General features: G+C 35.7%; 5 protein-coding genes and 1 long non-coding RNA gene across 6 annotated transcripts; 1 reads left to right on the forward strand and 5 right to left on the reverse strand.

Annotated features, from left to right (window-relative positions):
• Positions 1-1,123: 1,123 nt before the first annotated feature.
• Positions 1,124-5,509, reverse strand: LOC110791169 (uncharacterized). Its single transcript, XM_021995919.2, has 9 exons — positions 5,161-5,509; positions 5,010-5,069; positions 4,830-4,877; positions 2,657-2,789; positions 2,499-2,575; positions 1,902-2,000; positions 1,750-1,820; positions 1,572-1,662; positions 1,124-1,475 (listed from the first exon to the last, which is right to left on the reverse strand). The coding sequence occupies exons 1-9, from the start codon at positions 5,401-5,403 to the stop codon at positions 1,365-1,367; spliced, it is 933 nt and encodes a 310-aa protein (XP_021851611.1). The 5' UTR covers positions 5,404-5,509; the 3' UTR covers positions 1,124-1,364.
• Positions 5,510-5,846: 337 nt separating this feature from the next.
• Positions 5,847-10,672, reverse strand: LOC110791170 (uncharacterized). Its single transcript, XM_021995920.2, has 6 exons — positions 10,330-10,672; positions 7,457-7,531; positions 7,216-7,304; positions 7,035-7,119; positions 6,398-6,479; positions 5,847-6,280 (listed from the first exon to the last, which is right to left on the reverse strand). The coding sequence occupies exons 1-6, from the start codon at positions 10,513-10,515 to the stop codon at positions 6,189-6,191; spliced, it is 609 nt and encodes a 202-aa protein (XP_021851612.1). The 5' UTR covers positions 10,516-10,672; the 3' UTR covers positions 5,847-6,188.
• Positions 10,673-11,633: 961 nt separating this feature from the next.
• Positions 11,634-14,977, reverse strand: LOC130471332 (uncharacterized). The gene is made up of 3 exons (XM_056841393.1): positions 13,609-14,977; positions 13,372-13,511; positions 11,634-13,073 (listed from the first exon to the last, which is right to left on the reverse strand). Exons 1-3 carry the CDS (start codon positions 14,975-14,977, stop codon positions 11,634-11,636), a joined length of 2,949 nt encoding a protein of 982 aa, XP_056697371.1.
• A 10,280-nt stretch (positions 14,978-25,257) lies between these two features.
• Positions 25,258-26,292, reverse strand: LOC110791161 (uncharacterized). Its single transcript, XM_021995912.2, has 2 exons — positions 26,007-26,292; positions 25,258-25,788 (listed from the first exon to the last, which is right to left on the reverse strand). Exons 1-2 carry the CDS (start codon positions 26,099-26,101, stop codon positions 25,563-25,565), a joined length of 321 nt encoding a protein of 106 aa, XP_021851604.1. The 5' UTR covers positions 26,102-26,292; the 3' UTR covers positions 25,258-25,562.
• A 3,537-nt stretch (positions 26,293-29,829) lies between these two features.
• On the forward strand, positions 29,830-31,526 carry LOC130471275 (uncharacterized). The gene is made up of 3 exons (XR_008931967.1): positions 29,830-29,964; positions 30,041-30,103; positions 30,544-31,526. It is a non-coding gene; the product is annotated as an uncharacterized lncRNA (long non-coding RNA).
• A 33,340-nt stretch (positions 31,527-64,866) lies between these two features.
• LOC110792509 (uncharacterized) lies at positions 64,867-71,598 on the reverse strand. Its single transcript, XM_021997331.2, has 7 exons — positions 70,907-71,598; positions 70,649-70,735; positions 69,834-70,115; positions 67,496-67,666; positions 67,298-67,351; positions 66,155-66,301; positions 64,867-65,384 (listed from the first exon to the last, which is right to left on the reverse strand). Exons 1-7 carry the CDS (start codon positions 71,114-71,116, stop codon positions 65,007-65,009), a joined length of 1,329 nt encoding a protein of 442 aa, XP_021853023.1. The 5' UTR covers positions 71,117-71,598; the 3' UTR covers positions 64,867-65,006.
• Between the last annotated feature and the right edge of the window lie 491 nt (positions 71,599-72,089).

A 72,089-nucleotide genomic window follows, 5' to 3' on the forward strand; every position in this document is an offset into this window, starting at 1 on the left:
AAAACCGAAACGATAGATTGAGATCCACCAAATTTATAGAGAATTATGCATGATCATAGTTTAAAAACTAACGCAAATGATGCATAAATTGAAAACTTAAAAAACGAAACGATAATAATTCCGCAATTAACTAATGTGTCCACCAATTTTTTTAATAATTTAACATAATTATAAGAGATTGATTATCAACTTAAAGTATTAAACACTCCCTTTTGCCTTTTATATTGCCTTTTATAATTAATGGAGTAGTAATTTAAACTTTGTAATTAGTAGGGGCATTAATTAATTAAATTGTGAATTAACTGAGGATATTATTGTCTTTTCCATAGGGGACACCAAAAGTGTGATTACGAAATTACCTCAGCTATTCCCTTATATAATACTTCATACTACGTAATAGAGATACAACACGCAGTCACCTCAAACAACAACAACAACAACAACAACAACAACAACAACAAAGGTGACTATGCGTATAAAATCACACCCGTTAGGGTTCTATAGCTTTATTGGTAAACATCGATTAAAATGTTTAAACATAAGCTCAAGTTTGGTTCAAACCCCTATCTCAAACTTGAACTTTGCCTCAAACCATAGCATGTTCGAGTTCAATCTCAAGCTTGATGTTTAAACATAAGCTAAAGTTTGGTTCGAACCCCTAATCTCAAACTCGAATCTAGTCTCAAACCCTAAGATAACATGTTCGGGTTTGAGTTCGAGTTCAAGCTCAAAAGCTAAAAATCAACTAGGTTAATGTTTTCTCTTGCTGTGAGGATTTTCTTCAGTATTTCTGCAAATTATTACTCATCATCAAGTCAAATTCCAAGTTCAGAACTTTTAATCACTTAGTCAACGAGCCAAACTCAAACTCTATACCAGAGGCTTGGGTAATTACCAGCCTTGATCTGAACATAATAGTTAGAATTGAAGCTTGAGACCCTATGACAAATTAATAACAGTCACATACATAATCAGGGGGTGTCCACTATAGACCCGGGAGCGTCATACAAATGAACAAATGTACAAAAAGATAGCCCAGTGTCGTTGGGTGTACCAATACACACGGGTATATAGTGGAATATAGTCGCAAAGTCTACATTTTAGATATGTGTAAAACTGAAAGAACAAAGAAAAAAACTCATCTTTGTATTTCAGACTTCCGTGTTTGATTAGCTAGTAACCACCATTCTCCTCTTCAATTACTTGGAAATGGGCCATTGTTAAACAACAAAGAAACCAAATAGCCGAAGAGGTATAGGAAAATAATGGGAAAGCCTATTTTTACAGAATACTAAATACTTACACTTGATTACTTGAATAAGTAGCCAGCCACCAGGTGGGAAAACAGACGAGAACATCAATTCTCAGTCGTTCTTTGACTTGAGTTGTCTTGAGAGCAAGACCAACCCAACTGCAGCAAACCCAGACAACAAAGTCGATGTATAGAACATTACAATCAGAGATGTCCTCAGAGACTGCACTCAAACAAAAAAACATGAGTAAATGGAAGTTAATTGATCGTGATTCTAGCAAATAATGAAATAGATTAGAAGATGATTATTTTCCAAAACCTGTGCCAGCAGCAAAGCATTATCATTTGCATATTGCAAAGAATCATCTGCTACGCTTTGAATTCCTTGACTTATTTTCCATGATAGGGTCCTAAATAAAAAAGCACAGAAATTGTCACAGGACAGCAAATTAATAACTGAATTTCAGACATTTTCAAGTAAAAGTCAAGGTCTTTACCCAAAAATAACAGCGATAACTGCACCTATAATCGCCTTTTCACGTGTCAGTTCGACCTGAAGTGCTCCAAACTGCAGGTACACGTAAGAAGAATGTTCATCTACAGTAGGATCATATTAAAATGGCTTAGAGGAATGGAGAAGATAGGTCACCTTGAAAGTCCGACTTTCATCTTCTGGGCGTTCCTCGGTTGATGTAGGCACCGCTGTTGCAGATAAAAGCTTCCCAGCAGAGATCATTGAATTTGCAATCTATACTTGTTGCAAGCAGCCAAGAATACTGCTATTTAGGAATGCATGATTTAAAAGTTAATTACACTAAGGAGGAAAACATGCATCGCTGCTTAATCGATTTTACTTATATCAGTCTCTTCTACCATTTCCTCAGAAAAGTGTTGTTCTGCTGTTCATTGATGAGTTATATTACAAACACTTATATAAGACAGTCTTATTACCAAATAGTTGTATTTTTTAATCAAATAGTTACGCGTTGGGATCAAATAGTTATGTTCTATTAATTATACTTCCAATCAAATAGTTTTAGTTTCTATTCTACTAGTTACATTGTCATCATATATTTATGTTATTTAATGGTTACATCAGTGGTCTTATGCATAAGGCGGCCTCGTACGAGACCTACTCAACAAACATATCAATATATCGTTGCTAACTTTCCTTTGATTATGTGAAGTACCATAAGAGAGTGTTTTTATGACAGGAGCCTAAGAGAATGTTAAGGATGCACTATACCTTTTCTAATTCACCTTGACCATACTGTCCCATCGATTTAAATCTTCTTCCAGCAGACTGCAATCGCTTACCAAAAGCTACAAGGATAAAAGCTTCTGGTTGAGGTTAAAAATTACACATTGACAATTTCACAATCAATATGTCCAATCAAACATTACCAGATTTGGCATTTTCAGTCAAAGAAGTCACCAACAAAGGGAGCGTCTTCGCCAAAGAGGAAGAAGTTGAAGTATCAGCTGATTCCCATGCCCGAGCCAAATTCAACAATGTCTCCCCCAGTTCTTGGCCACACTAAAAAAAATTGTTTCAGAAATCAAAATAGCAATGCAACTTCTTACTAAAAAATCAAATCAAGATAGTTAGCGCCAAATAAATGATTAAGAAACCAAGAGTAAATCTGGTAACTATCACAAGGAATTACTCCCTCTATACTAAAAACCTGTACAAACCCGCCTATTGCAAGTCGTGGATAAAGAAAAATAATGCAGGACAGAGGGACTGTCTTTAAAGGAAACCAAAAAGGCGACGGAAACAACTAATGCTCATGTTGAAGCACTTCAATTCAATTACACAGGTTCCATAAAAATCCCATTGGCTCGTCTCGGTCCAAGAGCACCACCAAATAACCAGAGGAACTAACTACCATACTTTTATAATCCACAAATCCTATATCTTCCTCTTCCAAGCTGTCACGATAATTCTTTTTTCACTTCACTAGGTCGAATCTAACTAGGTCAATAAACTCAAATGCATCACAGAAAGCACGCAAGTACAGGAAGTGAAGGTGACCGATTGATTTATCACCAAGTTCACAGAAACTATCTATAATTTATCCCTTCATTTTGCCTGGATCTTACTTTTGTAGCTTGACGAACAAGGAAACATCCTTCCGCACAAGCCGCCAATCTCCAAATGTTCTCAAAAAAGAAGTTAGAGTTATCATCCCCTTCAAGCATTTCGCAAAAGGTCCATGTAGAAATTTACGTCATTCGACATACAACCACTGCATAGAAGTATTTAGCCATTGATTCTATGTCATTCGCCATACAACCACACCATAGAAGAATTTAACCATTCCCAATGGTAAATTCAGCAGGGAAGAGATCGTTTCCTTCAAGAGAAGGATAAGTCCTATTGCATTTAAGATAACTGGATATGACTCAACTCTTTAAAGTTTCAGGTTGAAACTTGAGTTCACAATTTAAATTTGCATATCAATTTTAGAACTACATTTGTTAATCTTCCTAGAATCCTAAATCAGAGGTCTGTAGGGTTGATCATCATGATAAAGCAATTCACGGATCCTACAATAGTTTCTCTCAGCACTAATGTGTGTGGCCAACCATAATGACTATCAAAAGAGAATTGAACTTCCTTCAGTTGTTCGCTATACACAGGGTTAAGGGATCTTGTATACAATTCATTTTGCTGTGTATCCAAAAGATATCTATACTCACTAATGGAGGATCTGTTTAAATTCCTCCCAAATTTATCCACCCATGTAAACAGAGAATTTTCATCTTAGAGACTCCCAAAAAATATCTATTCCGCTTTTGTTTTTCTGATTAAGGGAGTTTGTTTTCTACTGTTAACATGAAACCGGAAATGCCTGACCGTTAAACCCGTCCACAGCCTCATCATAGCTCAAGTAGCCACTACAAGATGGAGATCCCGAAAATGGCAAGGTTAAGAAACAAAGAAAAGACTGGCAAGGAAACATTCTAAAGCCTTCCCCGCCAACAGTTGCACGCCACGGAGTCATTGATTCATTAGCGTCCACAACTTCAATGAACAAAGTTCTTTTCTCTCCTTATCATGAGGAAACCTCCAGCTCCAATACATCATACCGAAAACATCAAGAGGTAATCAAATAATTCAATTCGAGCAATAAATTTTGTCAGCACACCTTAATCAACTATTTCAGCAATGGTCCTGAACCAGCAGAATAATAGCACAATGACTATCCTACTACTTGCTATAAATACAATCTCTAAGAATTCTTAATCACACAATCAGGTGATCCTAACTCTACCTTGTTATTACGAAGTTAATCATCCTCCTGATAGGAAAACCAAACCCAGCTCTATCACTTGCGATGTCAAAGGAAATGGCAGGTTGCAATGTTCAAAAGTATCATGACTGATTAGATTAAAATACTCCAGTCTTTTCAATTTGGTACGTTACTCATCCAATTTGTTGAAAATTAACCAAGCTCTACGATGATCATTCCGCAGTACTAGATACTAATCCTTTAGAACTAAGCTACATAATGAAACTACTCAAACACCAGTTCACAGTAATGCAGCATGAAACACATTAAACAAAGCTAACCTCATCAAGAACTGCTCCATTTGAAAGATCAAACGCGGCATCATTGAGCTGCAACATACATTTTCACATAATTAACCAAAACCCTATCATGAAACAAATAAGAAGATTCTCCCAAGTTGCTAACTTCAAAATATAGGCACCAAAACTTCAAATTTTGCATAAAAAAAAATTATCACTTACATCTAGACGAAGGTCCCTAGGAAGCTTAGCAAAGTAATCAGATGGCAAATCCAAATTATCCTGCAAATTAGCAAAACAAACTGAAAATTTCTTTTTAAGGAAAGGGAAATTGTCGGATTAAAATACCAAAAAAAAAAATCAAATAACTAACCGCCAATTCTTGAAGAAGGGTTTGAGGGTCAGGATTAGACGATTTGGGGGAATCTGATTGAGTGAGAGCAAATGCCACAGTGAAAGGAACTTTGGGGACATGGGTTTTGAAGTTTAGAGATTTTCTGAAGTGGGAATCTGAATATTTGTTGAAAAACAGTGATTTTGTGGAAGATAATTTGGTTGAAGAGTGAAGAACAATAAGAGGATGATGATACTGATGATGGTGAAGAAAAGAAGCCATTTTTTGTGAGGTTTTTTTTTTGTGTTTTGTTTTTTTTTCCTGTTTATGTATCCAGGTAACAGATTTTTTAGTAAAACATTGGCTTCTTTTGGTTCGAAAACTGGACAAAATGGTGCGTGGCGTTTGAAGATGGCTTCAAGATCAATTTTGTGGTGTTGGAAAAATTGTGTGGATATCTAATGGCCCACAAATTTGTGTTTAGATTATCCAATGATGTAGATACGATTTGAACGTGCAATATACCCAATACGCTAGAAGACTTTACCAGCTACGTTAATTGGCATCTGCTTACAATTTCAAAGGAGGGGGAGGGTGAAATCCAAACCTACAACCTTACATGCCAAAGAGGCCAACAGCACAATACCTGCCATTAGCTCGAATTCCTGCGTTTTTTTTTCCGGTTTGAAGAAAGGTGTCAGACGGGCACCAACAGAAAAAAAACATAACTCAAGAATTAATTGTTGAGTTTGATATCTCCAGACACAAATTCTTTTCAGTTCAGCCGTAAAACAGTAACTGGCTATGCGGCAGAAGCAAGTAATTGTATACAGAGTAACAAAATCATGAGATTCATGACCCTGTTGTAAATGTTGAGCTAAACCCTAAATCCTGCAAGTTTTTCTAAATTGATCTATCAACACTAATCAAAAGCCTGAAAGGTATTGATCACATGAACTCACTTAATACATTTAACACACGGCAGCAGTTTCTATATGACAAAATTCAGTTTTACAATAAACTTCAGCTTGGTAATCCTAAGTCCTACATTGAAAGAATGTCGGGTCTCAATTTCCAATTTTAGCGACCTTTCTCTGCTCAATTTGACCTGTCACGGGGCACTGCATCTCTGTCCAACTAATTGGTATCATTGTTTCACCTGAAAGAACCACCAAATCATCATCCCTCTCAGCGACAATGTAAACAGAGAGGAAATGAAAAAGAAGGGAACGATAAAAGGTTCAAAGCAAGATTAGGTATAGCCAAACTCACTAACCTGAAGTACTTTCTGCAGATACAACTCCCAGTTCATTTTTTGCCGTTGTCAAGTGATAGGCTCTTGCATCTCCCAGGGATAGCTAATAGATGTGTCAAGGAAGATGTAATTTTGTTCACAAGTAAGGCTCGCAGAGTAAAACAAAAATATGTACACACGGATAGAGTAGGATGAAAGTAGGGCGAAGACTACAAATTAAAGCATGTAACTCGACTTGGAAACTCATATCGTCACGGGCTCATGGGTACATGTTCAAGTGCCACACTCAGCCATTTTCTGAAAAATATTCATGTTTTTTTGTTCAATGTCAAGGGCCAAAGGATCCATACCCATGCTGGAGTTCGACTGTCGAAGATCCAACAAGGGTATATGAGGTTAAATGAAAAGTCCGAGTTACATGCCGATGGATAGGGCAAGCTACTGCTAACTTCAATCATTCCCAATTAAGCTTTCCAGCATATATCTTTTAGCAATGAATTTGTGTGAATATTCTACTTACAAATAAACTTCAAACAAGAGAGTTCCAAAAATTCGAGGAAACAAAACCTCCTTTTGTAAACAGAAAACGAAAGTAGATAATATTGGATGAAGAAAAAACAAACATCGCATAACAACTAGTATTCATTTTTAAGGATACAACTACTGCCCTGACAATATCACCAGCTCGGAACGAAGCATGCATATCGACCTTGTCAATCTCAGTTGCTCTTACATCCTGTTGTCTGCCGAGGCACAAAAATTTACGTAATCAAGGCCAGAGTAAGATGTATTATGGATAACAATAAAGAACCAAAAAAAATCAAACACAAAGCAAGTACCTAATTATGCCTGTGAAATTTTCTCTTATAGACTTGCTACCAACACACATGATATCCGCTGAAGCCATTTTAGCCATCACCTTTTTGACCTGTCATGAAGATTACATACAGATAGGTTTCATTTAGCAAAAGAATACCATAACACGCATAACTTAATGTTCAACAAACCGAATTCTAAAAACAAGAAATACAAGCTTTCCTGCTGAAAGTTATCAAGTCAAAATAATATGAATGAACTTACACGTGCAAGGACTGTGCAACCAGGTTCAGGGACTGCACCGTGCGCTTTGTGACCAGTTACCTCCACGACTGCCCTCTTTTGAAGAAAGTGTTGCAATTAATACATAGACATCATTGTAATGAACAAAGCAAATTACTATATCTACCATCGGCATCAACATCAATAATCACAGATTCACAGCTTTTATTGCAAGCTTAAGGTAACTACTGCAATAAAAACAAGGGCATTATCAAAACATATAGGGGACTTGGCATTCTTCTACTTTTGACAATTCTATTTGGCAGACCAACTTTATTTGAAATTCAGATGGTACCTTTTTACTTTCGACAATTTTTCCATCGATTTTCACCTTCCCCTCTCTTCTAACCTAGCCTATCAAAAAAATCTTTAAGCTTATTCAAATTCAACCTTTGCAGTTCAAGCACTATGGCGAGAACATAGGAAGATTATAAATCTCCACTCATAACTGAAGGAACCTGGAATGGATTCATTCAAGTTATGAAGTCTTCATGAGTTCATGACTTCAATGGAGCATCACTAAATACCATCATCATTCAAAACCATAATGCTCCAAAGAGGAGGTCTAAACCCATAATGGCATGCGTCCATTTTGGACGCAAGCGTGTTGGTACTAATTAGTTTGTTGTCAGTACTAGTGAGTACCAACAAAGAAGTCTATTGATACCATAAAGCCTAAATTTCAATTGGTACCAATAAGGAAGTGTATTGTACTAAGGTCGGTAGCAACTACCAACTAAGCACTACTTTAGTACCAACAACACAGTAATTTGTACCAATCGAGGTTGCTTGCATCCAAATTGAACGCAAGCCATTATTGATTTAGCCAACTTCATGCTCCAAAGACCTGAAATCCATCTCCTTGACTAAAAGTTGGCATAGAATAATATTATAACATAATAAATAAGACGCCAAATTGGTTACCGTAAATTAAAACATTGGGTTGAGAACTCTCCAAATATTACGCATGACCTGGGGAAAAGGGGGATTAAGAGGACGCAAATTCTACTCATGTTTCAAGCTTGTATAGTTATACAGCCATTAAACTACCTCTCCGGATCCAAAATTGGCATTCAAAGTTCTCCGTATTCCAAATGGATTCCACAATCCTGATATACAACCACTTAAACTGTCAATCTAAAATCCAAAACTTCCAAATCCAAAAACTTCTAACCATAGTAGTATCAGCGTAATTCACAAAGAGAGATTGTATTCCTCCAAATTAAGCACTTTTCGAACTCTAAGCCTGAAATCATGTCTGCCTAGTATTCACTTTTTGAACTCTAAGTCTCTAACCCATAGTATCATAGTAATTCACAAACGGAGAATCGGAGATTGTATTCCTCCACATTAAGCCCTTCTCGAACTCTAAGCCTGAAAATATGTCTGCCTAGTGCCTAGTATTCACTTTTTGAAAGAAGAGACTGTCAACGTCCCACAATTTTCTATCACAGGATTTACAGCAAAATGAATGCCACCCTGCCCTAGTTATAAGATTAAATGAACCTCATAAACTCCCATCTTTTCTCCATTTTGCTTCCATAGCAACACTATGCAAGTGTGATTACCCAATAGTTCAATTCATAATCTCCAATTTAACTAGTTCAGGTCCAAATATCTGTTTCCTAAGTTATGACACTTGTTGAATTTCACCTAAATTACCCATGTCGATCCATGGCCACTCTATGTCTCTATGATGGATATGAACACTTGACTCATACCAACCAAAAAGAAAACTTTCATAGAATGCTTGTAGCTTCCGAAATTACGAAACTCGTCGACTCTTCATTTCACCTAAAATACCCATGTTGACCAATGGCCACTCTAAGATGGATATGAGCACTTAACACTTCATACCAACCAAAAAAACAAAAATTTCATAGAACGCTTCTAGTTTCCGAAATTATGGCACTTGTTGAATCTTCATTTCACCTAAAATACCCATGTCGGCCAATGGCCACTCTATGATGGGAACACTTAACACTTCATACCAACCAAAAAATTTCATAGAAAGCTTGTATCTTACACTTGGATATGTACCCATGCCCGACAATGATAACCAAGTCTAAATAGCATACAGGTTCCTAAACCATGTTGGTCTTATCTAATGCACAACGAACATTTTGTTGAAGGAAAGGATAAGTGGAAAAAGAAATGTCATCTTTCAATGTTCAGTGTTAAGTTCTTGACATAATAAGCATACAATTTCAGAGAATGAAATTCAACAAGTAAGCTTCCTCCAAAGTGCCATTTTATCACCACTTTACAACCTAAAATCCTTTCATCTCCTTTACAGTTTATAATCATCTAACCAAGCAAAAGGTACCTCGCAATCCCTTTATACTAACTCAAATGACATAAAAACTAAAATAACTTCCGTTTCTTCTATTCCATTGTCTTTGAAAACCCAAACAAACTACAGGTATTAGAAACAACGTTTTGATAACAATTCTTCCCAATCTCCTCACAAAAAGAAAAGGCATTTTCCAGCTACAAAACTCAATTCCATCCAAAGTCACTTGTACTTCACTTGTGATAAATGGATGTGAACTAACTTACTTGGTTAGATTATCGGGTGTTTCCGAGACCTGAATCCCTGATATTGAATCCCGCCTACATCACTGCCCTTTAGGGCTCTCTCTATACTGAGCAAAATAATCAATTGCATCAAAAATCTCACCACGCCCGTAATATCTTCTCAGCTCGATATAAACTACATACTAACTACTGAATCTACTCCATAATTTCAAACGCATTCACAAAAATTAAACTCTAAAAAACCCAAAAACATGAAAATTAATAATGAAAATTAGAAAGGGGGGAAACATGAAGAAAAGGCGGAAGAATATTGAAACCTTGTCAGGAGAATCAGGAGGAGGAGGAGAGAGAGATATGCAGCCTGTGAGAGAAGCATAGATGAGTTTAACGCCGGCGGCATTAACAGCGGCGTAAGTTCCTTTACCAGCTTTAAGTTCCGCCGCCTTTCCTAAAATATCTCCTGGGGTCACTTTTTGTTTGTTCTCACCGTCCATCTCTACCATTGTTTTGGTTTCGCTCTTTTCCAGGCGGCGGTGCGGTGGTGGTGGTGAAATTAACTGCTTTTTGACGGCGGCGATGGAGAGGTTCAATGTTTCAGAGGGGGCGGGGTTTTGGTTAACCGCGTGCTATAAACTGGGTTTTACCGTTTTAGGAGTTGACTGCTTGCTAAAGAATGTCAATAAGGTGTCATTTGGGTCGTTTAGTTTGCATACGGGTCAAGTTTATTCGGGTTATTAACACGTCAGATTAATTTCGGATCATCTGTAAACATACTTCATATGGACAGGTAATTTTAGTTACAGTGTGTTTTGCAAAGTTCGGATAGGAAATTATGCAATGTAATATTGTAAACAAATCATAATAGGTTAGAAGAAAATAAAATATAGATTTAGGTTTGCCACAATTTAAATTTCAAACTAGTTTTTGATCTCGGGCGATGTCCCAGATTATTACATGAAAAATCATATTTATGTCATTACATATAAAAAAAACATGATTAAAATTTCTATTATTTTACTTTCTTTACTATTTTGTCATTTATTAGATTTTGTTTAGAAAGAAAGAAATCAAATATGGCATATGTTTTGTAACCTATCTACGGAGATTATATTATAAAACTAGAACGAGTTTGTTACATCATAACCTAGTGAAATATGTCTACCACTTCCGTATGTGCAAACACTAGGAGCAGGGACCAACAAAATATAGCATATAGCTTGGTGGAGAAGTTTGTATTGTTTTTTTTTTTTTTTTGGTAAAAGGAGGGCATATATTAAGAACACAAGAGGTAAATGGAGGAAGTACTAGGTACTGCCCCATCCTCTGTCAGAGAAAGTTTTCAGTTACGGTACATTTTCTGCAAAGTTTTGTATGCTAGCATCCATACTTAGTTGATGCTCTAGAAGCCAAATACTATTACAAGATTGATCTGGTTGGTGGAGTACATAATGATCCCCTATTGGGTTTGTCTCTTCTCGCGCCGCTTTTGCCATGCTATCTGCTAATGTATTCATCGTCCTAGCCTCGAACCGCAGCTGAAATCCGCAAAGCAGTTGCTTCAGTGCCCTGCAATCCAAAATAAGATTAATGTACTTCCCGGACAGAGTATAGTTTGAGTTTACTATCTCACTGCTTCCTTGCAATCCGAAGAGAGGATGAGGTTCCTCCATTGTAACTGTAATGCTATTTGCAGACATTTCCTGATTGCCATAAGTTCCGACATAAAACTTGAGTCCGCCAAACATTTTCCTTTGAAGCCCAAAATCCATTGCCCTTTATGGTCTCGGGTAATACCTGCCAGACCTGCTACAAGAGAACCCGTTTTCCACGAAGCATCTGTGTTCATCTTAAAATTTGGGGGTTGGGGTGGTATCCAGATCGGGTTTGTCAAGGGGTGGCAGCTTTGGTTAGCAACGGTTGGGGGTGGGGGGTTATGGGCCAAGTATTCCAGAAAAGCCAAGGATGCCTTATACAAGCACTCCTTTGCTTTCATGTTTTCCCTGGAAAAAATCCATGCATTTCTTCTTTTCCAAATAAACCATAAGGTAAAGGGGAAAGCCATGGACCAAGTCCCATTTCTCCATTGGGCTGGATTTTGGATGTTTTTTATTAACCAAGACTCAAAATTTAAATTTGATTGGATATTGAAATCATTGACAAGGTCCCAAACTTCCTTCGCCCTAACACAATTTTTTAAAATATGGGCAGCATCCTCAACTGAAAGGGGGCAGAAAGGGCACGAAGAAGACACCCCCATTCCCCTTTTAGCTAAGGCATAATTTGAAGGAAGGGAGTCCAGGCAGACTTGCCACAAAATTTTTTTTATCTTGGGGAGAGTAGGGGAATCCCAAATCACTCTAAAATCAAAGTTATTCCCACTATGTCGGGCAATTAGATCATTATAAGCCAATTTCAACACAAATTTATCTTTCACAACGTATTTTGAAATTGGTTTATCCTCAAGGGGATTAATGGGGATTGGGATGCATTGTATTTCTTTCACAAGGGAGTGAGGGATGTTAAAGCTTATCTTTTCGAAAAACCATTCACCATTTCTAATAAGGTCCTTAACATGCAAACTTTCATCTACCAGGGATAAAGGGCCATGGATTTGCTCTCTAATAGGGGACCCTCCCACCCACTTATCATTCCACAGATCAATACTAAATCCATTTCCCACAACCCATTGGCACGAATTTTTGTAACATTCCCACGGGTCCTTTAACCCTCTCCAGATATAAGATCCCTTATTAAACCCAAAAGCTGCCGGTCTACTAAACAGATATTTTCTAACGATAATTTGGGATGCTAAGTTTGAAGGGAAAGAGGCCAACCTCCAACAAAGCTTAGAAATGAGGAGCTTGTTTTTCGCAAAGAGGTTTCGCACACCCAGACCCCCCTTCCACTTTGGCTTACAGACATTGTCCCAACTCCCAAGAGATGAGATGGACCCCTCTTTTTTGCGGGCCAGATTGCCAAAGGAAATTGCTAGCAATGGAATTGATATCAGAAATAATACTCTTGTGGATGGAGTAGCACTGCATGTAATACGAAGGGATGGCTGAAATGGTAGATTGAATAAGACACAGTTTTCCAGCTTTGGACAAACAAGACGCCTTCCAGGAGGCCAACTTATCCCGAACTTTATCCACAATAAACATTAATTGGTTCTTGGTGGGTTTTTTGTGTTGAAGGGGGAAGCCTAGGTAAGTGCCTAAGTCATGACTACGGGGGTACTTGAGCTTTCTACAGAACCTATCTATTTCTGGTTGCAGAGTATTATTAGAAAACATTAACTTTGACTTGCTGAAGTTTATGGATTGGCCCGAGACTGAGGAGAACATATCAAGCGTTTCAACCATGGTGTTAAGGGTCTTACTGGTTGCCTCCCCGAAGAGGACAAGGTCATCCGCGAAGAGCAAATGGGATATAGCTAAGGCATTTCTTCCTAGGGCAAAAGGGGTCCATTTTTTTTTTCTCACAATCCTGGTGGATGAGTCTAGATAACCACTCCATACACATAATAAAAATGTAGGGGGAAAGGGGGTCCCCTTGTATAATCCCCCTTGAGGGGAGAAAAGATGAGGTGGGTTTACCATTTATCATCACGGCCGTCCTGGTAGTACATATGCAGCTCATGATAAGGGTAATGGAGTCCTTACTAAAGCCTAGGCCACAAAGACAATTTCGGATAAAATCCCACTCAAGTTTATCATAAGCTTTCTCAAGATCTATTTTAAACGCAAACCAACCCTTTTTTCCCTTCTTGTTATTCATGGAATGGAGGATCTCAATGGCCACTATGAAGTTTGTGTCCGTCCCCCTATTTGGAATAAAAGCGTTTTGATTCGGGGAGATAAGGTTCCCTAGGAAAGGTTTCATCCTATTCACAATGATTTTTGTCACCACCTTATACAGAGTGTTACAAAGGCTTATAGGCCTAAAATTCTTAATTGACTCCGGGTTGTCCGTTTTTGGGATTAACACAATATTTGTGGAGTTTAACTCCGGAGGAATGCTCCTTTTCCTAAAAATTTCCACAATAAACCCACACAAATCACTCTTTATAAGCTCCCATTGGGTCCTATAGAAATGAGAATGGAAACCATCCGGGCCCGGGGACTTGAACTCTCCTATGCTAAACATGGACTCTTTTATTTCACAAAAAGAAGGAATTCCTGAGATATCATAAAGGTCCCTCTGGTTTCCAACAGCCAACCCATCACCCGTATCCCATTGAATTTCCTGCTTTGAAGTGGTGAATAATTTGTCAAAAAAAAGAGCAACATGTTTCTGAATTTCTTCCTCTCCCGAAACAGTATTCCCCACTTCATCCCGAAGTTGGACAATTCTGTTCCGGGCTCTCCTTTTTAAAACCGATTTTTGAAAGAAAGAAGTATTTTTGTCCCCATAACTGATCCAATTTGCCCTTGACCGAATGTGCCAAAACGACTCTTCTTGCACAAAAATTCTTTCCAACTCATTTTTTAGCACAAATTCCAGTTCAAAGAGGTAGGATGAGGCAGGGTGATTACACAGACTCCGCTGGACCCCCTCCAACCTAGCCATGAGGATATTTATTTTCCTATGCACACTACCAAAAACATTTTTTGCCCAAACCTTTATTGGTAACCGAAGGTCCAGGATGCGTTCCATGAAGGAACCACTCGACTTTGCCCATTCGTTACCAATTAAGGGAGAAAATGAGGGGTCCATGGTCCACATTGGCTCAAATTTGAAATGATTGGGATACGGAGTTCTTTGGATAGGACTTGTTGATAGGAAAATTGGGCAGTGATCCGACCCAAGTCTAGGGAGGTGGTAAAGGTTTGATTCAGGATACATGGTCAGCCATTCTGAGTTATAAAGGGCCCTGTCAAGTCTTTCAAAAATAGGGTCAAGTTTTCTTTTATTTGTCCAGGTGAATTTTTGCCCCGAAAACCCTATCATTAAGTTGACAGTCATGGATACAATTTAAAAAAGCTTGCATTTTGTAGGTTTTATGTGGTGTGCCCCCAAACTTTTCAGATGAACATCATATATCATTAAAATCTCCAATAGCTAGCCACGGACCCGACACAGTTTGGGAGAAGGATCTCAACTCCTCCCACGCAATTCGACGCTCTTTAAATCTAGGACTTGCATACACTGCAGATAAAGAAAAAGAAATTTGTGTGGAACATACCTGGACAAACCCATGAATCATCTGATTACTCAAACCTGTTGCTGTGAAAACAACATTGCTAGAGTTCCAGATGACAAGTATTCCCCCAGCAAAACCCGACGGCTCCACCATCTCAAAACTATCATACGGAATTTTATTCAACATTTTCTCAGCATTTCGTCGACCAGTACACAACTTAGTTACCACAATTATGTCCGATTTATGGGCTCGGATTAATGGCTTAGGTTTCCCATGAAGGAGGGGCGGGAAATTCCCCTTGTATTCCAAGCTAAGGTTGACATAAACTTAGGCACTGGTGGTGTGGAGAGGAGCCTCTCCCTCTCGTCCCAGTGGACCCGCTCCCTGATATCTATCACTTTCCCGGAGTTCAGGCTGTACAAACGGTAATCCTCGCAGTCGATGCATATTCTGGACAGCCTACTCTCCCTCCCTATCTTCGTTTCTGATTTCGCTATTATGAATACTTGTTGGTACTCGAAGGCTGTTCTCAGGATTTTCAGTTGGTTTGACCACCCCTCTAGGGTTAGAGATAGGGATGGTAAGGTCAACATACAGATTTCCCTTAAGGGGGGAAGGATCGGAGACGGATCGCAGAAGTAAACCACCTCCTGCGGAATGATTTCGTTCTTTTTGAAAGTTGCCGGGTTCTTTGAGAGTGCCCACTTGAGCATGACCGGTGCTGGACCCTCCATTTGTTCCAGATCCGATATGTTCGAAAAGTGAGCCGGCACTAGATCTTCCAGTTTCGGGTTCGGCGGTGGTGATTTTGCCGGCGTCTATGTCATCATGAGCTCCATCAGATGTTTCGGAGTAGATTGCGGGTCTCTGATAATCTTCCGAATGACAAGTGGGTTGATTTTTTTGGGGGGTAACTTGGTGTCCTTTTGTGGGAGGTAGTAGTATACTTCGTTTGGTGAGAATTCCGGTTGGGTCCAAAGGGGGGCTAAAGTGCAGTAGATGATGTCCTCTTCCCTTGAGAAGAAGATGTGTATTGGGTTCGGTGGATTTTGAGGTGGTGGCGGGAGACGGGTATTGTAGATCGGGTGAGTTGAGGGGTGAAGACTGAACCTGTTTGGGTCCCATTGCAGAGGGTTGTTGCTGCCTTCCATTGGAGGGTTGAGATAGGGAGATGAAGGAGGAGAATTGGGGGATGGCTAGGGTTTGGTTCGCAGAGTTGGTGGTAGGGTTTGGATGGGTGGCTGACTGATTTGAGGGGGTGGTGGAATTGAAAACAAAATCTGTTTTTGTTTGGGCTGTTTTAGCTGTTTGCAACTTTTGGGCCTGGTTGGGGTTTATTGTGCAAAAGGGGTTTGAGGGTTTTCCACTAGGTCCCTCAAAAAAAGTGGACGAATTTTTTGTAAACAAATTATTTGTTCCTTTTTTGGCAATTTCCCGTCAACCCATCCCATTTCCGTTTTTGGTATTTTTCTTTTTTGGCTCTGTTTTCTTCCTCTTCTTTGCGACTGTTGACCACCCTTCACTCTCCGGTGAACCTTCGTCGTCCGGTGAAGTTGGACCATTTATTATCGGTGTTGTAGCTGGTTCCGTTGGGTTTTTTGTGGCTGGATTTTGATGGCATTTATGGGAATGGGAGTCCTCCTTGTGACAAATCTTGCAAATTTGGATGGATTGGTGAAGTTCCACAATTTGCTGCTTACAGTTTCCCAACCAGACTGAGGCTGGGGTTACCCCACCCTCTTCCATCAAGCAGCAAATTCTAGCATAAGATGTTCTGTTGAGTTCCGCTCCCCTGTAGTCCGCTTTTGCAAATTTTCCTATCGCATTTCCAATTGATTTCAAAACATCAATCCTGTGATATTCGATGGGTAGCTCAGGTAGTTCAAACCATTTTGGGGTTGCTTGAGTGGAGGCTAGAGACGGTCTAAATTCCGGTTCCCATTTGCGGATTTCTAAGTAGTAACCATTGATGAACCATGGCCCGTCCTGAATTAGCTTTTCTGCTCCCGCAATTGATGGCGATTTTACCGAGTAGAAACCCTTCCCCATCCCAATCAAAGATGGGTTAGTCTTTAATTTCCACAGCTTCTTCAACTGTTCCGATAAGTACTCCACAGAGAAGGATTTACCTATTACTTTCAGAATAACGGCTGACTTCCATGGACCTTGGATTGCTTGGATAACCTCAGCCAAAATTGGCACGATTACATCCGTAGACGCATCAAAGCCCCTTGGGTTTGGGTAGTTTTGGTTGGTTTTAGGTATTTGGGTGGGTATTTGGAGCTGTGCGATCAGAATTTCTTTGAAGGAGAGTCTAGTAGTTGGTTGCAATTTTGGATTTACAGCCATTGGGTCTAATGGCGGTTCCTGGAGTTGGTTGGATTTGGTTTCGAGGTTGGCAGCGGTAAGGGCGGTGGTTGCCGGAGACCGAGTGACACTGAGTTGCATACTGGTGGCAGATGATGAGGTTGCGGAGAATTCCGTTGATAGGCAAGGATGGGTGGAGGGGGTTTTGTTGAGAGAGAAAGGGTCAGGGGGTTCCATTTTTACCAACAACATTATAAATTTGTATTGTTTAAATCTTGAAGTCAAGGGTTTGAGTCTCATATAAACAAATTTTTTAATTGTATGTAAATGCATGGAGCAGTAAGACCCTTTCAAAATGGAAGAGGAAGAGCGCCATAAACTTGAATACAAACATCTTTTAATTTATAGGACGGAGCATAGATATTTAAAGCACTAGTGTGTGCGTACTTCGTTTATTCGTTTTTTATCACAAGTGCACAAATAAATGCAAGTACCTTTTATGCTCCAAGATTCATTAAAAAAAACATACTACGCAACATTTGATTCATTATAAACACTAAAACACATAGTCTGGTTATAAGTTTCGACCTTACAAATATAAACATTTTCAAATTTTTTGAACGACAGACCTGTCAAAATCTATGGCCCTGTTTGGCAATTGGCTGTTGGCTGTTTTACGTGGCTGGTTTGACTGACTGTTAAAGTTGGCTGCTTTTGTTGGTTGTTTGACTATGGATTGGTTACAAATATTTTTGGTAAAATCAGTTGTTGGTTGTTGGCTGTAGCTATGTAAAATGACATTTAATTAATGTCTTTTATTCATTTTTCAATACATACTCTGTATTATGTACGGAGTAAAACGTAATTACAAATAAATGAAATATAAATTAAAAATAAATTACTTTATGCAATAGTATTAATAAATTATTTTTTTAATTAATAATTATGGAGTAATAATTAATAATTAACAATAATTTTTATTATTATTAATTATTAATTATTAATTATTAATTATTAATTATTAATTATTAATTATTAATTATTAATTATTAATTATTAATTATTAATTATTAATTATTATTATTATTAATTATTAATTATTAATTATTAATTATTAATTATTATTAATTATTAATTATTAATTATTAATTATTAATTATTAATTATTAATTATTAATTATTAATTATTAATTATTAATTATTAATTATTAATTATTTTATTAATTATTAATTATTAATTATTAATTATTAATTATTAATTATTAATTATTAATTATTAATTATTAATTATTAATTATTAATTATTAATTATTAATTATTATTAATTATTAATTATTAATTATTAATTATTAATTATTAATTATTAATTATTAATTATTAATTATTAATTATTAATTATTAATTATTAATTATTAATTATTAATTATTAATTATTAATTATTAATTATTAATTATTAATTATTAAATAAGGATAAAAAAGTAATTTAGATAGTGAAAAGCCAAAAGCCAACTCCAAAAAGCTAGTAACACTAGCTTTTCATTTTTGGCGGAAAAGCGGGCTTTTCAGCAAGCTAAAAAGTCAGTTACCAAACATATTTTTTGGCTGTTTGACCAGATTAAAAAGCCAACAGCCAAAAGCCAACTAAAAAGCCAGCAAAAAGCCACTTGCCAAACAGGGCCTATATGTTTTTTTTTCTCCACCTCATGTTGAAACCTATACTATCCCTACGCTTTTTCATTTGTTCCGTCAGAGGAACCCATGGTCGTCAAATATCACTATATTTATAAAACTTTGCTCGTTTAGTCGTCATTCCATCTTCCCCAACACGACTAAAGCACAGGTGGAATCATGGAATTTGATTTCTTAGGCGCCCTTTTCTAAGAGCATAAATTACTATCATTAATAGCCTCTTATTAGAGGATTATCTAGATTGTGAAATCTTTCCTCTATAATCCATGATTGAATCGTAATTTTCACAATTGGAAGATAGTTTGATGTATTGTCCTTTACAACAAATTCTCTTACACTATAATTTTTAAACATTTGTGTCCGACAAAGAACCCAATGCACATCGAGTAACATATTTCACTTTTAACTACTATCTTGAAATTTCGGTGACACCAAATTCATATTCTATTTGCATAGCCTAAATGGCGTTATGTAATCAAATACTTAGATGTTGCTTTATGTTCTTACGTGAGCATAACGTACTTTCTTGTTCTTATGTTCTTTCTTGTTCAATTTCTTGTGTTAGTTAGTGTTTTTGCTTTATGTTCTTTTTAGTATGCTTATAATTATTTTACAATATCCTACCAAACCATAATTTCAGTATCGAAACGGGGAATAAACAGTTAAACGTGGTAGCTTACATAATACTATTATGTTGTGCCTATTATGTATTGATCTAGTGATTAAATTAAGGGGATATATGTGTATAATATGCCACAGATTTGAGTATCCCTCACCCATTATAATTTGTATTGCACTCGTAACAAAAAAAAAAAAAAAACATAAACATTGTTATATGTGTACTTATAGTTGCTCCATGAGGTTGAACAAAAACACAAACTAACACAAGAAATTGAACAAGAAAGAAAATCATGCACGCAAGTAAAATATGGAAATGATTTAGACACATTTATTTTAAAAGCATATTATTCTTGTGTGGACACTAAACCTGGTCCACAATAATATTAGTGTGGACTCAAAGCAAACAATTTATTATGGCACCCATTTTCTATACATAGTGACATTTATTGTTCATATAGTGATTAAAATAAAGGGTGATGATAACAGTCGCAAGTTGTGACAACATTTAGTTGTCGCAATCTTACGTGTTGGAATCTAATTGGTACATATAGGCGCCACGTATGTTTGCGTCATCACAATATTTTTTACTATCAATGCAATATTTTTACTATGAGAATATGTAAATAAGGAAATCGATATAAAGAAGGAAACAAATTAGAATATTAAGATTTTCCTACCTTTTTTTGAAAGATATATAATAGGTTATATAATTTAAATATTTTAGTTTCCAATTTAAATCACGACACATAAGCATGACATGTCATCATCGTGACACGGCTTAAAGGTCGCATGTTGCGACCTTTATCATTTTCGTATAATAAATTAAACACCAATTTTCTTATATATAGTAACCATTTTTTGAATGTACATAACCTTGTGCTTTTAAAAGAGAAACGTGACTTAAAATCACATTATTCAAGCAAAACATGTACTTGACATCAATTTGATACTTTTTCATAATAATTCTAATAAACACGTCAAAATAAATTATAAATCAAGTTGTTGACTTTGTTTTAGGCATAGTCTACAATAAATTTAGTGTGGACCAGATCCATTTAAGAATTAGTGGTTTCTTTGTTATTTATGATGCATAAGACCCTTTTTATTACACGATCTAATGCGTGAATTAGCTTGCAGCGCGTATTTTCTTGTTTCCCCTCATGAACGTTTTTTGCTCCTCCCGATTAATATAGTTGGTGAACTATTTTTTACTCACCCGTTTTACTCATAAGGATATTTTTTATTCATTGACAGAAGTACTCTTAAAAGGTGCGTCAAAATCATTCTCTCAAAGATCTAAAAGTACGGAGTAGATTATAATGATAAAATTTGATTGGATCAAGGTGGCAAGATGTGGACATCAGGACATCCAAAGGACCACACTATTAGTGGCTGTCCAACAAGGCAAAGACAAAGACAATTAACTATAATTACTTTAGGTTTTGTTTGTGTACATAAAAGCTGTTTAGTTATTTGGAATTTATGCCAAATACATCACTTCATGCATAACTACAAGTGCATATGATAGATTTTTAGAAGGATATATTCTCAATCTCCTTCTGCCGCAAACTTATCCATCCGCCCAATTTTGCTATTCTACATGTTTAGGTTATGTGTGAAAACTTTTTGGGACATGTAAGAGTATATGTCTATGAAGAGTCTGACCACATACAAATTTTATAAAGCTTCATTTTAAGGATAGGTGCGTTCTTCACAATTGAAATCAATTGAGCACATTTAAACTAATAGACCATATTGAAGTTTATTAGATCTAGACAATTGCGCGAGTGGAGTGAGTTTATTGGATCTATTTAAAATTTATTTGACCTGATTGAAACTAATTTTAAAGGCGAAAATAGAACCACTATAAGATCAATTAATTTATAGTCGGTGGAGTAACCCACTAAAATCATATATTGGTCATTCAATTCGATCTTCTTCCTCTCAGACCGGTAGGACGACTAGTTCAATTCATATACGGATCTAAATGCACTTTGATACATTTTTCCACGTCGATTCCTTATACTTTCCAACTAAATCCATTTTTGTTAATCCAATGCCTAATGTTTTAAGCTTTTTAAACTCTAAGTCTCTAACACAAAACAATTACCATCATCGTAGACTTGTTTAATAAGTGTGTACGTAGTATTTTGTTATATGACGTATCAATTACCATCTAAATGCACTTTGATACATTTTTCCACTTTTATTCCTTATACCTTCCAACTAAATCCATTTTAGTTAATCCAATGCCCTAATGTTTCAAGCTTTTTAAACTTTAACACAAAATAATTACCATCGTAGACTTATTTAATAAGGGATAATTATTTTTTTTTGCTTGAATGAGTCATAAGAGCAAAACAAATTACAAATAAAAGAGAGAAAATTCAACATAAAACTTGTCGTATGCAGACTTTCAATCTTGACTATTGGGTCAACCCCTCATTAGCGTTATAGGAATAACGAGGTAAATGACCTAAAATATATTTCTGTACTTTCACATATCATTACTTCATTATCCATCTAATTTAACCTCCTTGTAGAAAGAAAAAAAGCTAATGGCAACAACCAGTCAACCAACCAACTAAAACAACATTGTCAAATACTCCCTCCGTCCCGGAATACTCGATCCGGTTTAACCGGCACAGAGTTTAAGGTACTTGAATTGACTTATTTAATTTAATAGGTAGTAGTTGATAGTGGGTATTATTTTAATGTAGTTAGTGGGAAATGTGTGAAGGGGTGGGGTTGGGGAGAGTAGGGGTTGAATTTTTAATTATTTTTTGTATGGAGTAGGGGGTAGGTGGGTTAATAGGGGTGGAGTGAGAAATAATATAATATTGGTAGAATATTTCCATTTTTAGAAACAGATCAAGTATTAAGGGACGGCCCGATAAGAAAAACAGGTCAAGTATTCCGGGACGGAGGGAGTAAAGTCATAATTTTTATCATGTGCTACGTATAGTATACAAGAGAAGTAGGAAACGCCCGAGGTATTTGAATTTGTGGAGTCCCCCTAATGAAATACTTGTCATACACTTGCTAGCATGTTAAATTTATTTAAAAGAAAAAGACCAATTCAACTATTTCTAGAAAAACATAATTAAAAAAAAATGCTTCGTAGAATCTTTTCATTTATCTAAGTAACTATATATTTCATACGATGTTTTTTCTTTGTTTATTTACTTGTAATATTGATCACTTTCACGAATGTCAATTCAATATATGCACAACTTTGATCATTAATACCTTTATTTCTCTTTAAACAATAACTATAAAAGATGATATTTTAAAAATAAGACAAATCCAACAAGGCAACAAGATTCCACGTGATTATGGTTTATCTTACATATAAATAACCATTAACTAACAACAGTGAAGTACTTAGAATGTATGAATATCCAAATTTCAAATGTGGCGAGTATTAATTAAAAAATCGGAGGAAGTAAAAGATAAACATGAGAGAAGGTATCAAGGCGGCCAAGTTTATAAGGGGTTGATCTCTAAATTGATCATTGAAGGCGACAATACTTGCGCCATCAATTCCATCAAAAGAGTGTGGAAGGTGTCGTGAAAACGAGATCCACAATATCATTAATGATGCGGAAGTGGATATACGGTGTTTTGAGAGTTTCAGGTGATACACTACTATAGAGAGGCGAATAAGGATGTGGTGTTGAGAGTGATGGATAGCTCAGTTGGTTAGAGCTTCCATCCCGGTTCTAGGTGATCCTGGGATCGATTCTCATCTCCGCCCTTAATTTGTGGCTCATTAGCACCAAAAAAAAAAAAGATGCGGTGTTTTGCTCTAATAGAGGTCACTCTTGTTCATCGCTCACCTATGGTTTCGAAGCTTTTGTTGACATGTTGTTAATCGTCCAAAATGATGAGTTACATTACTATTTTACTAGGGTTGCCCGTACAAGTGCGAGACAAAGCTTTTCGAGTTGAATGTATCTTTTCTCATATTCAAGAAGGCTTTTAATGAGATTATCTATGGCACATTCTTTCCCGATCTCTTGGGCTAGCATAGCCCCCACTGCAGTTTGAGTTACCGTGACGTACAAAACGCAGAAGAACATCATATCTGGGAGAGCTGGAGCAAGTACTAGCCTAGTTTTTCTAATAAATAAATAAAATTAAAATATTTACATAAAATATCAAATACGTGTGTATAAACCTTAGTCATATCACTATTATACTGGAACAAGTTTGTATAAACGTTAGCCATATCTCTAGTTAGACTACCCCATTACGGTTAGTAATATAAAAAAATACATATCAAATATTACTTTTATATACCGTTCTTATACTTAATGTTACAATGTCTATATAAAATTTTACACACGCATCACGTGCATAAACACTATACATGTCATATGTGCCTCCCTGACAAATTGGGGCCACTACAAGCTGTAGATCTTATAGATGATGGGATTCACGTGCCATGCACAGACGACAAATTAACCATCAAAAAAGAGAGAAGAAAAGCAGAAGAAGGAGTTGGAGCTTTGTTCAATGTTGAGTCGATCTTATCTTAAGGGCAAGTATTAACAGAGAGATAAATACAGAGTTGAAGATCTTTTTGGGTTGACCAGTCAAACTATCAAAGGCCTTTGAAAAGTTACTTTTAATTCAAAAAGGTTATCACTTTGTGTGGACTCGACATGCAACTTATTGCCTTCTTTTTCTCGTTATTTTCTTTGACTCATGCATACACCCCCTATTCTCCTACAGTCCTATCATATTCATAAACTATGATCTTGTTAAGAAATTAACTTTTTCTTGCATGTGACATTTTTTAAATTATAAATATTTTATATAGGAGTAATTAATCTACTTTTACTACGTAGTATTTAAAACGCGTTTATTTTACGTGAAATAAGTGCTTGCTCTGAATTTTATAAGTTTTGATTTGATAAATGCTTATTTTTCAAATACGAAGTATTTAAGTTTCATATATTATTAATAACAGAGAATCAAAGATATATGACATTAAGAAAGAACATAACATGTTCTTAATTATGTTTTATATATAAAAAAACCTTGTAATAGCTAGTGGACGACTTGTGCTACATATCGATTACACTCGGAACACTCAAATACATAAATTGATATAAAAATTTTGTATGAACTTTAGTATCTTAACTTAGGGAATATTTATTTGAAATTACTTGTTTGGAAAAGAAGAAAAAAAAACATATTTGTATACATGAAAATGTTTTACTCTATACTCTTTCTTTTCGAATTATTTTACATGAAATAATTAATTAAGTAAAAAAAATTTAGTCGAAGAAAACATGATTGGTGTTGCATAAACTAGGCCATGACATAGGTATCTACTCCGTAGTGATCTTCAAGAAATTGAAAAGAGGAAGGAATTAACTTTTTCACCATCATGTATAAACTCAAAGCACAATAAACAAGAGAATAAAATCAACAAATTTGCAATGAATTTCAGAGCTAATTATAAGTTATTCAAACTCCATATAAATGCTACTCCATTCAAATTGTCTTGATTTCACAACTTATACAAACTGAAAAATTTAAAACAATAATTAAGTGGGAAAAAAAAACTTTGACTAATTACTTTTGTAATAATATTTCCAAGATTCTTGGAACACATACATAAACTTAACTTAAGATCTACTCCGTCCCTACAACGACAAATATTTAGAAACGGAGAGAGTACGTAATAATTAACCAAGTAAAAATACTTTCTGAACACAACGCAACATAAAAAAAGATTAATTATGTTAATTAATTACTATGCTAATTAAAAGTATGAATTAAGGAGGATCAAACTTGTAGAATTTATCAACAGCAACAGAAACATCCCAGATGCAACTAAGTCCCTTTGGAAAAATGACAACATCTCCTGCCCCAAACTCTACAACACCTTCATCATTTGTTGACCCTTTATTTTTAGGGTATGCCTTAACTTTCCCTCTCACAAAGTAACATGTTTCTGTTGCATCATATTTCAGTGTCATTTTCCCTGGTGGACAACCCCATCTGCACAAATTCAAATTACACTATCAGCGTGACTATTATTAATTAACTCTGTACTCGTACAGAGTAGAAAAACAAAATCAAATAATGTTAGTGAAGGATTATGTAAACATAATCTTGTATTTATGGTTAGAATAGATTAGCATATAAAAACAAGATTATATTTACATAATCTATGATAATTTAGTTCTCAAAAAGTAATTAAAGAGAATGATACATACTTAGGCCAAGATTTAATGCCAAGTTCTGATAAACGAGCTTCTGAAGGATTTTTCTCAACTATGATCTTGATATTTGATTCTGATGTTGTTCCCATTCTGTTTTTTTAATTGAAAAAAATTAATTTTCTGTTTTCAAAGGAGGAGATGAAAAGAGGAGGAAGATATAAAGAAGGGTAGATATGTTTGCCTTTGGTGTATTTATAATGACATAGGAGAGAGTTGAGAAAGAAGGGGGACAAGAAGAAAAAGGAAAATAATTGAAAACATTAAAGTGGGATAAGTGAGAAAGAAAAAAAATAATCATGTGTGAAAAAAATTAAAGAGATATGAAAGACCCTAGCAAGAAGTCTTTCCTAATTAATAGATAGTCTTGTGAAAGAAGTGAATAAATGTACTTTATTTATACCTAGCTAGTTTTATAATGTGTTTCATATTTCATGTTTTTTTACTTGAACCAGTTTAATTCCTTTTATAAAAGTTGTATATTAATTGCATCATTTTTTTTTAAGTGTTCTACCATATTTTATTTTAAGGATGTGATTTCCATATAATAATATATCTTAGTTAAAGAGTCTTTCTAAGACAAAGATATAAAAGAGATTTAATACCAGGTTATGAACACTAGCCAAAAAATTATAATCAACTAATTAAGACTCGTTCGATATCACTTTTATTTTTTAATTTTTAGTTTTTTGGTTTTGAGAATCATATGATTTTGATCATGAACTAAAAAATAGTCATATTTATAGTAATCATGTTGATTTTGAAACATGATAACCAAAAACTTGAAACTACTTTTTGTTGTTTTCATATTTTGGTTTTAAGTTTTGTGAAAAAACAGAAAATTGGAAACAAAAAACGATATCGAACAGGAAGGTAGTTGTCATCTACATGCTACAGTTTTCAAAATAAGCTTATCACCCTCAAAAACAAGTTTCACACCAGCTTTGTTAAGGAGGGCACCAGAAATTAAGTTCCTGCGAATAGAAGGGACGACATACAATACATTTTGCAAAGATAAAGATTTTTCAGAATTCAGTTTTAGGAGAATTTTTCCTTTTCCAAGCACCTCAGAACTGCTTGAATTTCCCATAAAAACCTGTTCACCTCGCGTAGCTTCTTTGAATTCTGCAAACAGTTTCTTATCCGAACAGAAGTGTTTAGTTGCACCTATATCAACAATCCATTCAATTTATTATCAACTAAATTAATTTCAGAAATTACAACAGCAATAATTTCAATAGGATCTTCAGCAATATGAGCCTGATTCTTGGTTTTATCCGGTTTCTGGCCATTGTTTGGTACATCTTTGTGTTTGTAGCATTGTTGAGCCTAATGGCCTGACTTACCACAAACATAGAAGCCACCAGATATCTTGTCGGACTTCCCATTTTTCTTGAAGTCTCCAGCTTTCTTGCCTTGAACACCAAATTGTTTGGTATTATGATTCTTCTTCTTGAAATTTTCAGCATTCTTGTTTTGTTTATTAAACCTGTTAGATTTTGGGAAAGAAGATTCCACAATGTTGGCTTTAACATAAAGTTCATAACGAGAAGAATCCTTATCCTTCAATCTGTTGGCTTCTTCGATCTTCATGTGGCTGACTAATTCTTCAAGAGACATGTCTTTCTTCTTGTGCTTCAAATGATTGTGGTAATTGGACCATGAGTCTGGAAGCTTCTCGATCAGGACATTGGCTTGCAACACCTCACACATCTTCATACCTTATGCCAGAATATCAACAACCAGATTCGTACTCGTGGACTTGATCCATGATAGACTTGTCATCAACGATCTTGAATTGAAGCCACTTTCCAGTAGCATATTTCTTCTTGCTAGCATCATCTGTTCCATATTTCTTTTCCAAGGTCTCCCAAACATATTTAGTAGATTTGTTATTGATGAAAAGATCAAAGAGAGAGTACGTTACCCATGTGACTGAGAAGATGACCTCTAACGAACTTGTTATGCTTCTCATACTTGGTGATCTGTTCATCAACATTTGGTGTGGCAGCGGCAGCGGCATCATCAGACATCTCGGTGAGTGGACGTTGAGGACAGTCTTGAACAAGGACGTAATCAACCTCCAATTGCTCAAAAAAGATCAGCAACTTTTGAGCCCATCGTTTATAATTGGTACCGTAGAGAGGTTCCAATTTTGAGAGATCGGAAAGTATTTTGATAAGAGATGAATCCATAATCAGATTTCACAGTTGAAAATTTGCTTCTAAATTGTAAGAGATAATACTGTAAAATCCGAAATGATTAAGGAAATGTGGGCCGAATATTTGATGTATATATGTGAAGCTGCGACGTGTTATAGAACATTGTCTTAGAAGCAAAATTCACCACAACTATGGTGCAATCGGAATAGGCGTTGACCCCAAGATTTTACACAACAATTCGTCTTAATGCGCACTCAAATAAGACGAACTTAGGAACTCATAATATGCTCAGAATAATAGTTTTAGAAAAAGGATAAGAAGAGAATGAATGTTTTCGGTGTATCACAAATGAGCTCCCTTAATCTGATTATAAGACAACATAACCGAAGAATTAGAAATGAATTGCACAATCAAAACATTTGTAACCGAAGAATCAGAAATCAATTGCGTAATCAAAACGATCGACGTAAAATTAAGGGAGCGTTTTCAACAGTTACGATTCTTTCCGCACCGCGCACGTGCCACGACCCGAACCGGACGACGACACATGCGCAGGGATGCCCCTTTCTAGCCCAAACCACTAGGGGAAGTACTTCAAAGTATAAACAACACTTCCCTATATTTAAGCAAGGGAAACATACTTTTTTCTTTTCAATGTGGGATAAAACACTTTTCATTAAATACCACTCTTGAAACCCCCAATTTTGCTTTTCTATCAATGTGGGACAAAGCCCATTTTCACAAAATGGTAGAATTAAACCTCACTCTTTGCATTGTATCCAATGCGGAGTAGTATGAATAATTTCAAATCTTATAAATAATTTATACTCCGTATCATCTTTCCCCAACGCGAGACAACACACCTATAACAATGTATATGGATCATATGCCTATTAACCAGTAAGCCGACAACTAAAAATCGATAGTGATAAATAAGCTTATCCTACGTATCAACAGTGCCATGTTTTGGTCAAATAATAAGATTTGGTTGATTTTGGCACACCAAGTGTGAGTAGAGTATAATGTTTTATTCTCTCGCAAAGAGTGTATCAAAAGCAACTAAATGGTGTGCCAAAATCAGTTTCCATGATGAAGCGAGAAGTGTGAGAACATATTGTGCTCCTAGAGTCGTCCCATGAAGCAAATAGCAAATATAGCAATCCAAGCCTCCTAGTTGAACATTCCCTTACTTACCACCTTAATCTTCACGTCATACTATGACTTATGATCAATTCAAAATTAACAAAAATATGAGTATATGATCAATTGATTATGCGTGCTTCTTGCTAGCCTCAATCATCAAAATTTCCAAATGCATGCAGCATGTCGATGGCCTTACTCGGCCTTGAAATAATTTGGAGAACAACCGGCCTCATACCATTATACCTATATACGAGCTCCAAACCACAAATAGTCCAAATAAAACATCAAGGTTGCATATATATATATATATATATATATATATATATAGGGGAGGGATCCGGTGAAAATAGGTCCCTATGTGAGGAAACTAGTATATATGAGAATGAATCTAATCCGTAGGATTAGATTCAATCTAAGGGCTAGGATTAAAACCAATTAATGGCAATATGTAAATAACCTTCCAACTACTAACATAATAAAACCCACGCCCCTTTCTCTCTCAAACTAATCTCAGTATTCACGCTCTCTCTCTACAAACGATTATCCTCCACCCTCTCTCTCACCATTTTCTCTCTCCTCCAGAAACAACCATTAAAGCTCTAGAGAACGGCGATCAAGCTCCAAAATCGCCGATTACTTACTGATTTAAGGTAAAGTCTCGCTTCATTGTTCTATATTTCTTCTCTTCTACTACAATTACCGCTAATTTTAACATAATTTTGTCAGTTGAAGATGAACGAAGGTGAATATTCAACAAATCAACCTGAAAAAAAAATACGAACGAAGAAGGTAAATGAAATACACAAAATTCAAACTATTTTCCTTGTTTTTAAACATTATTTTAGTTAATTTGTGATAAGTTTTGATTGTAAGGTAAAAATATAGAAAATTCGTAAGTAATTGAGTAGATTGAATGTTCTGATTGTAGTATTTGATGTTCTATTTGTTGTTTTATTTTTTCTGAATTTAGAATCAGTTTGTTCTGGATTTTTTTTGATCGATTTCTGAATCCAGAATCAGTTTGTTCTGAACTTTTGTGATTAATTTTTTAATTAATTGTTCATGTTTTTATTTTACTTTATTTGTGATCAGTTTTTGAATTTTTGAATTTTAGGTTATTAATTTCTGATTTTTCTAATCTTTAAATTAATTTGTTTTCTATATTTACTGATTTATGAAATAAACCATGATCTAAAACTTATAGTTACATGTTCTGAAATTTGAAACAGAGAAAATTCAAAGGACGTAAATGAGATTAAACATGCCAAAAATTCAGAGCTAAATCGAGCGCGTTGATAGTACAATTGTCGAAGAAGAAATCCGAAGGACATCATTGAAAAATGTTGGTAATATTTTATAATCTTAATTCTTTAGAACATGAAGGTTCAACATTTAGAACATAAAGGTTCATTGTTTAGAACAAAATTGTTTAATATTTAGAACATAGAAGTTACTTTTTAAAACATAAAAAATTAGGGATAGTGATGGTAATTTCGACATCTTATGATGTTCTAAAAGTAATAGTTATATGTTTTGCATTTTTTAACAGAGAACGTGAGAATAAATGCGCCAAACAACTATGAAAGATATCATGAGCAATATTGGGTAATATTTATGCTTTCAATACTTTAGAATGTGAAGGTTAAGAATGTAGAACATGAAAACTCATTGTTTAGAACAAAATTGTTTAATGTATAGAACATAAAAAATATTGGTAGAAACTAGATGTTATTTGACTACACTTACCATTTACTACATCAGGGAAGGTTCGGGCTAGAGTGAATGGACTGGGGTGACTGGACGTCTGGACTACACTTACCATTATATGGCATAATGAATTTAGAACATGAAAGTTAAAATTAAGATCATGAAAGTTCACGATTTAGAACAAATATATTTAGTAGCTCATAGCGTCTATCGATCTTTTGGATCTTGGCAAAATTTTAACCCAATTCGAACTAATTCGAACTACTTTCTTTGTTTTTATACATTAATTGAAGTTATCTTTGTTAAATTTTGATTTTCAGCCAAAAAGAAATACTAAAAAACCACCAAAATATCTAGAAGATCCATGAGAGTAAGTATTCAATGCTTTAATTTTAGCGAAGTTTTTGTAATTATTTTCGGAATTTTTCGAAATTTATTTTTGTAATTATTTGTTCTGCAAATTTGTGGATGTTTCTAGCGATTTTGCTAATTTTTATGTTCCTTATATTTGATCGTTGTTGTAATTGTGGATGTTCCGATATGAATTTTTAGTATTTTGATAAGAATTTAATTTCTGATTTTCTGAATTAATTTGAGAATTTTAAGATATTTTTTCGATATCTTATGATGCTCTAAAACTAGTAGTTATATGCTCTGAATTTTAATGTTCACTGTAATTGCATATGTTCTGAACTATATTTGCATATGTTCTGAACTATATTTGCATATGTTCTGAACTATATTTGCATATGTTCTGAACAATAAGTGCATGTGTTCTGAACTATAATTTTACACATTCATTGAATAGTTTAGTAACAAGTGGCTTCGTAACTTATCTTATTGTGAGCTTTGAGTGTAATTGTTGGTTCGGAGATTTCACTTTTGTTCCTCTCCATTTGTTACATTGAATTTGGAGACACAAAAGGCTCCCTTGGGGATGTAGTTGTGTAGTTTAGCTTTAGGTTTCTGTATAACTCCTACTTTGATTTATAACAGTGCATTGATTACCTCAGGGACACATATAGAGTAAAATGGACTAAGAGAAGTTCTTTCATGACCTGCATCTAATATTCAGTATACTAGAAGGCGCTTCAAGAGCTCGGTTTAGGAATGTGTCATATAGTTGAATTGAAAATGTAGTTGGTGGCCTGTTTCTCTGTTTTGAAAGTGTTTTTTATAAGCTTTGAACAAAAATTTCCAGCTTTGAACAACTAACTCATTTTTTCAGAACAAGAGATATTATGGCCGAATATTTTTACTACTCTATGTTAGGAAATGCTTGTCATAATATGTTGATTTTAGAGGTTGCCATGGGACAGGGATAAGCCCGGTTAGGGCGTTTTCCAGTTAACCTCGAAGCCGAGGTAGTTCAAGTCTGGAAATTAATGGACAAATTCATAATCAGTTGGTTCATGCCATAGGTTGGTTCTGGACTCGGTAGATATTAAAGTTTTAGGGTCTAGTCCTAATCTTGCTTATGTACTAAAGTATCATTACATATGTTCTAATCATTATTGTATATGTTCTAATTACAATAGCATATGTTCTAATTATTATTGAATATGTTCTAGTTATTATTGCAGATGTTCTTATCATTATTGCATATGTTTTAAAGGTTTATACGAAGTATATGGTATGGACTTTCATAGTTAGCTTCCCACACTTGTCGGGATTTATAGATTTTCACAGTATGCTTCTAAGCCTAATAAGGGAAATTGGAAAAGGCTTATGCTATATTATGATGTTGTTAACTAGCTGATAAGTTGGCTATTCTCTACTTTTTAGTGTATTAGGATAAGTATTTTTTATAAGAATTTAATTTCTAAATTTTTGAATTAATTTGAGAATTGAGAATTTTACTCTTTTTTTCTTCTTCTAATTTTCGATATTTTATGATGTTCTAAGAGTAATAGTTATATGTTAAACAGAGGAAATGAGAATAAACGCGCCAAAATAACGAAGAAAATTGTCCTGTCATCAATTATAAAGGACATCATGTGCAATATTTGGTAAAATTTTATACTCTCAGTACTTTAGAACATGAAGGTTAAGAATGTAGAACATGAAAGCTTACTGTTTAGAACAAAATTGTTTAATGATTAGAACATAAGTAATATTGGTAGATATAGATGTTATTTGACTACACTTACCATTTACTAGGGTACGTAGGGGAGGTTTGAGCTGGAGTGACTGGACTACACTTACCATTATATGGCATAATGACATTAAAACATGAAAGTTAAATTAAGAAAATGAAATTTCATGGTTTAGAACAAATATATTTAGTGGCTCATAGTGTATGTCTTTTGGATCTAGGCAATGGTTAATACTAGTTGTGGCTCATGTTCTGACTTTACTAACCATTCAAACAATGTGGTCCGCTTATGAGATATGTGTAAGCTCTCATTCCTCTATCCACTTATATACGAATAATTCAAAAAGATCAGTCTTTCACATCTTATTTGACTAGGTGTAATATATGGCAGAGCAGGGGAGGTTTTGAGAGTAGGTTTGGGATAGGAGTAGGGGCTGGGAAGACTGAAAATAGACACGATGTTTTATATAACAAAATATATACGGATCTTAGTTTCCTAATTTAGTTTGTCCATAAACTATAAGAAGAGTTTTCAACAAGCCACATTTTAAAACATGGTAGAATACAAATAAGGTACATCAAAATATATATTGGTAGAATATTTGGGTAGAGTGAAAGGATATTTTTTTTTAGTCCATTGCCTTTCTTACTGATGTGTACACTGCTTTGTAGAACATATAGCTTAACTTCTTAGAACATGTAGCTTAACTGATTAGAACATATAGAAATAATGTATAGAACATATAGCTTCACTTGTTAGAACATATAAATTCAATTGTTAGAACATATAGCTTCTCTTTTTATAACATTAAGTTTCACCTTTTAGAACATTATTTTTTACAACGTATCACTAGTTTATAAAGTGATAAAACACCAGTGTCGGAGTCCATTTTTATTCCAATTATCGAAAAAAACACTCTTAGCTGACATCCTTTCAAATATTGGGTAATATTTCATCATCTCAATTCTTTAGAATATGAAGGCTCGCTTTTAAAAACATTAAGTTCAACTTTTAGAACATAATTTTATACTGTTCTCTACATGTAGAAAAGCTATTATTTATGTATATTTTATGTTCTAAAATTCATAACAAGATGTTCTAAAACTAGAAATGTATGTTTCAATGTTCTCTTCTTGTATCAAATATATTCATGAATGTGCTTTAGGTCTGATTTTTGGCTTGTTTCTATGACAATTCAGGTCAGGTTAGCTATGTTGGGTTTTCATGTGCAAAATTATGGGCTAATATAGTTGTTGCATAGATTGGTGTTGTTCTTAAGTGGTTGCATGGCTGCTGGTGCATGCTATTTGTTTTGCAGGGAGGAATGTTGTGGGTGAGTCTAGGGTGGTATGATTCCTTTTATTGACTATATATTGGGCAACTGTTCTGCTATGTTTGGCTACTACTAGCAGTTTTGTGCATGTGGTGTTGTTACAAGTAACGGTTGTTAATGCTTGATGTTTTGGGACAATGCCTATTAGCTCAATTGGTAGAGCTTTGTGCGATTGCACAATGATGTAGGTTCGAATCCTACATAGGCAACTCTTTATATTCTGTTTATGATATTAATTAATTCTTCTATTTGATGATTCTTTACTTTTGAATCACTTATATTTACTTTTGGATTTGTTCTACTTACTTTAGAACATATGTATAAATTTTTAGAACATTAGCCTTGGTTTTTAGAACATAAAATCTAACTCTTGAACTGAAGGCAGTTGTTTGTAGAGAAACTAGTCAGGGGAGCAGGGAAGCATGACCGAGATGGCCAAGATGTATGACCAACATAATTCCTCATTGGCGGGGTCTGATAAGAAAGCACAGGGGTAACTGCTTGCGGGAAATCCGCAACATGACCTTTATGCATAGCATTTGACAACAAATTATCACGAGTTGTTGTCGATATATTCCAAAGAGGTGATGACAGAAGAATCATTGGAATTAAAACCGCTGATGGGGTGTCCTTGCCGGTGGCTATACTCTACCAACCTTTGATGCCCTAGCCCTAACAACTAAAAAAATTTCTATAAGATAAGCTAAGTTGATAGAGTTGCACTACCAAGCTTAAAAAATAAGATCATCAAGGACGAGGCTGATATTCTCGAGTCATGGGTGGGTGTTTAAGACACTTATCTTAGCTTGTGCTGGAGGGTAACTCTCTTGTAGGATCTATCCCTATAAGTATATTGGAGCTAAGTTGTGTGTTGTGAACAACCTATGTAGGATTTGAACCTACATCCATGTGCAATGGCACATTGCTCTACCATTTGAGCTAATAGGTTTTAACTAAATATTCAAGAAAATAATGATATTTATAGAAAATACAACAATTTGAATGTATGCAACAATATTTAGAACATATGCAACAATAATTAGAACATATGCAACAATATTTAGAACATATGCAACAATAATTAGAACATATGCAACATGCAACAATAATTAGAACATACGCAACTGGTTACCCTGCCAAATAAAATGGGATCAACCAGATTCATCATTTATCCATGCAATCATTAAGCCAGACTGTTGGCGAGCATTTTAGGGAGACAAGTCAAGAAGATTATAAATTGGGAGACCACATACATCATTGATCAACAAAAGGAAGAACCCGCACATTCTCAATGTTATAACCATATGATATGATCATAAATAATATAGATATGTTCAATTTCCTCCACTCTATGAAATTATTACAACTAAAGTGTAAACAGGGGGGTGACTATATCCATCATTCTCAGAATCTTGTCACTATACATAACCCCCATCATTACAAAGTCCTATTGTGATTTGGGTCTTGCACCCAACACAAGTGATAACCCTTCTTCTAGCTAGTAACTTACACTTAGACTTCCTTAGTTTTCCCTTCTTTATTCAGCTTGGAAATATCATCAACCTTTGTCCTATGTTTCATCCTGAAACCCACTTATTGCATAAACAACATTGGAAAGCCACAATATCTTTTTCTTTCTTCTCGTAGTGACAAATTTCATAGTATTAAATCCAACAGTTGTAGTATATGTATAAGCTTTAGTAAAGTCAATACACTCATCAACACTCTTATATTTCATTCTTAGAGTAGCTTTATTTCATCCATTCTCTTATCCTGCAAGGGTAATGCTTGAGGAGTAATATAAACAATTGCATTAGAATAACTAGCACGTTATTCATTTTTAACAACAAATCTATAAAAAATTTTAATATTAGTTCAGAACAAACATAAAAACCTTCATAAGAATCAGAACATAAGAAACTCTAATTCAGAACATAACCAACTCTAATTCAGAACCTAAGCAACTCTAATTCAGAACATATACACTACTAGTTTAGAACATAAGGAATGACAATTCATAATATAATTCCATCGACATAAATTAATAGGAATGGCAATTAATGGAATGTTGATAGTAATCATTATGGATTATAGGTTGAAGTTCCATATTTCAAACTAAGCAGATCATAACTCTACCTTGAATTATCAACCTATTATAATCAACATAAAATATGGAATCAAACAAAAAAAACCTAAGAACACGATACACAACTTTTCGGCAAACATGAATGCAAAATTAATTGAATTTTCATAACATCAAAGAAATCAAAATGAATTGAATAATAAACACGAAATATAGAAATTATTCAATCAAACTATCATCTGAACAATCAAATTAAGCACATGAATCATTAACTCAAGTTAATTAGCGGGATTACATAATTGAAAAGTAGACCCAAATTTGAAAGCATACCTTTAATTAAAACTAAAAATCACGAAATCTGGAAATTTTGGGGAAGATTATCGTTAATTCGGTGTTAAAATTGCATAAATTTAACCGAAATCAAAGGATTTGATGAAGATCAATGAAATTCCACAACTGCAATTTGGAGTGAAAGTTTAGAGAGAGAAAGAAGATGAAGCTGCTGCAAATTTGGAGAGAGAAAGGTCAGGCGTGAAAGTGGAAGGAAATTGGGGGTATATGTACAAAATATTACAAAAATGCCATTACTATCCTAATATATCTCAGCGGTCAGATGCAAATCGATCTAAAGGCCTAGATTTATTCTTACATATGAAACTGTTCTCATATATATAGGGTGTTCTCACATGAGCTTTCTCCTATATATATATATATATATATATATATATATATATATATATATATATATATATATATATATATATATATATATATATATATATATTGTAACAATTACAAGTGTGTTTCACTATAACGTGTTAGTTATGTCCACACTCTACCCGAATTTCTTATGTTGAGTCACTCTGAGCGAAAACAGTGGCAGATACATGATTTTGAATTACCTAAACCCTAAACTTGCCAAAAAAAGAATTACCTAATTTTTGTTAATTTTTCATTAATTTTTTTAAAAAAATACTGAGTTTCGGTTAATTTTTCATTAATTTTTAAGTAGGGATCGTACTGCCTATACTTTCTAGATTCGCCACAGAACGAAAGACAATATTCAAGCCATATCCAACAAATAGTCTAAGAGAGTAGACTTAAAAATGTGATTCGTCAACAAGTTTAGGGGAGTAGATCGCTCGATATCCACTCAAACTTTAGTGAGGACTTTTCTTTTTATGGTTTTTTTTGCTTTTACTTTTGTTTTTCATTTCTCTTTGTATGTTCTCAGATGTCAAAAAAAAAACATTCATAAATTAGGATTTATGAAAAAAACGAGCAAACAATTACTGTAATTTTGATGATAATGTTAGAAGTAGGCCCAATATGGACGTCTGGTTCCAACTCCCAAGAGTGTGATAGTCTGATGGGCCAAGTCCAAAAATAAAGAACAAAGCATATTCAACTGACTGTGTTTTGCGGACTGTCCAATGTTCATGCCCATATTCCCTATTGGGCCATCCCTAACCATGTTAAGTTTAAGCTTTTGATTGATTCAACTTTACGATATTAAAGATATTATTGTTTTTATTCTTTTTTGCGCGAATGAGTAATACGTATTTCGTGGTATAAATCGGAAAAGAGATTCTAACATTGACTCACTAATTTTAACGATTAGGCCAATACATTATTGGTTTGAAGATGCTATTGCAGTAGTTCTTCTTACTCCACAATGAAGTCTACGACTCTATTAGTTATATTTTAAATGCGTTGGAAGAGGAATTGTACTTTTTAAAAAAAAAAAAAAATGCATGCACGTTACTCTTAACAAAGAAAAAAAAAAGTTGTACCACAAAAGTAAAAGAGCAAAGTTTTTAAAAAATGTGCATATAATTTGCTCATGGATTATTTGTTGCTTTTGTAATGAATCATTGCCTCCTTTTTCATGATAAATTAGGTAAAGCTATTTGTTAGCTAGGCTTTTTCTAGTTGGATTCTAATTTATAGCACAAAGAAAGTTGAGGATATCAGTCAATCAGATAACCCCCATTCAAATAAAGAAACGTGGCTTTTAAATGTAGAATGAGCTACTTTCATATTAGACCGTGTAACACTTAATTAACTGTCAGATCATATTTAATGTCAGCTTAAAACCCTTTAATTTAAATATGTATTGTCTATATATGTGGGTAGGCCTATATTCTAGAGCTGTCAATCTCTAATACGACCGAAACTGGCACAACACAAACACGAAATTACTGAGAGAAAACACGAAGTTCACATGACACGAAACCAACCCGAAAACAACCTATTTGGATTAATTTGTTTATTTTTTAGATAGTGTTGATACATTTTTATGAATAACATGAAATGGACACGAGACCAAACACGAACACGACCGGACACAACACGTTTGCCCGCTCTACTATATACGCATATGAGTAATACTCCCTCCATTCCTTTTTGTTCTTCCCGTTTCTATTTTGGGCGTTTCTTTTTGTTCTTCCCATTTCCTTTTTTGGACATAATTTTTTTCCCAATTCACCCTTATTTCCCCTTATATTTACCAAATAACCTAAAGATTCCACCCAAAATTCCACCTAAATTTCCCAACCACCTTATTTAATTAATTTCTACTCCCCATAAACCCACTTCCCCACCACCTTTTATACCCATCCCTTTCACCTCTCTCTCCCCTCATTTTCTACCACTCCTTTCCGGATTACTTTCTTTCTCCTCACATTTTCTCTCTGTCTCCCTCTTTCTCTCTTCAACTTCCCTCTGTTTCTCTAAAAACCCTAAAAAAGTCCGCCTCTGTTCTTCGATTTATCTTGAAGATCGATCAGATCTGAGGTTTTTTGCACAAATTTTTCTCACAAACTCTAAACGGAATTAAATTTCGGTTAGATCCCCTATAATATTGTCCCCAAAATCGTCCCTCAACGTTGTCTCTCGGTGATTTTCTCTCGAAAAAATTTGGGAAAAAATCCGTGAGTTTTTAGGGTTTCATGGGTTCCTCTTCTTCCAAATCTATTGCGGGCTCTCTGATGGGTACTTCTGGACAAAGAATCCCTGACCCTAATTGTGATTGGGGGTCTAAATGCCATTGTCCCAACAACAAGCACTCGTATTCAGGCGAGTATTTTAATAACCTGAGGTTGGCCCAGAAAGAGAATACTAGTACTCGAAATTATTTGAAAGCTTGGTGGGAGAAGAGGGAAGTGGAGCCTGGTGAAGAGGTGGAGTCGAGGTATGACGATCGGTTGCCCACTGCTGCAGATCTGAGATTTTTTGGGGGTGATGAACAAGATGAGGTATATTTTTTGTGGTTTTAATTTTATTTTATTTATTTGGAATTATTTGTAAAATTTTGTGATTTTTTCGGATGATTTGTGATTTTTTCGGATGATTTGTGGTTTTTCGAATAATATTTTGTGCAAATTTTGATTTTTGCGATTTTATCTTCATTTGCATGTATTCGTTTTGTTGATCTAAAAGTTTGGGAGTGAAATCGATGATTTTTTTCAATTGCATGTCTTATTTGTTTTGATCTGAAAAGATCTGGTGTTTTATCGAATGTTTGTTCCCTTACATGTCTGCTCTGTAAACGATCTGAATATTAGGGATGCCTGATTTTTTTTTCCTGTTTTGCATGTCTTGTTCAATCTGAAGAAATCTTGTTTTTTTTCAATTATTTGTGTTTTTTCAAGAAATCTGAAGAAATCCCGTTTTGCATGCAAGTTTGATTTTACATGATCTGATAAATATGGTAAAATATTGATATTATTTTCCAACTGCATGCATGACTTGTTTTGATCTGAAAAGTTGGGGAAAGTTAGGTGTATTTGTTGCTTTGCATGTTTGATTAGTTGTGTTATTAAAATATTGGATTGCTTTTTATTTGTTCATAAAAAGTTTTTGATGTTATTGGGAAATTGGTTGATTTGCATGTTTGATTAGTTGTGTTCTTAAAACATTTTTCTGATTGGACATGATCTGTAAAGAGATGGACTTTGTCTTTTGCATGTCTCATTTGTGATGATCTGATATGAGATGAAAACATGATCAATGTCTGTATTGATTTGATCTAAAATTATTGGACCTTTGTATATTACTAATCGCCTATGATGTCCCCTGTTGGTTGCAAGGAATCCAAACAATCTGATTCAGTTGAACTCTACTACGTTGGTGAGTGTGAGAACAAAGATGGTGTTCCTGAGGTGTCTGATGGGCAATGTTCAACTTCGTTCCCAAACTCTAATGATGATGATCTGAAAGAAATATCATCAAAGGCAAAACATGATGCGCAGAGATAAGTGTGTCCCCTGAACTCTATTTAATTTTGCTTTTTATTGATGAAATGCTGGCTAGCTGTGGAGACATAAGGTGGAGATGCCAACAACTGTGATCTGTTGTTGGTCAGGGGTGTTGTTTTGATGATCATGTTTTAGGGTATGAAGTGTATGCATGTCCTTTTGTTTTGCCATGGTGCTTTATAAATGTTGCCTTGTGGATGATGTTGTCATATTGGTAAATAAAATTATGTGATTGTATTTCATCTCTTATGTTGCCTTGTTGATGATGTTGTGATATCGGCAATGCAAAAAATGTTTACTTGATGCTATGGTCTGTTGCCTTGATGACTATGAGAGGGGTGAAATCATATGGGGATGGGTTTTGTGAATTAAAGAATTGAAACAAAATTATCAATGATGTAAAGTCCCCTCTAAATGTTTGTTACTGATGAATGATTGATGCTTGATGTTTATGTGTGTTCCTTAAGTCAAATTGCCTTTGTGTTTGTGTGAGGTCTGTGATGAGTCTTTCTGTTTGCTGAGAAGCTATCCATGCATCATAAACCACAGTGCGCTATTAGCATCCAGCCTTAGGCTGTTTGAGGCTTTTGTGTGCTAATGGTTTGTGAACATGGTTTGCTTCAATGAAGCTTGGGGACATCTGAGACCAAAATGAGCATGATTTGTTTTGGCTTTTTGATCTTTTGCCAGTTTAAATGTCTTTGGAAACAATTAAACTGATTCCGTCACATATAAACTGGCATTAGACCGGAAAGGCAATTCATGTCTTGTTTACTTAGAGGTTAGTTGTCCCCTTAAGTTCCTTTGTTGTGTAACATCGATGATGAGTCTTTTATATGCTGAGAAACACTTTCATTTACCTACACCCACTCGTGCTGCCATTAGTATCAGTTATGATGCTTCTCAGGCGCTAAGTGTTTGTAGGTTGAATTTGTTTCAATTATGCTTGGGGACATTCTGAGATGAATATTGTTGTCTTGCATGAATGCAGCATTTGTTGTTTGATCTATGATGTAAGTGTTGATGATCTGAGATATTTGTTTCTTAATCATTCCTTCGTCCCCTTTTGCAAAAGGGGATAACTTTCATTACTCAAAAGACAAAGTGATCATGTATTCCCTTTTGTGAAAGGGTGATGAGGTTGAAAAAATTAAGAAACAAACAAGGTCAATGATGTAATTCAACCTAACTGAGATTGTAAATGATCTTGTGTATTCCCTTGCATGTTTGACTTTTGTTAATTAGGTGGTCCTTCAAAGGGGATTGACTGATTGTTAAACTATCCAATGCGACAGTTCACAATTTGTCAATTCCCTTTGGAAGGACCACCATAACACTAAAACAACATGTTTGAATGTGGTGTAAATCAACCTACCTGAGATTGTTGTGCCTTGTTCATTGCTGCCTTGTTATTGCTTTTGTGTGATCAATGATGAGTCATTATTTGCTGAGACTCAAACCCTTTATTCCATTAACACTCATGCGCCATTAGCTTCAATAATGCTTTTCAGGAGTTAAGTGTTAGTGGTTGGGGTTTGTGTCAGTGATGCTTGGGGACATTCTGAGATCTTTGTGTGTTGTTTGTTTCTAAACATGTCCTTCATCACCATTTCCCAAAGGAAATAGTGATCTTTTCACATGATTGAGTGATCATGTATCCCCTTTGGTAAATTGGTGATGAGGTAATTAATCATTTAGAAATTGCTTATGTTCAATGATGAAATGGTTGTCTAAATCGAATATTGCTTCTGTTGACGCATCGGCGTCTAAATGGAATGATTTTCCATCTGAAAATGATGTGATATGCATTCATCCCATTTGGATGCCGATGTGTTTAGAGTTGTGATTTTGTATGTCCCGAGTTTCCTGAACTTTAAGTATCCTCTATCAAAATGGAGTGATTTTCCTTTCCCATTTCTGTTTGAGTTAGTCACTTACTCCATTTGGTAGAAGGATATTAAAGTCATAGGATTCAATGATCATAAACAACTAAAAACTGAGAACAACACCAATATTAAAGTCACATCCTTTGACTTGTTCATGCTGCCTTATACTTTGATGCCTTGTGCTTGCTGCCATGTTCATTGCTGCCTTGTGCTTGCTGCCATGAAGTATGATGCCTTGTTTATTGCTGCCTTGTTCTTGTTGCCTTGTTCATTTCTGACTTGTTCATGTTGCCTTGTTCATGTGATGAGTCTTTCTGTTTGCTGAGAAACTATCCATGCATCATGGTGTGATTCTATGAAGCTTGGGGACATCTGAGACCCAAAATAACATGATTTGTTTTGGCTTTCCGATATTTTGCCAGTTTTAATGTCTTGGGCAACAATGAAATTGAATCCGTGACATATAAACTGGCATTAGATCGGAGAGGCAATTCATGTCTTGTTTACTTAGTTGCTGCCTTGTTCTTTGTTTTGTTTGATCTATGATGAGTCATCATGTGCTGAGACTCAAACCCTTTCTTCCATTAACACTCATGCGCCATTAGCATCAATGATGCTTTTTAGGAGCTAAGTGTTAGTGGATGGGGTTTGTGTCGGTGATGCTTGGGGACATTCTGAGATCGTTGTATTTTGTTTTTGCTGCCTTGTTCTTGCTGCCTTGTTATTGTTGTCTTGTTCAATGATGAATTGATTTTCTAACTCGAATATTACGTCTTTCAGCACATCGGTTTCTAAGTGGGAAGATTTTCCATCTGAAAATGATGTGATATGCATTCTTTCCATTTAGAAGCCGATGTGTCTAGAGAAGTGATGTTGTGTGTCCTGAGTATCCTGAACTTTTAGTATCCTATCTCAAATGGAGTTAATTTCCTTTCCCATGTATATGTGTGTTAGTCATTTACTCCATTTGGGAGCAGGATATTAAAGTATAGGATTCAATGATGAAAATCAACTACAAACTGAGAACAATTCAAGTTAGGAAAATTTGGTAATATTAATCCAACCTTTGGCAGATTTTCTTTTATTAACCCCACCTACGACATATTTTTTAATAATCCCACCTTTACTACCCAACGACTTTTATTGGGCTCAACAGGTAATAAACTTGTTGTAGGAGGTAATATATCCCTACGTGGTAGTACTCTCTCTCGATATATTCAGTCATCATCATCAATTCATAACCATCTGGTTGACTTTTTCACTGGTTAACGATCATTTAAGCCCAATAAAAGTCGTTGGGTAGTAAAGGTGGGATTATTAAAAAATATGTCGTAGGTGGGATTAATAAAAGAAAATAGGCCAAAGGTTGGATTAATATTACCAAATTTTCCTTCAAGTTATGTTATGTGTTGCCTTTGTTTTGTTGGTTATATTTGTGTTGCCTTGGTTATGTTCTGTTAAATAAGTCAGAACAAGGATATTTGTGTTGCCTTAGTTATGTTATGACATAAATTTATGTTGTAATTGGTCCCCTGTGCATTGTTGTTGCTGCCTTTTTCTTGTTACCCTTTCCCTTTTTCTTGTGTTGCCTTGGTTATGTTATGTTATAAAGTTATGTTATGTGTTGCTTTTGTTATGTTGGTTATATTTGTGTTGCCTTGGTTATGTTCTGTTATAAAAGTCAGAACAAGGATATTTGTGTTGCCTTTTTCCTTGTTCTTGCTGCCTTTTTCTTGTCTTGCCTTGGTTATGTTATGTTATAAATTAAAAAACAACATTCTCATTAATAACATTGATTTCATTCATTGAACTTTCCAAAATGATTGACACTTACAAAATGTTTTGCCTACATGTAATGCTTACATTCAAGCCCACAAAAGTGACATTTTAACTATACTTGTTACTTTCAATACATGTCCCCAAAACACAAAAAGTTATCTACTTGTTTTGTCTTTACTTCAATGGTTTGCTTTCCACTCATCATACACTTGTATGCATTCATTCACTGCCCATATTGGTGCCTTGACTTGCTCTGGCAGATTGCCTTCATCTTCTAGTTGTGAGGTTATGATTCATATGACAAAACATAAATCATGCGGAAAAAACCATAAAGCCAGGAAAGCATATTATTTACACATAATCATTTAGCATAGTTTAGATGCATACACTTTGTTGCGTGCCCTCCCTAGCTGCGCCCGAACCGAACAAGAACAAGTCTTTAGGACTCCAAGTGTCGTCCCTCCGTAGATAGTCCACAGCACGTCCGGATCCGCCTTAAGCTTGACCAACTAGGATCGCCCTTAAGGTACTTAGAATTTTCGGCTATTGTAGGCAACTATATGACTGAATTTTTGCTCTCAAAAATCACTTTGAATACTTGAATACTCGATATAAATTATGAGCCCTTAACTCATATTTATAGACCATGGAATAAGTAATCAAATCCTACTAGGATACGAATTAATTAAATTAGAATCCTAGTAGAATTCTTATTTAATTAATTTATCTTTTAGGATTAGGAATTTTAATCATTAAACAAATCCTATACTCTTTAGGTTTCGTATGTGAACACAAACTCTACACGAGCATGACCCGCAAGCGTGTAGGCCATGCCCGCGCACAGCCCACACGGCCGCTCGGCCCACGCGAGCTACAAGCCCACGCGAGCTGCACCAATGCTCGCAGCCCATTGCTGCGCGCGCTGCGCGCGCTGCCATGGCCTGCTGGGCCTGGCCTTGCGCTGGGCCTGGCGTGGCCTTGGCTGTTCGTGTGGCGCGCTTGGCTTGCTGGGCGATGGCCTGGCTTCGTGCTGGGCCCTCGTCCGGCAGGCCTCGTCCGATGCTTATTCGTACGATACGCTTCCGATTAAATTCCCGGTTCCGGAATTCATTTCCGATACGAACAATATTTAATATTTCCGATTCCGGAATTAATTTCGTTTCGAACAAATATTTAATATTTCCGTTTCCGGAATTATTTTCCGATTCCGATAATATTTCCGATTCTGACAATATTTCCGTTTCCGGCAATATTTCCTATTCCGGCAATATTTCCATTTCCGATAATATTTTCCGATACGTACCATGTTTCCGTTTCCGGCAACATCTACGACTTGGATAATATTTATATTTCCGATACGATCCATATTTCCGTTTCCGGCAATATCATCGTTTTCGAAGTATTCATTTCTTGCCTGTGACGATCTCAGCTCCCACTGAAACCAAGATCCGTCGATTCCGAATATCCATAGATGGAGTATTTAATGCCATTAAGTACTTGATCCGTTTACATACTATTTGTGTGACCCTACGGGTTCAGTCAAGAGTAAGCTGTGGATTAATATCATTAATTCCACTTGAACTGAAGCGGCCTCTTGCTAGGCATTCAGCTCACTTGATCTCACTGAATTATTAACTTGTTAATTAATACTGAACCGCACTTATTAGACTTAACATAGAATGCATACTTGGACCAAGGGCATTATTTCCTTCAGTCTCCCACTTGTCCTTAGGGACAAGTGTGCATTTCCTAATTCCTTTGTCGCTCGATGCTTGCTCTTGAACATAAGGTAAGAGTTGTCATCCTTATTATGTCCAGAGGTGTTCCTCGGTTTCAGAGTTCAACTGATCAAATAGACAGATAATCATAGCCTATGATTCATCCGAGCACGGCCATGCATTTCACAGTTTCTAGCTCTCCGAGTGGCCTTGTACAACTTTTAAGCATCTCATCCCGATTTATGGGAGGACAATCCCAATCTTGCGATCTTGAGATTAGACTTCGTTTGATAGGTGATTACCTGAGCGTTGCCTTTATAGCCTCCTTTTACGGTGCGACGGTTGGTCAACGTCAAAGCAACCAGTTCTCAAAACAAGTAATCTCAAATCACTCAGGTATTGAGGATTTAGTGTCTAATAATTTTAATGAAATTTACTTATGACAGATTTTCATCTCTTACAGTAAAGTTTCATAGGTCTTGTCCGATACTAGTCTTCCCAAAGTAAGTATCTATGCAAATGATTATGACATTGCCATGTCCACATAGTTCAAGAAACAGAACTACTAGTCATCTTGCATTCTAATCGTCTAACGTTTTCTATGCGTCCAATTTTATAGAAAACTCCGACTAGGGACCATTTTCAACCTTTGACATTCAAGTTCACTTGATAGACATTTCTTAGTCACAGGACTGGTCCTGACAGTCTATCTTGAATATATCGTCAAATTGAAGGGACTCATCATTTAATAAACCACAAATTAAATGGAAAAATGAATTCTCTTCATTTATTGTGAATGATTAACCAATAATGTTTTACAAAGATTTAAACTCTAAAACTTTAAAACATTAAACAGGGATATCAAAGCCATTCTCCAATATGCTTGATTCCCATAGCTGCAGTGTGCGAGTTGTGCTTCGCATGCGGCAGAGGTTTAGTCAATGGATCTGATATGTTGTCATCAGTTCCAATCTTGTTTATCTCGACTTCTTTTCTTTCAACGAACTCTCGTAGAAGGTGAAATCTACGAAGTACATGCTTGACTCTCTGGTGGTGTATAGGCTCCTTTGCCTGTGCAATAGCTCCGTTATTATCACAATACAAGGCTATTGGTCCTTTAATGGAGAGGACTACACCAAGTTCACCTATGAACTTCCTTAGCCATATAGCTTCCTTTGCTGCTTCATGTGCAACAATGTACTCCGCTTCAGTTGTAGAATCCGCAATGGTGCTTTGCTTAGCACTTTTCCAGCTTACTGCACCTCCATTGAGGCAGAAGACAAACCCAGACTGTGATCTGAAATCATCTTTGTCGGTTTGGAAACTTGCGTCCGTATAGCCTTTAACAATTAATTCATCATCTCCACCATAGACCAGGAAGTCATCTTTGTGCCTTTTCAGGTACTTCAGAATATTCTTGGCAGCAGTCCAATGCGCCTCTCCTAGGTCTGACTGGTATCTGCTCGTAGCACTGAGTGCGTACGCAACATCCGGGCGTGTACATTGATAGTTCAGTAGGAACACTTGACAAGAGGGGGGGGGTGAATTGTTTCTTGGGAACTTGAGTAAGTTTCTTGCGGAATTTAAACAATAAAGAGACTGAGAACAATGAGCGAAGAAAGATATAAAACGGAGGAACCTTCTTGACCCTAATCAAGAAGAACCTCACTACTCTTTTGTATTAATGCAATAACTCTATTACAAATACACTCTTTAACTCGAGTTCCTCTCGAACACGAGTTCCCCACAGCAATCCCCTTCGATTACTGTGCTACTCTTTCTCTCTCTGACTTAACTCTAAGTCGCTCCTTTTCTCTTTGACTTAACTCTAAGTCACTGTTTCTCTCTTTGACTAAACTCTTAGTCGCTCTTTCTCTCTTTGACTTAACTCTAAGTCACTCAAGGATCACTCAATCCTTAAACCCAAAATACAATTTGATATAAAACTCTAGTACGTAATAAAGCTTATAATAATAAGGAACTCAAGGAACACTCTATTTTGCCAACTGACTCTTTTAAAACGTTTAAGCTCTTTAAGATAGATTTTGTAGAAATCAGTTGTGTTTTGAAAAGCCAAAACTCTTCTCCTTTTATAGGAGAGTTTTACCTAAGGTTGGGTACCCATGTTCTCCTCAACTACCCACTAACAGTTACTGCTTAGTAACATGGGCATAGTTGGAGAGAAACAGGGAGACCAAATCAAAACACTAAATGCACGTTTAAACAGAAATACGTGGGAGAGTTTTAAGGATCATGGAAAATCTTTTGCTTGAGAAACAAGGAGAATGAAAACAGAATCCTATGTTTACATTTATTAATTAAATTCATTTTATTTATTAACAAAGATTTTCCAACTTAAAACTCTTTTATAATTACAGTTAATATATTTCAATTTAAAACGTACCAAAATACTTAGGTTCCTTTCGTTCCAAATTACGTATAAACAATATTAAATACTTACATAAATCCTAAACATAAACTCATATGTTGTAGTCTTCATGTTGCACCTTTAGAAGCTTCACTCGAAGTCTTCCCAATTTGTTCCTTCTCTGGAACATCGAGGATCCACATAATATATGAGGATCTCGCCTTAGGAACTCGCCTAAGGATCTCGCCTTGCTTAATGATTATTTCTTCAATGTAGTGTCTGACATGGATCAATTACTTGCTTATATTCCACGTTTGCTTAGTTTATCCAACTCAGGATCTCCTTAACTTAGCATTATCCCTTCAAGGATCTCGGAACCTATTATGCAACATAACTTAACCAATTGTCAGGAGTTTGCTTTGTCATCATCAAAACTTTAGGGTCAACAATATTCCCCCTTTTTGGTGATGACAACAAAAGCAAACTTTCACTAAATACAGTTTTAATCAATTAGCATAAATATAAAATTAAACAATAAAATACATTTATTAAAATTAATTTAAGCTACCGAAATTGAAATTAAGGAGAGACAAAATTAATTTTTAATAAACGTAATTAATTTAAAAACGATAAACAAAATTTAACAAAAAAATAGCTTACATCGAGAAGATAGTAGTGAGACGGACTCAAGTGATCAATTTAAGTTAAGTTTACATTCATTTCCCCCTGTTGGCATTAACAAAAAGTAGAAAAATACAGTACTAATATATACCGATTATAGCGTCCTCCGATCAACGGTTGACAAACTAAGTTAGCCTCAAAGTAAAGTTCCAACGTACTAGATTCGAATATAAAACATAATAAATAACAAGCCATTAGAGATACGATCTTTAGGAGTTCCACAGAAATAAAAGAATAAAAATCGTATGTTTCCCAACAGAGGGTTACATACCAAAAAGAATATAAAAAATAAAATAAAAAGTTCAAAAAAAATCAAAAGCGTAATGTAACACAAATGGATAGAATCAGGAAAGATGGCTTGGGTATGTAGTAAGTTTAGGTTGTTCCTTTTTCAACTGCATATAGATCCATATCCTTTCTCAACTTCTATTGCGTCTTTTCATTCTTCCACTTTCTCATCATCATTCTCATTATCATAATATATATCAACAAACAACAGAGAACTGTTCACCTTAGGAACCACGTTGTTAACCCTTTCATATAAATTTTTTTTTTGTTTTTTTTTTTTTTTTTAACAACAACGTCATCCCTTGAATATAATTCATAACCCATTATCCTCAATATTAATTGCAAACCTCGTTACCAAATTTGCATCATCAACCGAAGGAATACGGAATGAGGTAATTTCCCCCTTAGAACAATCCGTAATTCTTTTTCTTTTTCTTTTTTTTTTTTTCCGGTTTTTGCAATAACCTCGGCATCCTTGGTCAACCGAACAGAAGGGGAGGCGGAAGGAAGGGAGGACGGTTCTGGGCTGGGCGAGGGCGCGAGCGGGTCGGATGTTGTGGGGTGATGGGTCGCGATCTGGGCGGTTGGTGTAAGGGTGGTCGCGAACGGGTTTGGGTGGAGGATTTTGGGAGGTTGTTTGTCGGAAGTGGTGGTGTGGGTTTCGGCGACGACGGCGGATTCGGACGGCTGGGAGGGCAGTGATTTGGAGCCACCGTCGCTGGTTGTTGTGGAGAGAAGAGGTGGTGGGTCGTGGCTGGGATTAAGGGCAAAAGAGTGGGGATTCGCGGCCGTCGGTGCTGCGACGCTTGGGGTCGAGCCGCTGCCGCCGGTGGTCGTGGCTGCTTGAGTCCGGCCGCCGGTGATGGTGGCTAGGGTTTTAGATTTGGGGTTTTTCTTTTTCTAGGGTTTGTGGTGTTGAATTTGTGAGATGTGAATTTGCGGAGGCTATGGGTATGAGAGATCCATAGGTGTGATCCATTAGCTTTTAATTTTGGAAAAAAATAAAATTTAATTGAATAAATAAAAAGTATGGATATATAAAAATAAATAAAAAGTAATTTGTGGAAAAATAAAAGATGGAAAAAAATTGTAACAAAAAGAATATATCCATGATCCTCTTATTTTAGAGAAACTAATTAAATCACGTATCTCATATTACTGACTAATTAAATATACATTTTAATTCTAAATTTTTGGTTGTTCCTTAACAATGGTAAACTTCAGTTATGCTTTACGCACATGTATTTATAATGGTATATAATAGTTATGCATAAATCTATAAAAGTAATACCTTGTGAGGAACTTTCCTGCTTACTTATTTTAGCTTGATCATCCCGAGGTCCAATCTCATTCTCCCGTGCTTCTCTCTGCTTATTTACTTTGCAAGTTCCTTGCAAAAATTTTCATTAGTTGTACCAAACAATATATTATCAACGTAAATTTGTACAACTAGTGAGTCAGATCCTTTTGATTTTAAAAATAGAATTTTATTAGTTCTTCCTCGTTTAAAATCATTTTGTAAAAGAAACTTGGATAATTTCTCGTACCACGATCTCGGAGCCTGCTTTAACCCATAGAGAGCTTTGTCAGGCTTATAGATGTGATTCGAAAATTCGGGATTCTCGAAAACCGGGGGTTGTTCCATATAGACGTCTTTTTCAAGAAAATCATTTAAAAAAGCATTGACGTCCATATGGTACAACTTAAGTCCCATAAAGGCTGCAAAAGCAATTAGAGTTCGAATAGCTTCTAATCTAACAACAGGTACAAACGTTTCTTCGAAATCAATACCTTCCTGTTGATTGTAGCCTTTGACTACTAACCTTGCCTTGTTCCTGATGATCGTTGTATGTTTATCAAGCTTGTTCCTGAACACCCACATCGATCCTATGACCTTTTGATTCTTTGGTTTGGATTCCAGATGCCATACCTTGTTCCTTTGGAACTCGTTTAACTCATTTTGCTTGGCAGTGATCCAATCAGTATCTTTCAAAGATTCAGTGTGGTTCCTTGGCTTGATTGTGGAGAGGAACGCATGAAAAGCACAGAAGTTCCTTAGTTGAGACCTTGTTTGAGTTCCTTTCCTAATATCACTGATAATCAGATCCATTGGGTGAGAACTTTGATGTTTCCAGGGCTTAGGTTGATATTGTGCCACTGGAACATCTAAGGTCTCCTCAGTTCCTTCCGTTTCCTGAGATCCTTGTTCCTCTGCATCAGAGGTTTCTTGATCTTCTTCCGGTTCCTCAGAATCATCATTTTCTGGTTCCTCAGGATCAGGGGCTCTTGGATTTCTTTGTACAGGAACTTTTTGGTTAGAAGCAGTTTCTTGTGTTTGTGGATCTTCTATTCCATTTTGATGTCTTCCAGGAGAGATTTCCTCATCATTATCTGTAAAACGAATTAAACCAATTTCGAAATCTTCTTGTTCCTGAATTTCATCAACATTGTTAGCTTCATCAAGCATAATATGTACATTTTCAACACTTTTAAAAGAGTCTTTAAGAGAGGTGTTCCTGTCAGGCAACTGAAAGAACCTACCATGTACATCAGATTTAACATTATCGAGGTAGGTTGTGTGTTCTTTGCTAAGTTCCATTGCCTTGTCACTTTGAGCCTTTATTACGATAAGCTTTTTAAAAATGTCTAGAGTTTCTATCAATAATTCCACTAATTTATTTACAGACAGAGATTGAAGAGTTGAGGAACTTACTTCACTTGATGGATCTTGTGTTGATTCATCGATCTTTGCCATAAGACAAAGGTTTGCCGTTTCTTCTGGTTGATCCTCATCTTCTTCCGAGTCAGTGGCTTCTTCCCAAGCTTCGATCATTGCCTTCTTGAAGTTGGGCTTGGCAAAGGTGGATTTGTTGAATCTTTCCTTATATTGATCCTTTCCCTTGCCTTTCCCTTTTTCATTTTCCCACTGAGGGCAGTCTTTGATTTGATGGTCAGAATCACCGCACTTGAAACATCCTTGGTCAGACTTGGAACCGCTTGGTTTTCTCATTGAGTTCCTTCCTCTTAGATTTCCAGGTTTAGAGTTCCTGTAAAATCTTTTCATTCTTCTGACCAACGTAGCAACCTCATCTTCATCAGGTTCTGAGTCCTCCTGTTCCTCAGCCTTGAGAGCAAGGCCTCGGTTCTCAGGAACAGCTGCTCCTAGATGTAATTCATGAGTCATCAAGGATCCCGCCAGTTGTTCAATGTTGAATTTGGTGAAGTCCTTTGTTTCAAACAATGCAGTGACCTTGGTTCTCCATCTATCATCCTGTGGCATGCTCCTTAGGATCTTCCTAACCTGTTCATCAGAGGGAATAATTCTTCCAAGAGAAACTAGCTCATTAGTAATGTTAGTGAAACGAGTAAACATTTCCTGGATTGTTTCTCTTGGTTGCATTTCAAAACGTTCATACTTAGACATTAATAAATCAATTTTAGAACGTTTGACCTCATTAGTTCCCTCATGAGTTATTTGAAGGAGATCCCAGATTTGCTTTGCGCTCTTGCACCCCATAACTCTGTTATGTTCGTGAGGTCCAAGGCCGCAATGCAAGATTTTCACAGCCATTGCATTGATTTCTAATTTCTCAAAATCTTCCTTAGTAAATTCAGACATGGGTTTAGGAACTACCTCATTTTGAGCATTGGTCATTGTTACCTTGAAATCACCGACTTCTATGACTCGCCAGACTTGATAGTTCTCTGCCTTGATATAGATCTCCATCCTGTTCTTCCAGTAGGTGTAGAATTTCCCGTTGAACATTGGAGATCTTTGAGTGGAATAACCTTCCTCGAGTTTCTCGTAAGCGTTCATACTTTCCAGGAACTTTTTCTCAACAGGGTTTCCTGTATTTTTGTGAGATCCTGCTCTGATACCAACTGATAGTTCAGTAGGAACACTTGACAAGAGGGGGGGGTGAATTGTTTCTTGGGAACTTGAGTAAGTTTCTTGCGGAATTTAAACAATAAAGAGACTGAGAACAATGAGCGAAGAAAGATATAAAACGGAGGAACCTTCTTGACCCTAATCAAGAAGAACCTCACTACTCTTTTGTATTAATGCAATAACTCTATTACAAATACACTCTTTAACTCGAGTTCCTCTCGAACACGAGTTCCCCACAGCAATCCCCTTCGATTACTGTGCTACTCTTTCTCTCTCTGACTTAACTCTAAGTCGCTCCTTTTCTCTTTGACTTAACTCTAAGTCACTGTTTCTCTCTTTGACTAAACTCTTAGTCGCTCTTTCTCTCTTTGACTTAACTCTAAGTCACTCAAGGATCACTCAATCCTTAAACCCAAAATACAATTTGATATAAAACTCTAGTACGTAATAAAGCTTATAATAATAAGGAACTCAAGGAACACTCTATTTTTCCAACTGACTCTTTTAAAACGTTTAAGCTCTTTAAGATAGATTTTGTAGAAATCAGTTGTGTTTTGAAAAGCCAAAACTCTTCTCCTTTTATAGGAGAGTTTTACCTAAGGTTGGGTACCCATGTTCTCCTCAACTACCCACTAACAGTTACTGCTCAGTAACATGGGCATAGTTGGAGAGAAACAGGGAGACCAAATCAAAACACTAAATGCACGTTTAAACAGAAATACGTGGGAGAGTTTTAAGGATCATGGAAAATCTTTTGCTTGAGAAACAAGGAGAATGAAAACAGAATCCTATGTTTACATTTATTAATTAAATTCATTTTATTTATTAACAAAGATTTTCCAACTTAAAACTCTTTTATAATTACAGTTAATATATTTCAATTTAAAACGTACCAAAATACTTAGGTTCCTTTCGTTCCAAATTACGTATAAACAATATTAAATACTTACATAAATCCTAAACATAAACTCATATGTTGTAGTCTTCATGTTGCACCTTTAGAAGCTTCACTCGAAGTCTTCCCAATTTGTTCCTTCTCTGGAACATCGAGGATCCACATAATATATGAGGATCTCGCCTTAGGAACTCGCCTAAGGATCTCGCCTTGCTTAATGATTATTTCTTCAATGTAGTGTCTGACATGGATCAATTACTTGCTTATATTCCACGTTTTCTTAGTTTATCCAACTCAGGATCTCCTTAACTTAGCATTATCCCTTCAAGGATCTCGGAACCTATTATGCAACATAACTTAACCAATTGTCAGGAGTTTGCTTTGTCATCATCAAAACTTTAGGGTCAACATACATATCATAGCATACATTATTGAACCAATCAATGATGCATATGGAATCCCATTCATTCGTCTACGCTCATCAAGTGTTTTTGGGCACTGAGTCTTGCTTAGAGTTATTCCATGAGACATGGGTAGGTAGCCTCGCTTGGAGTCTGCCATCTTGAACCTATTAAGCGCCTTATTGATATAAGTGCTTTGACTAAGTCCAATCATCCTTTTAGATCTATCTCTGTAAATCTTGATGCCCAATATGTACTGTGCTTCTCCAAGATCTTTCATCGAAAAACATTTCCCAAGCCAAATCTTGACAGAGTTCAACATAGGAATGTCATTTCCGATAAGTAATATGTCGTCGACATATAATACTAGGAAAGCAATTTTGCTCCCACTGACCTTCTTGTATACACAAGATTCGTCTGCGTTCTTGATGAAACCAAAGTCACTGACTGCTTCATCAAAACGTATATTCCAGCTCCTGGATGCCTGCTTCAATCCGTAGATTGATTTCTTTAGCTTGCATACCTTTTTAGCATTCTTTGGATCCTCAAAACCTTCAGGCTGTGTCATAAACACAGTTTCTGTTAAAACACCGTTTAAGAAAGCAGTTTTGACATCCATCTGCCATATTTCGTAATCGTAATATGCATCGATTGCTAACATTATCCGAATAGACTTTAGCATTGCAACTGGTGAAACGGTTTCATCGTAATCCACACCGTGGACTTGCCTGTAACCTTTTGCAACCAATCTAGCTTTGAAAACTTCAAGTTTCCCATCCTTGTCCTTTTTCAGTTTGAAAACCCATTTGCTTCCAATGGCTTGGTAGCCATCTGGCAAATCGACCAAATCTCATACTTGGTTTTCAGACATGGAGTCTAATTCATATTGCATGGCTTCTTGCCATTGCTTGGAGCTAGGGCTCGTCATAGCTTGTTTGTAAGTCGCAGGTTCATCACTTTCAAGTAATAGAACGTCATAGCTCTCGTTCGTCAAAATACCTAAGTACCTTTCCGGTTGAGATCTATATCTTTGCGATCTACGCGGGGTAACATTTCTAGATTGACCATGATTCTCACCAGATTCTTCTAAAGATCTCTGAGTTTCATCCTGAATGTCATCTTGAGCATTCTCTAGAGTTTGTTGTTCGACTCGAATTTCTTCGATGTCTACTTTTCTCCCACTTGTCATTTTGGAAATGTGATCTTTCTCCAAAAAGACACCATCTCGAGCAACAAACACCTTGTTCTCAGATGTATTGTTGAAGTAATACCCCTTTGTTTCCTTTGGATAGCCCACAAGGATACATTTGTCAGATTTTGGATGAAGTTTGTCTGAAATTAATCGTTTGACGTATACTTCACATCCCCAAATCTTAAGAAAAGACACATTTGGAGGCTTTCCAAACCATAACTCATATGGAGTCTTTTCGACAGCTTTAGACGGAGCTCTATTTATAGTGAGTGCAGCTGTATTTAGTGCATGTCCCCAAAATTCTAATGGAAGTTTGGCCTGACCCATTATTGACCTGACCATGTCTAGCAAGGTTCTGTTCCTCCGTTCCGACACACCGTTCCATTGTGGTGTTCCAGGAGGAGTCAATTCTGACAGAATTCCACATTCTTTTAGATGGTCATCAAATTCATAGCTCAGATATTCACCGCCTCTATCAGACCGCAGTGCCTTAATCTTCTTGCCTAATTGATTCTCTACTTCACTCTGAAATTCCTTGAATTTGTTAAAGGATTCAGACTTATACTTCATTAGGTAGACATAACCATATCTACTGAAGTCATCAGTGAAAGTGATAAAGTAGCTGAAACCACCTCTAGCATTTGTACTCATTGGTCCACATACATCTGTATGGATTAAACCCAATAGTTCATTTGCTCTTTCTCCAACTTTAGAGAAAGGTTGCTTTGTCATTTTGCCAAGTAAACATGATTCGCATTTACCATAATCCTCTAAGTCAAATGGTTCTAGAATTCCTTCCTTTTGAAGTATTTCTAAGCGTTTCAAGTTTATATGGCCTAATCGACAATGCCACAGATAGGTGAGATCTGAATCATCCTTTTTGGCCTTTTTGGTATTTATGTTATATACTTGTTTGTCGTGATCTAATAAATAAAGTCCATTGACTAATCTAGCAGATCCATAAAACATCTCTTTAAAATAAAACGAACAACTATTGTCTTTTATTAAAAAGGAAAATCCCTTAGCATCTAAGCAAGAAACAGAAATGATGTTTTTAGTAAGACTTGGAACATGGAAACACTCTTCCAGTTCCAAAACTAGCCCGGAGGGCAACGACAAATAATAAGTTCCTACAGCTAATGCAGCAATCCGTGCTCCATTTCCCACTCGTAGGTCGACTTCTCCCTTGCTTAACTTTCTACTTCTTCTTAGTCCCTGTGGATTGGAACATAAGTGTGAGCCACAACCTGTATCTAATACCCAAGAAGTTGAATTTGCAAGTATTCAGTCTATAACGAAAATACCTGAAGATGGAACGACTGTTCCGTTCTTCTGATCTTCCTTTAGCTTCAAGCAATCTCTCTTCCAATGCCCCTTCTTCTTGCAGTAGAAGCATTCGGATTCAGAAGTGGGTTGACTGACCTTCCTCTTTACAGATTTGGCGCCAGTTTTCTTAGTTGGGTTGGCCTTGTTGCCACCTTTCTTAGCATTCCTCTTCTTTCCAGATTTCTTGAACTTGCCCCCACGCACCATAAGCACATCATTCTTATCACTTTTGAGCGTCTTTTCAGCGGTCTTCAGCATACCGTGAAGCTCAGTGAGCGTTTTGTCCAGACTATTCATACCGTAGTTCAGTTTGAACTGATCATACCCGCTATGAAGAGAATGGAGGATGGTGTCTATAGCCATTTCCTGAGAAAATTGTTGATCCAGCCGACTCATATTCTCAATGAGTCCAATCATTTTGAGAACATGTGGACTTACGGGCTCGCCTTTCTTAAGCTTGGTCTCAAGAATTTGCCTATGAGTCTCGAATCTTTCGACTCGAGCCAGATCTTGGAACATGTTTTTCAACTCACTGATGATTGTGAAAGCATCTGAGTTGATGAACGTTTTCTGCAGATCTGCACTCATGGTGGCGAGCATTAGACATTTCACATCCTTGTTGGCATCAATCCAACGATTGAGGGCTGCCTGAGTGACCCCGTCGCCTGCGGCTTCGGGCATCGCCTCTTCTAGGACATACTCCTTTTCTTCCTGCATAAGAACTATTTGCAAGTTCCTTTGCCAGTCAAGGAAGTTTTTCCCGCTCAACTTCTCCTTTTCGAGAATTGATCGAATGTTGAATGAATTGTTGTTTGCCATATTTAAAACTACAATTGAAAAGAATAAACAAATAAATAACCATTCACAGTTTCTCTTAATAAACTTAAATTCTAGCATACATGCATAATTCAATGTTCATTAAGCATTTTATTCAAGTTATGTGTTCCGGCAGGTGTGAATAAAATGATTCCAAGATCCTAAAATCATTGAAGAACTAAGCACAGTTTGTCGACTCAATTCTAAAACATCTTAGGTAAGCAAAAGCCTTTTGCTAATAGTCTAGAAACTATTCTTGGTTGATAGGTACGTCTAAGAACTTATTAGGTAAACCTATCGATTTTGCCACGACATAAAAGGACTCCTTACTTATATCGTCGAGTTTCACCAAAACTAACATGTACTCACAATTATTTGTGTACCTTGCCCCTTTAGGACCAATAAGTAACACCTCGCTGAGCGAAAACTATTACTAGATTGATGTAAAGGATATCCAAGCAAGTGTATATTTTGGCATGGCACCTTTTAACTCAATTTTTAAGTTTGGAACTTAAGGCTCTTACTATGTTGGTTAGATTTTAAGTGAACTAAAATCCTTAATCATGCAACATAATCAAGCTTTGATCTCATGCATTTTAAGACATATTTAAAAGCAATAAATAACTTAAAACATGCATAAGATAAATGTGATCTAGTATGGCCCGACTTTATCTTGAAGCTTTAACTTCAAAGTCCGTCTTGAAAATCTCCGTGGGAGGCACCATTTTCTTCAAATAGGATAAGCTATAATCAAAACTAATTACAACTATTTGATGGTACGCAGACCATATTTGAATTGAAAAACAACTTTGGTACTTTAGACCAATTACATTCAAATTAATGGTACGCAGACCATATTTTCTATCCTATTTGGGCCATACTAGTCACTTCATAACCTGCAAAACAGTACATATACAATATATACCATTCACCCATTCATTATCATGAATGGCCCACATAGCTGGTTAGTAAAACATATTATGCATCACATAAACATTTGCAGCAATTAATCAAGGGCACCAATAATCTACAAATTATTCAGTCCTTATTAATTCTAATCAAGTTGTTTTAACCTTAAAGATTTGTAGACCTAATCAAGAGTTTATGACTAAAAAATGGCTCCCACTTAAACCAATAAATTCATATGCTTTACTAATTTTAAACATAAAAATGTATTTCTAGTCTAACCGGAAACATACAAATTTAATTAAAGTTTAAAGCTCATATAAATTTATAATTGAATCCAAAAAGTTTAATTTAATTTCAGTCGTATTTAAATTAATTCATGATTTTAATTTTAGTAAAATAATTAGAATAAATAAAATTTATTATAATTACAATATTCAAAATTAAAATCCAAGAAAATAATTTAAATTATTAATTTTAAAATTAATTAAAATTACGTAAACTGAAAATTTCAAATTAAAATTTCAAAACGATCTAATCGCAACGCAACAATCCCACGCAACGCACGCCCATGGGCCACACGCACACAACCATCGCTGGCCATGTGCGCGCAGCCCATGCGCTACGTCGCATCGCTGCTGCTCACCATCGCAAGGCATCAATCGAACACGCGAGCTGGTGCTCGCTGCGCACGCCAGCGCTCGATGCACGCGAGCCATCGCTCGCTGCGCTCGCTTGCCAGCGCTCGATCCATGCGAGCCATCGCTCGCTGCGCGCCTGCCTTTCCCGCACGCGAGCTTGCGCTCATCGCACGAGGCAGCAGTATGCGAGCTGGCGCTCGCTGCGCGCGAGCCATCGACGTTGTGCGTAGCGCTCGTGGCACGCGAGCTTGCGCTCGCTGCGCGCGAGGCTCCGCATGCTTGCGCGAGGCAGTGCGCGGTGTGGCGCAGCACGCTTGCTGCCCACACGCGACTGCTCGTGCCTTGCTCTCGCCCCTGCCCACACGCCCATTGCTCACAGCCCACGACACAAGGCAGGGCTACTGCCTTGTGCTCGTGCACCATGCCCTTGCTCGCTGCATTCGTACCGCATGGGCGACGAGCTCCCTTGCTCGTCGTCGCATGCCCGCACTATACAATACCCCTTAAGGGTTACACGTAGCGTCCATTGCTTTGTGCGTGCAAGTTATATGAGCGAGTCGCATAAAAATTAAAAATTTATATTCAAAATTAATGACAAATTAATAAATAATATTAATTTCATAATTTTAGGGCGAAAAATCGAAAATTTATTATTTAATTGATTTCCGATTAACATGGATTCAAGTCTAGGTCATAAAAATTAAAATTTAACATAAATTTACAATTTTTATGGTGGTTTTTAATCATAGGTATCTAATTAAATTATAACTAATTATGAAAATCAAATTAATTCTAAATTATTCCAATTTTCAACAAATTAATCATAATTACAAATTAGATTGCATAATTAACAAGGCTAGGCATTCAAACTTGTTAAACATATACAGTAGGTCAATCAAAAATTCAAGATTTATCAACAAGAATCGCAAATATTTAATTTAACATCTTAAATTTACGAAATTTTGCATTCGAAAAACTAAAACCTCCGAAAAGTCATAGTTAGGCTTCGAATTTGAGAATTCTGGGTTCGGCCGAAAAGTACTATTTTTGTCAAAATTTTAGAATGCCTTTTACATGCGGAATTGACACAAAAATCACTCGATTTGGATGAGTAACGAAGAAACTGCCGAAAAACTGCGTACGTATAATTAAATAAACGCAATTTGCAATTAATTAACAATTACGAAAATTAATCACCCCTTTTAATTCTTGCAAATTTGTAATATTTAACCATGTTCATGCAATTTAGATTATGAAAATAATAAGAGGCTCGTGATACCACTGTGAGGTTATGATTCATATGACAAAACATAAATCATGCGGAAAAAACCATAAAGCCAGGAAAGCATATTATTTACACATAATCATTTAGCATAGTTTAGATGCATACACTTTGTTGCGTGCCCTCCCTAGCTGCGCCCGAACCGAACAAGAACAAGTCTTTAGGACTCCAAGTGTCGTCCCTCCGTAGATAGTCCACAGCACGTCCGGATCCGCCTTAAGCTTGACCAACTAGGATCGCCCTTAAGGTACTTAGAATTTTCGGCTATTGTAGGCAATTATATGACTGAATTTTTGCTCTCAAAAATCACTTTGAATACTTGAATACTCGATATAAATTATGAGCCCTTAACTCATATTTATAGACCATGGAATAAGTAATCAAATCCTACTAGGATACGAATTAATTAAATTAGAATCCTAGTAGAATTCTTATTTAATTAATTTATCTTTTAGGATTAGGAATTTTAATCATTAAACAAATCCTATACTCTTTAGGTTTCGTATGTGAACACAAACTCTACACGAGCATGACCCGCAAGCGTGTAGGCCATGCCCGCGCACAGCCCACACGGCCGCTCGGCCCACGCGAGCTACAAGCCCACGCGAGCTGCAGCAATGCTCGCAGCCCATTGCTGCGCGCGCTGCGCGCGCTGCCATGGCCTGCTGGGCCTGGCCTTGCGCTGGGCCTGGCGTGGCCTTGGCTGTTCGTGTGGCGCGCTTGGCTTGCTGGGCGATGGCCTGGCTTCGTGCTGGGCCCTCGTCCGGCAGGCCTCGTCCGATGCTTATTCGTACCATACGCTTCCGATTAAATTCCCGGTTCCGGAATTCATTTCCGATACGAACAATATTTAATATTTCCGATTCCGGAATTAATTTCCGTTTCGAACAAATATTTAATATTTCCGTTTCCGGAATTATTTTCCGATTCCGATAATATTTCCGATTCTGACAATATTTCCGTTTCCGGCAATATTTCCGATTCCGGCAATATTTCCATTTCCGATAATATTTTCCGATACGTACCATGTTTCCGTTTCCGGCAACATCTACGACTTGGATAATATTTATATTTCCGATACGATCCATATTTCCGTTTCCGGCAATATCATCGTTTTCGAAGTATTCATTTCTTGCCTGTGACGATCTCAGCTCCCACTGAAACCAAGATCCGTCGATTCCGAATATCCATAGATGGAGTATTTAATGCCATTAAATACTTGATCCGTTTACGTACTATTTGTGTGACCCTACGGGTTCAGTCAAGAGTAAGCTGTGGATTAATATCATTAATTCCACTTGAACTGAAGCGACCTCTAGCTAGGCATTCAGCTCACTTGATCTCACTGAATTATTAACTTGTTAATTAATACTGAACCGCACTTATTAGACTTAACATAGAATGCATACTTGGACCAAGGGCATTATTTCTTTCACTAGTATCTTTTTCTTGTTGTGTGGAAGTTGGTAGTCATTGTTTCCCTTATGTTTTAGAATCTCATTAGAAACAAATTGTAGAGTCATCCAAACATTATACAAAGTCTTAGGATGCAATTCTTTAAAAGAATCAATCACTGCCTCACTTAAGTCTTCCACTGTTCTTGGCATTTTCTTGTGCATAAGAGATTGAATTGACCTGAAATATCCTAAGTCCAATATATTGCAATCTGGACTGTTTGGTGGTTGTTGAGTCAATACAAATGTAAACCCATCTTGTTGAAAGTGTTGTTGCCATTCTGGATCAGCTTGCAATATGTGTGCCTTAGCATTGTCTTGAATTATGTAGATGACCTTTTCTCCTACATGTGGTGGCCACTTTTCTTTGATTGCTGGGATTATGTTGTTGATGAGCATGCCCCTTGTTGCAATTTGATTGACTGACTTGATTGGTTTAGTCTCAATTGTCCCCTTTACTCTGTTTTTTGATGTTCTCTTGGTTGCTATTGAATCTGTGAATGGAAAAATGCCTATTTTTCCATCAAACTCACACTGCCCATCTTCACCCCACCTTGGTCTTGCTACGGCTGCCATGAACATGAACTTTGGAATTTTTGTTCTTGACTTTGATGTTCTGTGTGGAAATGGTTCATTGTTTGCAAGATACACTCTTTGATTTTTCTGTGTTAGATAAAACCACTTCTCATCTGTGTGAATGAAATCAAACATGCTGTAATATGTTGGTTCATGTGGTATAGAGATATCCATTATCAGTCTAAGTACCCACCTCACCCTTGCCATCTTGCAATCATCTGAAATTCCTGGATGCAAGGGGCTTGAGTGGGGTTTAATCAGCTTCCTCTTAACCATCCTCCAAACTGTTGTTGGTCCCAAATTGAGCATCTGTGCAAGATCTCTAATGCATGTTCTATCCCCATGCCTATTGATGCAACTTGTTCATATGTCACTTGAATTCTCTTTCTGCCACAATTGTGATATTTGTTTTGCACAACATATGAGTTCATTGCTGCCTTCTGTTTCTTTGCCTTGTTCCATATCCCACCTATGGTTCTCCTTGTGTAACCATACTCCTTAACTGCCAAATCAACTGTCCCATGAATAAGGGTTTCTTTCCCTACATTCTTTCTGCAAAGCAAGAACAACAATATTTTCAGCCTCAATTCATTACTTATTCTTGGTGTTCTAGGCTTATGATGAACTTGTGCTGTTGTGTCTGATTGATGTTGAGATGATGTTGATTCTTCATGTGATGGCATGTTCAAATCAAATAAATAAGGGACCACTTGTAGATGTGATGAACTTACTGCTTCAATTTGTTGTTCTGCCACATCCTCATCATTTGGCACTTGCTGTGGTTCCTCATTAAGCTCTGGCACTTGCTGTGGTGCCTCATTAAGGTCTAGTAAACTCTGACCTTCATCAAAATCCCCATTTTCATCAACAGCAGTGGGCCCATCATCATCCGAGTCGGATTCCGTATTTGCGTCGTCTCCTTCATCATCAGAATAACCGAGGAAATCATCCTCTTCTTGATCTGAAGCCATTAATGTCCCCTATTTTAAGTAAACTCTAGTGAATTGAGGCTGAATTTATTGTGTTCACATACAGCAGATTTTTTGTAATTTTGGTGGGTTGCATTTATGAGACAAAATTTGTGGGAAAGTGACCCTATTTATAAAGGGTTTCAACTTTCCTGTTTTAGCTTTTCAGTTTGGAGGGAAAAGTTGGAGGGAAAAAATCCAACTCCAAACTTTTTGTTTTGGGAAAGTTTGGAGGGAAATGATTTTTTTGGAGGAATTCACGTGTAAACTGAATTTGTTTGGAGGAAAAGTCCCCACTTGCACATGTATTGGTCCCCACATCAAACAAATTTTTCTGATTTATTAATAAAGAAATAAATATCTTTATTTTAAATCATTTGTTTATTGTTTTCTCTCTCCTTCTTTATTCCAATCACTTACATCCAATTATTACTCTTACACCCAATCATTACACAAATACCCAAACATTCAAAGATTCCAGTTTTCTTATTTTCCACACCCATTTCCAAATGGGAAGAACTTAAAAGAACACAGGGAGTATATATTACTTCAATAATTCCCGTATCATGATCTGTCGAGAAGTCAATAGGGTAATATAGTTTACTGTTTCTTCCGTTAGCACATAAATTTGTTTTATGGGATCACAACTTGTATTTCTTAAACGTAGTATATTTTTTATATATGTTTTATTTAGCATGTAAGAAAAATGACCCTACTAAACTAATACTATACAAGTTTAGTTAGCTTAGTTAAGCAGGTTAACTCTTAAACCACTCTCAAATATATACGGAACCCGACCTTGTGACCTCCAGCTCATGAAGTAGCAACAACATACTACATACGGAGTACTACGTAGCTAATATAAGTGTATAGAACTATAGTACTAGGATTACGAATTAAAGATATTGCCACTTCTATTTTGAATAGTGTTTTTCTTTCTTAATTATTTCACAATTACATTTCTTTGTCCCCTTTTTAAGTTGACCAAAGAAAAAAAAAACTAGAAAATAACAGCAAAAAACAAAATCAAAAGTGGCATTGTGATGAATTTGTGAAATATATACCTTTGGTTAAAACAAAGCAAAATAAAAGAATTAGTAGCAGTAAAAAAAATAAAAAATTATATTCTAAATGGATGTGGGCTTAGATCATGGACACTTTGGGCTTCTCCCAGGCCCACCATAGTAGAAATGTTGGCCCCAATCATTGTTGTAAGAACTCTGGATATCATAACAATTGGTGTTCTCAGCAAGGATTTGGATGTCTTGTGGTGCACTAAGGCTGTTGTCTGAGTCTACAACTTGGAGGTTTCTGAAGTAACTGGCTTGTCCAAACCCATCATCGGCGAAACGGCCCGAACCCATTTGTGTCGCGGTGTGAAGCCCGTTGGCCCGTGTGTTGACCACCTCACCACCCCACTCTACCATGGTTGCATGATCTGTTAGGTGGGTGAATAGCTCTGCTGGCCAGTACCCTACAAGGGTGTCATCCCCAAAACTCATCCACCAATTCCCAATTTTTGGGTCCTGCAATTTTCAAAATATAAATAAATTATTATGAGAGGTGTATTATGATAAAGGTCGCAAGTTGCGACAATATTTAGTTGTCGCAATCTTACGTGTCTGAGTTTAATTGGTACATATAGGCGCCACGTAGGCTATGCGTCATCTGAATATTTTTACTATCAATGCAATATTTTTACTATGAAAATATGTAAATAAGATAGTCGATGTGAAAATTGAAACAATTAGAATATTAAGATTTTCCTACCTTTTTTTATAACATGTATAATAGGTTATATAAGTTAAATATTTTAGTTTCCAATTTAAATCATGACACATAAGCATGACATGTCATCATTGCGACCTTTATCATTTTTGAAACGACAATTCATACACTTAAGACACCATTTTTTTGTAACGAATTTTTTTTCAAAGGAAAATAATTTTACAAGAAAAATACGTATTTGACCGGTAGAATATCTAATAATATAGTAACATTTCTAACACATTAAAAGGAAACCTTTTAAGCGGCTTATATTCATATTTTATTAAAAAAATTGATCCCGTCCAAAACGGTTCTTAAAAGATTTTAGACCGGATCGAAGACCAGAAAATAATATTTCTCGACCAGTAGATTGAACCGGTTGTCTCTAGTTAGGCCCTGTAGAGGGAGTCAGTCTGGTCCGGTTCGATCCATATTTCTGGTTCAGGCCGATTTTTGAATACCCCTAACTATATGTGAATGTTACACCCAAGTGTATAATTAACAGACGATATAGAAAATCGTGTCTAACCTTCCAAATAAGAATGGTGATGTCAAATTGGTTGCTTGAAAACGAAGAAACCGGAGTAATAGCAGCACCAATAGCAATTCTGCTATTCATTTGCACGAACCCAGCACACAGAAGATTGTAGCATCCAGTTGCTTGATAAGAGTCACTCTGCATGATTTCAAACAACCAAAATTAATATTCATCCCTAATCAATCTCAATTTATTATCATTAATTGATCAATATCTACACATTATTCCGATTAATTTAGTTATTTTGTGACATTTTAATGGCAATAAGCCCGTAACAATTCATTATAAGGATAATGATATATGCATCTCTCAGGGTTATAAACAAGATGCCCTTAGTCGTTGACTAAATAAAATTCATTATTCCACTAATTAACTCAAGTGGTTTATCATGATAAGGAGTATGCAATGAATAAGTGGTCCATTTACTTTGGAAATTGGTGTAATCAAATTGGTCAGTTGATCCATAATTCAGATATTTAAGGCACATGGAAGTGTCACTTTCGTACCACTACTTGTAATTAGTACACTACTCTACTACCTAATTAATGTTCCATTATCTTATTTAATGTATTTACTATTGCTATTGGATCCACCATCCATTCCCCCCCCCCCTCAATTTTTTTAGGAGTACTAAGGAGGCATACGTGTGTGTCATCAACTTTGCACACGAGTCATAGGTCAAAAACTATGAACGTGTGTATGAACGTGCACACCCGAGTGTATAATAGATGATCATACTTCAGAAGTACAACTCTAAATATGTACACTCGAGTGTATAATAGATGATCATCCTTCATAGTGCTTCTAATAGAAATACTTACTCCGTACTTTAGATCAAATTCAACGTGATGCTAAAACCATAGAAATATCGTTGACAAAAGTTGATACAAGAGTTGACTTTTTATATAATGAACAAATAGTACGGAGTAGATGAGTGTATCAAGTTTGACCTCAAAGATACTTACCCATGTGTATTTTCGGATTTCAAAGAAATTTATCCCATTTTCTGAAATTTTCTTTTATTTTGTAAATATATTAATGTGTTGACTTTTACTTGCATGTTGTACCAATAATTTTTCAGAAATAAATAGAATAAAAAAAAACAAATTAAATTAATAGGGAAAGAAATCTAACCGTCCAATAAGTGAATAATCTTGGTCTGCTATCACCATAAAGCTCCGGACTGACCTGACTAGTACAACAATCAAATCCTTAGGGCTTCCATGCAACGTAATACTACTACTTCCGTTTCAAAATAATTGCAATATACGGAGTACGCCGAAACATGAAACATGAAAGGGCGGAGTTGGTTAAAGAATTGAAATAGATTACCTGCCAACCAGCTTCAATACTGTTAAGATCAGAGCCATCAAAATTGCCAGAGAGAACCCAAATTTGGGAAAGGCTAAACTCGTTCATTTCCTCAATGGATGGATCCCATACGTTTATCGTCGCCTTTGCTCCATATATTTCTCCCGATGTCCCCGTGTAAGCTATTGCATGCTACATACACACTCTCAAATTTCAATGTTTTGTAACTTATAAAATAATCGTGCTAAAAATGATGTTAAAGTAACAACATGGAGTATCGCCCCAAACCCGGATCACACATTGTTTAAGGGTGAAATACAGAGTAATTGTCAAAAATCAAAATTAAGTACTCCCTCCGTCTTTTTTGTTTTTTACGTTTTCTTTTTTGGATATTTTAAAATGTTCTTTACATTTCCTTTTATATTATCACACAAATAACTTAGTATTCTATCAAAATTTGTGTCCAATTATTATTTTAACCAATCAAATTAATTGGGTCATTTAATCTCTCACACTTTTCCATTGGGACATTAAATTTTTTCTCATTTCCCAATATCAGAATTTTGATAAAAGTGAAAACATTATAAATAAACGTAATTTATCTCGTTTAAATGAAAAAATTGAGGGATTTTTATGCAAATTAATTATTCATTAAAACGCGTGAAAAATACAAAACGTAAAAAACAAAAAGAGACGGAGGGAGTAGTACCTAAAATTAGGTGGAAGGAGTGAAGCATAATAGTGCATTTATATCTTGGGACCGTCAATAAATAAAATTCAAATTCAAGGAATAGAGGACATAATTAATTTGGTTTGGATCCGTCAATAAATAAAATTCAAGGAATGGAGGATATAATTAATTTGGTTTGGATCCGTCAATAAATAAAATTCAAGGAATGGAGGATATAATTAATTTGGTTTGGATAGTCCCATCTAATTAGAGTTTCTTCCTTGCATCCCTATTGGCTTTTAAATTTTTGGCATTACATTTATTTTTCCTAGTTTATTTTGATGGATGGAAAATTTTCTAATAATTATGGGGTACAAAATAAGTACGGAGTTAGTTCTTCTTCATTTTCCTGTTTTTTTGGAGTAATTAGTTGCAAAAGATGAAGTAAAAGAAGTGGAGAAAACTAGTCGTCTTTACTGTATAACTGGTTGTACTTTGCAAGATACGATCACTTGTAATCGTGTACAAACTACAAAGTACGGAGTAATAGTTTTGGTTGTACAGTACCATATTTTATGTACAACAGGTTGTACGTGCAGTATTACATACAAAAAATTGAAATTTAGTTTGTCATATTCGGGTAACTTCGGGTAACTTGGTATCATGCTTTCTTTTGACAAAATGACATGTCTTGTCAATAATAGCAAAAAGAATTAACATAATTAATCATAATTGACTCAAATTGAAATTTCCTTGTAATTTTTGAGAAGAGGCGCATGCATGTTTTCACCATGCACAAAGCAATAGTTAAAAGACGAGTGAAATCAATAGTACAAATATATTGTTAAAGGGTCCCTCCCTAATTGAGTGTCTTGGTCCCCTCTTTCCTAATTGTGCAACCTAGCTAAGGTAATTAGTGATCGATTCTCTTGTCAAAAAAATAAAATAAAAAAAATAGTGATCGATTGCAATTTATTGCCGCCATGGTTTATTAATTTGAAAATTAAGAAACTTATCAATTACGTTAACATGCTATCATGTACTCGTATCAATTTAAGAAACATTCTCAGTAACAATTTGATTTTTACAATGATGCACATTCGTGGAAGTTAACCTAGGTAGCAAATAACAATCGATCAAAAGATTATTGATTAAATCCTCGTTCATTAACAAATATCATTAACTCTCGAGCACTAATTAATACTACCCCCGTTTCATTAAGTATTTTACGTTTTAAAAAATGTATCTAAAAATCAAAACTTTGACCCATGAATTCTCACTATTATATTTATCAAAAATTACCATGAAATATTTTGTTAGATTCATCTCGAAATGTATTTTATAAATATCAACATTTTATAATTTTTTGTCATACAAAATTGAATATAGTAATAGTCAAACATTACACCGGGCTCCGTCCAAATAATAAGAGTAAATAACTTTTTGAAACGGAAGTAGTACATTATAACCATATCAAATTATCAACCATCAAACAAATCATTACACCAACAAGTATGTACTCATAATCAAACGTAATTGTTAACATTTCCTCCAATTAATTAATCTTCATTTTGTTGTTATATTATGATCGACTCAAAATTATAATAATTTTTATTACAGTAATAATGCCGTATCATTATATTCACATAATTAATAATTAATTAATAATTAATGAAGGGAAATACGTACCTCGTGGCCATTGCCATTAACAACATCAGGAGCATCAACCCTTCTAGCTAAAGGAAGTGATCTGGACCGTTTCTTTCCAAAATCATACAAAGATTTAGACCTCAGCACATCATTTACTGTACTCCGCCGCACCGGAACAGTTCCCTTTGGGCACCTTGTTCCATTTAAATGCCACATTTGCCATTCTATTTCTTTTATCCCTTCTTTGCCCTTTTTGCTATTATCTTCCCTTTCTTCATCTATTTTTACCATTTTCATTCTTGGTATCTCTGATGGCATTTTCTGTCACATTCATTAAATAATTAATTAGGGAAATAAAAATATAATTAGACTAAATAATTTCGCAATCAGACGAAATAATACGGTCAAAAATACTCCCCCAATGCACAACCAATGTGGACTACTTTAATAGTCACGTTTGTAGTGTAATTTGAATTAGTCATAAGTCGTAACGTGACAGTTCGATTTGAACGGAGGAAGTATCCACGTGAAATGAGAAAATATTAAAGAAACTTGTACATTTAATAAAATAATAAATTAGGAAAATAAAATGTAAGTACACTAAATAATTTCACAATTCAACGAAATAATATGGTCAAAGCTAGTATGGTGTACACTTGTACACACCCCCTCTATCAACAATCAGTATATATTTGTATTTGTAATGTAATTTGGACTAGTTCGTAAGGTGACAGTTTTAATTCGGACGAAGCAACTACCCACGTGGAAAGTAAAAATAAATTAAAGAAACTTGCACATAAATTTGCACCTAAAGTTGAAAACTTTTCTTTGAATTCACGAGAAGAAAAACAAACCTGAATCTTGTGATTTTTGAGAAGGGGGTGATCAAAAGCTGGTTGTTTTTTCTTATGAACACAATCTATAATGTCTCCATCTGGGCTCTGAAAATAGGAACACAAATACAACAAAATTAGACCACACAAACAAACAAAATAGAAGATCCCCTTTTTTTTTTTACTTTTTAAAAACAAGCCAACAAAGAATTTCCACAAAAATAACTACAAAATAAAGAAAGAAATTACAGTAGTTAATAAACTAATTAACAGACAAACCTGAATGGTAAAAACAGGAGGTTTGGTAATCTTGTCAATGTGCTTCTGAATCCTCTCAAATCTCAAGTTGCTAACTTGTCTATATTTTGTGTAATTCAACCCCAAAACAACCCTAAATCCTCCCAAAAACAGGACAAATAAAACTAAAAAAACAAGATGAAAACTTTTATAAGAATTTAAACTCTTTGTTCTCCCAATAAAATAACCCATATTTTTTTTTTCTTTCTAAAATGTAATTACATTCTCACTATCAATTCTTTTTAAAAACCCAGATGAGAAAAAATGTTCCTGAATCCAAAAAAAAGAAGCAGAGTAACCCTCCTCTGTTTTTAATCTCCTCTGTTTTGAATATCCTCTGTTTTGTGGTTTCTCTCACTAGTTTATCTCTCTAGAATAGTAATGTAGGGGAGAAATGAAGAAGGGTGGGTGCAAAAACTGGAAAATGAAATAAATTTGGAAGAAACTTCTATGGTTTGAACAAGGACAGATAGATCATGATTACTGATATTGCTTGCATTGGAGTCATATATATCATCCAAATATTTAAACCTCTCTGTTTTTCCAATTAATATTTGGGTTTTTTTTTTTTTTTTTTTGGAGTTTTGATTTCTTTCTTGTTTTTTTGAGTGTGGTTTTAATAAATTTGTACCAAGAAAAAAGAAAAGAGAAAAAAAGGAGGGAAATGTGAATTGAAAGAAAGGCAATATATTTAAAGGGAAATAGTCTAATAGGAGTAGGGTAGACCTAAATTAATGAGAGCACACCAACCTAATTAAATTACCTCTTCTCCCCAACTTGAATCCTCCACTTTTAATGATTTTATTTATGCATTTCATCTGCCACCACCATTGAGTTAACAAAAAGGAGCATTAATTTTTTTCTTGAAGCACCACCATCATCAAGTACTACTTTGCTTTATTTTAATGCTGTCTTTTCTTTTTAGTTTTATATCTGTTGTTTAATTTTGGAATATGGATTTCAAGTAATCCCAAATAGCTGAAACCCTGGCCCTTAAGCCTCGTTGTCCGGCCACTCGACCATCATGGAGGAGATAAGTCGCAACATGTGTTTCAATTGATCAGTTTATAAGGGGTTGTGTTTACAAGGTTTGAACCTTTGATACGCCGTACATTTCTAAACTTGACCCCTTACTTATCAACTGAACTACTTAATAGGGAAACGA

This window comes from Spinacia oleracea, chromosome 4, assembly GCF_020520425.1.
Source record: "Spinacia oleracea cultivar Varoflay chromosome 4, BTI_SOV_V1, whole genome shotgun sequence".
Taxonomy (NCBI): domain Eukaryota; kingdom Viridiplantae; phylum Streptophyta; class Magnoliopsida; order Caryophyllales; family Amaranthaceae; genus Spinacia; species Spinacia oleracea.

Bases quoted from the DNA above. Each gene is read 5' to 3' on its own strand.
- LOC130471332 (XM_056841393.1), bottom strand. From the start codon at position 14,977: ATGACTGTCAACTTAATGATAGGGTTTTCGGGGCAAAAATTCACCTGG. The intron at 13,512-13,608 runs GTAAACCCACCT...GTGGTTATCTAG, and splicing joins GACGGCCGTGATGATAAATG to ACTCATCCACCAGGATTGTG. The intron at 13,074-13,371 runs GTTGAAACGCTT...CTACCATTTCAG, and splicing joins GTAAGACCCTTAACACCATG to CCATCCCTTCGTATTACATG.
- LOC110791170 (XM_021995920.2), bottom strand. From the start codon at position 10,515: ATGGTAGAGATGGACGGTGAGAACAAACAAAAAGTGACCCCAGGAGAT. The intron at 7,120-7,215 runs GTACTTGCTTTG...GTGCCTCGGCAG, and splicing joins AATTTCACAGGCATAATTAG to ACAACAGGATGTAAGAGCAA. The intron at 6,480-7,034 runs GTATCCTTAAAA...CACATCTATTAG, and splicing joins ATATTGTCAGGGCAGTAGTT to CTATCCCTGGGAGATGCAAG.
- LOC110791169 (XM_021995919.2), bottom strand. From the start codon at position 5,403: ATGGCTTCTTTTCTTCACCATCATCAGTATCATCATCCTCTTATTGTT. The intron at 2,001-2,498 runs GTATAGTGCATC...CAACAAGTATAG, and splicing joins GTCAAGGTGAATTAGAAAAG to ATTGCAAATTCAATGATCTC. The intron at 1,663-1,749 runs GTAAAGACCTTG...TTTTTTATTTAG, and splicing joins GTTATCGCTGTTATTTTTGG to GACCCTATCATGGAAAATAA.
- LOC110792509 (XM_021997331.2), bottom strand. From the start codon at position 71,116: ATGGGTTATTTTATTGGGAGAACAAAGAGTTTAAATTCTTATAAAAGT. The intron at 70,116-70,648 runs GTTTGTTTTTCT...TGAATGTGACAG, and splicing joins TCAAAAATCACAAGATTCAG to AAAATGCCATCAGAGATACC. The intron at 66,302-67,297 runs GTTAGATTTCTT...GAAATCATGCAG, and splicing joins GATTATTCACTTATTGGACG to AGTGACTCTTATCAAGCAAC.
- LOC110791161 (XM_021995912.2), bottom strand. From the start codon at position 26,101: ATGGGAACAACATCAGAATCAAATATCAAGATCATAGTTGAGAAAAAT. The intron at 25,789-26,006 runs GTATGTATCATT...GAATTTGTGCAG, and splicing joins GGCATTAAATCTTGGCCTAA to ATGGGGTTGTCCACCAGGGA.